We start from the raw sequence: 72,089 nt of genomic DNA, 5'->3' as shown, positions 1-72,089 counted from the left end.
ATGTAATAGAATGGGACTGTAGTAGAATGTAGTAGAATGGGACTGTAGTAGAATGTGGGGAAGAAGCCGGAGTGAATGACATCACTTTGGCACCCACAATGATATCAGAAGGGTTAAATCTCCTACAATCTCTTACAGTTTTTCATTGGCAGAACATTTCTGTAAACAAGGACAATAAAACCATTTTTTGATGGTTCTTCATATTGATGAGCTTCTTTGAGCATTAATGTGTAAGAGGGCATGAATCACTCTGTGTGACTGTGTTCGTCGACAGACTGTCTCCACCTCCTCAAAAGTCTCTCTAAATCCCTCTCTTTATTTCTCACTCTCTCTCGCGCTCTCTCTCTCTCTCACCCTCCTCCTCCTTTCCCTGTGGTTAGTAGAGGGGGAAACCAGCAGCTATCTGACACCATCGGGCATCAGCCACGGCATCACCTTCAACCCCCCTCCCTCCCTGCCCTTCTGCTCATATGCACCCCTGCTCCATCCCCTTGCCTTGCCCCCTTACCCAGCCCAGCGGAATTCCCTGGCTAGCTCACTCAGATAAGGCTTTGGGGGTCTCTGGCCTTGGCTCAGAGAGATGGAGGTCCTGTAGCGAGAGAACGGGGGCTTGTTCTGTGTCCTTTATTCTAACTGACTGCATTCTAGAATGTGACTGTAGTAGAATATAGTAGAACGTGACTGTAGTAGAATGTATTAGAATGGGACTGTAGCAGAATGTAGTAGAATGTGACTGTAGTATAATGTAGTATAATGTGACTGTAGTGTACAATAGTAGAATGTGACTGTAGTATAATGGTACTGTAGTAGAATGTGACTTTAGTATAGTAGAATGTGACTGTAGTATAATGAGGTAGAATGTGACTGTATTAGACTGTGACTGTAGTTGAATGTGACTGTAGTAGAATGTATTAGAATGGGACTGTAGTAGAATGGGACAGTAGTAGAATGTGTAGAAATGTGACTGTTGTAGAATGTGACTGTAGTAGAATGTGACTGTAGTAGAATGTATTAGAATGTGACTGTAGTAGAATGTGACTGTAGTAGAATGTAGTAGAATGGGACTTTAGTAGAACGTGACTGTAGTAGAATGTAGTAGAAATGTGACTGTAGTAGAATGGGATTGTAGTAAAATGTGACTGTAGTAGAATGTATTAGAATGGGACTGCAGTAGAATGTAGTAGAATGTGACTGTAGTAGAATGTAGTAGAATGTGACTGTAGCAGAATGTAGTAGAATGTGACTGTAGCAGAATGTAGTAGAATATGACTGTAGTAGAATGTAGTAGAATGTGACTGTTGTAGAATGTGACTGTAGCAGAATGAATTAGAATGTGACTGTAGTAGAATGTGACTGTAGTAGAATGTATTAGAATGGGACTGTAGCAGAATGTAGTAGAATGTGACTGTAGCAGAATGTAGTAGAATGTGACTGTAGTAGAATGTAATAGAATGGGCCTGTAGCAGAATGTAGTAGAATGGGACTGTAGCAAAATGTAGTAGAATGTGACTGTAGCAGAATGTAGTAGAATGTGACTGTAGCAGAATGTAGTAGAGTGTGACTGTAGTAGAATGTATTAGAATGGGACTGTAGTAGAATGTAGTAGAATATGACTGTAGCAGAATGTAGTAGAATGTGACTGTAGTTGAATGTAACTGTAGTAGAATGTATTAGAATGGGACTGTAGCAGAATGTAGTATAATGTGACTGTAGTAGAATGTAGTATAATGTGACTGTAGTAGAATGTTGTAGAATGTGACTGTAGTAGAATGTAGTAGAATGGGACTGTAGTAGAATGTAGTAGAATGTGACTTTAGTAGAATGTAGTAGAATATGACTGTAGCAGAATGTATTAGAATGGGACTGTAGCAGAATGTAGTAGAATGTGACTGTAGCAGAATGTAGGAGAATGTGACTGTAGTAGAATGTAATAGAATGGGACTGTAGTAGAATGTAGTAGAATGTGACTATAGTAGAATGTAGTAGAATGTGACTGTAATAGAATGTAATAGAATGGGACTGTAGTAGAATGTAGTAGAATTGGACTGTAGTAGAATGTAGTAGATGTGACTGTAGTAGAATGTATTAGAATGGGACTGTAGTAGAATGTATTAGAATGTGACTGTAGCAGAATGTAGTAGAATGTGACTGTAGTAGAATGTAATAGAATGTGACTGTAGTAGAATGTAGTAGAATGTGACTGTAGTAGAATGTATTAGAATGGGACTGTAGCAGAATGTATTAGAATGTGACTGTAGTATAATGTAGTATAATGTGACTGTAGTGTACAATAGTAGAATGTGACTGTAGTATAGTGGTACTGTAGTAGAATGTGACTTTAGTATAGTAGAATGTGACTGTAGTATAATGAGGTAGAATGTGACTGTATTAGACTGTGACTGTAGTTGAATGTGACTGTAGTAGAATGTATTAGAATGTGACTGTAGTAGAATGGGACAGTAGTAGAATGTGTCGAAATGTGACTGTTGTAGAATGTGACTGTAGTAGAATGTGACTGTAGTAGAATGTATTAGAATGTGACTGTAGTAGAATGCGACTGTAGTAGAATGTAGTAGAATGGGACTTTAGTAGAACGTGACTGTAGTAGAATGTATTAGAATGTGACTCTATTAGAATGGGACTGTAGTAGAATGTAGTAGAAATGTGAATGTAGTAGAATGGGATTGTAGTAAAATGTGACTGTAGTAGAATGTATTAGAATGGGACTGCAGTAGAATGTAGTAGAATGTGACTGTAGTAGAATGTAGTAGAATGTGACTGTAGCAGAATGTAGTAGAATGTGACTGTAGCAGAATGTAGTAGAATATGACTGTAGTAGAATGTAGTAGAATGTGACTGTTGTAGAATGTGACTGTAGCAGAATGTAGTAGAATGTGACTGTAGTTTAATGTGACTTTAGTAGAATGTATTAGAATGGGACTGTAGCAGAATGTAGTAGAATGTGACTGTAGCAGAATGTAGTAGAATGTGACTGTAGTAGAATGTAATAGAATGGGCCTGTAGCAGAATGTAGTAGAATGGGACTGTAGCAAAATGTAGTAGAATGTGACTGTAGCAGAATGTAGTAGAATGTGACTGTAGCAGAATGTAGTAGAGTGTGACTGTAGTAGAATGTATTAGAATGGGACTGTAGTAGAATGTAGTAGAATTTGACTGTAGCAGAATGTAGTAGAATGTGACTGTAGTAGAATGTAACTGTAGTAGAATGTATTAGAATGGGACTGTAGCAGAATGTAGTATAATGTGACTGTAGTAGAATGTAGTATAATGTGACTGTAGTAGAATGTTGTAGAATGTGACTGTAGCAGAATGTAGTAGAATGTGACTGTAGCAGAATGTAGTAGAATGTGACTGTAGCAGAATGTAGTAGAGTGTGACTGTAGTAGAATGTATTAGAATGGGACTGTAGCAGAATGTAGTATAATGTGACTGTAGTAGAATGTAGTATAATGTGACTGTAGTAGAATGTTGTAGAATGTGACTGCAGTAGAATGTAGTAGAATGGGACTGTAGTAGAATGTAGTAGAATGTGACTTTAGTAGAATGTAGTAGAATATGACTGTAGCAGAATGTATTAGAATGGGACTGTAGCAGAATGTAGTAGAATGTGACTGTAGTAGAATGTAATAGAATGGGCCTGTAGCAGAATGTAGTAGAATGGGACTGTAGCAAAATGTAGTAGAATGTGACTGTAGCAGAATGTAGTAGAATGTGACTGTAGCAGAATGTAGTAGAGTGTGACTGTAGTAGAATGTATTAGAATGGGACTGTAGCAGAATGTAGTATAATGTGACTGTAGTAGAATGTAGTATAATGTGACTGTAGTAGAATGTTGTAGAATGTGACTGTAGTAGAATGTAGTAGAATGGGACTGTAGTAGAATGTAGTAGAATGTGACTTTAGTAGAATGTAGTAGAATATGACTGTAGCAGAATGTATTAGAATGGGACTGTAGCAGAATGTAGTAGAATGTGACTGTAGCAGAATGTAGGAGAATGTGACTGTAGTAGAATGTAATAGAATGGGACTGTAGTAGAATGTAGTAGAATGTGACTATAGTAGAATGTAGTAGAATGTGACTGTAATAGAATGTAATAGAATGGGACTGTAGTAGAATGTAGTAGAATTGGACTGTAGTAGAATGTAGTAGATGTGACTGTAGTAGAATGTATTAGAATGGGACTGTAGTAGAATGTATTAGAATGTGACTGTAGCAGAATGTAGTAGAATGTGACTGTAGTAGAATGTAATAGAATGTGACTGTAGTAGAATGTAGTAGAATGTGACTGTAGTAGAATGTATTAGAATGGGACTGTAGCAGAATGTATTAGAATGTGACTGTAGTATAATGTAGTATAATGTGACTGTAGTGTACAATAGTAGAATGTGACTGTAGTATAGTGGTACTGTAGTAGAATGTGACTTTAGTATAGTAGAATGTGACTGTAGTATAATGAGGTAGAATGTGACTGTATTAGACTGTGACTGTAGTTGAATGTGACTGTAGTAGAATGTATTAGAATGTGACTGTAGTAGAATGGGACAGTAGTAGAATGTGTCGAAATGTGACTGTTGTAGAATGTGACTGTAGTAGAATGTGACTGTAGTAGAATGTATTAGAATGTGACTGTAGTAGAATGCGACTGTAGTAGAATGTAGTAGAATGGGACTTTAGTAGAACGTGACTGTAGTAGAATGTATTAGAATGTGACTCTATTAGAATGGGACTGTAGTAGAATGTAGTAGAAATGTGAATGTAGTAGAATGGGATTGTAGTAAAATGTGACTGTAGTAGAATGTATTAGAATGGGACTGCAGTAGAATGTAGTAGAATGTGACTGTAGTAGAATGTAGTAGAATGTGACTGTAGCAGAATGTAGTAGAATGTGACTGTAGCAGAATGTAGTAGAATATGACTGTAGTAGAATGTAGTAGAATGTGACTGTTGTAGAATGTGACTGTAGCAGAATGTAGTAGAATGTGACTGTAGTTTAATGTGACTTTAGTAGAATGTATTAGAATGGGACTGTAGCAGAATGTAGTAGAATGTGACTGTAGCAGAATGTAGTAGAATGTGACTGTAGTAGAATGTAATAGAATGGGCCTGTAGCAGAATGTAGTAGAATGGGACTGTAGCAAAATGTAGTAGAATGTGACTGTAGCAGAATGTAGTAGAATGTGACTGTAGCAGAATGTAGTAGAGTGTGACTGTAGTAGAATGTATTAGAATGGGACTGTAGTAGAATGTAGTAGAATTTGACTGTAGCAGAATGTAGTAGAATGTGACTGTAGTAGAATGTAACTGTAGTAGAATGTATTAGAATGGGACTGTAGCAGAATGTAGTATAATGTGACTGTAGTAGAATGTAGTATAATGTGACTGTAGTAGAATGTTGTAGAATGTGACTGTAGCAGAATGTAGTAGAATGTGACTGTAGCAGAATGTAGTAGAATGTGACTGTAGCAGAATGTAGTAGAGTGTGACTGTAGTAGAATGTATTAGAATGGGACTGTAGCAGAATGTAGTATAATGTGACTGTAGTAGAATGTAGTATAATGTGACTGTAGTAGAATGTTGTAGAATGTGACTGCAGTAGAATGTAGTAGAATGGGACTGTAGTAGAATGTAGTAGAATGTGACTTTAGTAGAATGTAGTAGAATATGACTGTAGCAGAATGTATTAGAATGGGACTGTAGCAGAATGTAGTAGAATGTGACTGTAGTAGAATGTAATAGAATGGGACTGTAGCAGAATGTAGTAGAATATGACTGTAGCAGAATGTATTAGAATGGGACTGTAGCAGAATGTAGTAGAATGTGACTGTAGTAGAATGTAATAGAATGGGACTGTAGCAGAATGTAGTAGAATATGACTGTAGCAGAATGTAGTAGAATGTGACTGTAGTAGAATGTAATAGAATGGGACTGTAGTAGAATGTAGTAGAATGTGTCTATAGCAGAATGTAGTAGAATGTGACTGTAATAGAATGTAATAGAATGGGACTGTAGTAGAATGTAGTAGAATTGGACTGTAGTAGAATGTAGTAGATGTGACTGTAGTAGAATGTATTAGAATGTGACTGTAGTAGAATGTAGTAGAATATGACTGTAGCAGAATGTAGTAGAATGTGACTGTAGTAGAATGTAACTGTAGTAGAATGTATTAGAATGGGACTGTAGCAGAATGTAGTATAATGTGACTGTAGTAGAATGTAGTATAATGTGACTGTAGTAGAATGTTGTAGAATGTGACTGCAGTAGAATGTAGTAGAATGGGACTGTAGTAGAATGTAGTAGAATGTGACTTTAGTAGAATGTAGTAGAATATGACTGTAGCAGAATGTATTAGAATGGGACTGTAGCAGAATGTAGTAGAATGTGACTGTAGTAGAATGTAATAGAATGGGACTGTAGCAGAATGTAGTAGAATATGACTGTAGCAGAATGTATTAGAATGGGACTGTAGCAGAATGTAATAGAATGGGACTGTAGTAGAATGTAGTAGAATGTGACTATAGCAGAATGTAGTAGAATGTGACTGTAGTAGAATGTAGTAGAATGTGACTGTAGTAGAATGTAGTAGAATTGGACTGTAGTAGAATGTATTAGAATGGGACTGTAGCAGAATGTAGTAGAATGTGACTGTAGTAGAATGTATTAGAATGGGACTGTAGTAGAATGTATTAGAATGGGACTGTAGCAGAATGTAATAGAATGTGACTGTAGCAGAATGTAGTAGAATGTGACTGTAGTAGAATGTATTAGAATGGGACTGTAGTAGAATGTATTAGAATGGGACTAGCAGAATGTAGTAGAATGGGACTGTAGTAGAATGTATTAGAATGGGACTGTAGTAGAATGTGGGGAAGAAGCCGGAGTGAATGACATCACTTTGGCACCCACAATGATATCAGAAGGGTTAAATCTCCTACAATCTCTTACAGTTTTTCATTGGCAGAACATTTCTGTAAGCAAGGACAATAAAACCATTTTTTGATGGTTCTTCAAATTGATGAGCTTCTTTGAGCATTAATGTGTAAGAGGGCATGAATCACTCTGTGTGACTGTGTTCGTCGACAGACTGTCTCCACCTCCTCAAAAGTCTCTCTAAATCCCTCTCTTTATTTCTCTCTCTCTTAATTTCTCTCTCTCTTTATTTCTCTCTCTCTCTCTCACCCTCCTCCTCCTTTCTCTGTGGTTAGTAGAGGGGGAAACCAGCAGCTGATTGCTGATTGGGTTAGAGATCTGAACACCCCAAACCATCTACCCCATCCTCCACTTCCTTCCTGTAACAAGGGACATTATCTGCCATCCCGTACCATGCATTAGCTTACTGGGAGGAGGAGAGGAAGAGAGGAGGAGAGGAAGGGAGGAGGAGAGGAGGAGAGGAGGAGAGGGTGGCGTCACTACTATAGCCTGTATCATACCTGCCCACCTTCACCCCCCCACCTTTATCGTACAGCCCCCTTGATCCCTCACCTCTCTTTCATACATCCATCCCTCTGCTCCACCCCCCCCCCCCCCTCTTTACTCCATCCTCTCCAGGGAGCAGCAGTCTGATGGCACCTATTACTGTCAGCCTCATCTGCTCTTCATTGGCCCTGATAGGAGCCCGTCGCGCCTGAGGTGGGGCCCACAGATACAATTAAGAGCCCTGACTGGGCGCTGTAAATATTTTATGCAGGGGACTCAGGACAGGGTGACACAGCAGGGAGGTCAACGCTTCCTGGAGAAGTTACAGTGAACAATGACAGATAGAACAAGAGGGTCAAATGAAGAACATTTCCCACATCAACTTACATATCTTCACACATTTATCAGTGACGCTAAATGGTTGACTTACTCCAATAAGTGTGTGCTTGCCTGCCTGCCTGCGTGCCTGCCTGCCTGCCTGTGTGTGTGTATGTGTATGTGTATGTGTATGTTGTCGTGTCTTTGGGGTACCATTAAACTGAAGACATGTTTATCAATTAAATCCCTGTAATTATTATCACGCGATTAAACTGATTAATCGTTTAATTGTAATTAACTAGGAGATCGGGGCACCAAGGAAAATATTCAGATTACAAAGTTATAATTTTCCTAATATAACTTTCCTATATTATAACATTATATATTATATTCTATTATAGTATAGGCCGATTATCTTCTGGTTTAAATGGTGTATTTTACCTCGCGTCCAGTCTCATTCCAAACGTCGTAAATTGTTGTATCTGCACGAACCCAGTCTTTACTAAGAGTCATCCATACATCAATTGTCTTAAAATAATTTATTTACTAAACTAAGTAATTCACAGAAAGTATACAAACAGTAATTATCATCACAAAGAATTGGTAGAGTAATGTGCCCTAGTGGCTAACAGGCATGGCTGGTGTCTTGTTGAACAATGGGTCATAAAGGGCCGCTGAGAAGACCCTACAGAGTTCATTAATATTAACAATTGATATGCTAATCCTTTGCACATGAACGCTCACTCATTCGAGAACAATTGCAATCAATATATATTTATGCTCAGTGTGTCGTCGGGATCCTTGTTGGAGCGTCGTTCTGTTGGAGAGTTCTCTCTCTCTCTCTCTCTCTCTCTCTCTCTCTCTCTCTCTCTCTCTCTCTCTCTCTCTCTCGGTTAGAATGGATCTTTCAAAGCGACATTCATTAATGTCGTCATAGAATGGATGTTTCGTTGGTCTTTGCGTTCAATGATATCATTTCTAGCTGCAGACTATTAATTAATATCAAAGACTTGTTCTTATTCTGTCGGTATCAATAGTCTAAAAGTTAACCACGTGGTATAGTTCACTTTCAGTAGAGTACTTGGATGGTCAAACCTATTGGCCAACTCGCAATGGAGTGGAGGCTGGGTCTGAAGAAAGTAGATCAGGGTATAGTTTTATAGTGAACATGTCACATGACGCCTGGTCCTGTCTGTGTCCCTGGGGGCGTGCCGATGACTGAGTTAAGCTTGGTACAGCAATACAATTCTATCACATTAACATCAGTACATAGCATCTCAATGTATTACAAATAGCTTTATCCTTATTAATACATTCTATACAACCATGTGGATGCAAGTCTCAAGGCTGAGGCTATTATATAAACCGTTTTATGGTAATATGGCTATATTGTCTCTTCTGAGTATCACAAAATTGTACCAAGCGGACCAGTTCATAGCTGGATTCTTCACCAATCTTCCATACCTTCTCCAGAACACAAATGTCGCTTGGCTCCCCAATTCTGTGAGTTGGAAGAATTTCCTGTGTCTCTCTATGGGCCATGTGGCAAGAGATTTTCCTGGAATGTTACCACTCCTTCCCACAGGGACTGGGTGGGGGAAGGTAGGTTGGGGGATGGTGCAAGGGGGGAGGGGGTCAACTGTCCTCGCTGTACTCAAAGAGGCCAACGTCATGACATACCCCCCCTGGTGGTTTGGATCTTGTTTATCCTGCAAGTTACAAATCAACATAAAATCATGACCACGTGATGTCCTGTTGGTAGATCATCGTTGCAGTCCCCTCTGGTGGTTGAACTGTTATAGGCTCTCTGGAAGCGGAGCAGTCCACCACAAGGATGGGCAGTTGATGTCCGGTTGGTGATCGCCGTTGCGGTCTCCTCTAGTGGTGTACCTTGGTAGGTTCCCTGGAAGCTGCAAAGTACCCCAGGAAGGGCCAGGGGACGTCCTGGTTGGTGATCGCCGTTGCGGTCCCCCCCTCTGGTGGTTAACCTTGGTAGGCTCTCTGACAGCGGGCATGCCGCCACAAGGATAGGCCGTGGGTGTCCGGATTTGGGGTCGCCGTTCCGGACCCGTCGTCCAGACTGGAAGATCTGGGCAGTAACTTAGGCAGATGTTAACAACGCACACACACTCATGAAATATATATAATTACATTCATTCCCCAATGAGCGGCGTTGTGGCACTAAGTGATGGTTGTATGGGGACTTTGTTTATGGCTCTATCACTTCCTAAGTGTCAAAGGAACTGAACCGAAAAGGAATGAAAGCATAAACAAAACAAAAAATATACAAAATATAGTTCTCACACAAAAAAGCATCTAATTAGACTGTATTCTATATACGTCCAATGTTCTGGCAAAATGATTATCATGGCATTGTCTCTAATGCCATATCTAGGGTTTTTCCTACTTGGTGTGTTGCTTAGGCGCTATCCTAAGTTGATAACTATATGATAAGTCTACAGCTGTAATGCACCAGTTTTGGGCAGTCTACAGGGATGACCTATGGACTTCTGGGAAGAAAACTGGTGAGTGCTGTAGAGTCAAAGGCCTAGAAGTAAATGTTCAACTTTACTAAGGCTGGTATATTGCTTGGGCCCTTTAAGTGGTCCTAGCATAAATCCTAATTGGATGTTCCGTTGTGCATGTGCGCTTATGCTTACACAAGCGCGCATGTCAAGGGAAGAAAACCAAGTATCCGGGCAGATTACCACTTGTTCAGAATGAGTCTGACGTAGTCAGGTAATTTTCAGGTCAATGCCTGGAGGTCAGTCAGAATTCGTGTCAAGGGAGTCTGTAGTAGTTTTTCTACAAGTCACTGTGTCTTCCACTATTGTAGTGGCGATAGGTATGAAGTCTATTTCATAGCTATGTTATCCACGGAGGAGCTAACCTCACGACGGAAGTACTCTTTAAGTATTGGACCAGTCATACGTGGTGTGATCATGGTTCATGACTTCTAATAATTTTCCTCCTGAATGGAGGGTCCTATTTATTAGTGACATGTGTGTTAACCATTGGAAGAGTGCACTGGAGATTCCCCTCCACGTGATGCACTCTGAGTGACTCCTATGTCGCTGTTGTCAATGGTAATTTGATTGGTTAGGTCTCTAACCTTCTTACTGATTGTAGCGGGACTGACTGTTGCTAGTATTGGTACTGGTACTCAAGGGGACCAGTTATCCTACCGATTTATTCTGAAATATTATCTACCGGAACACATGATTGGAGCATTTTACTAGTTGTATTGTAGTTGAACCTACACATGGCAAAGAATGATTATTGATGCCATTTGTTTTGGAGGTGGACAAGTCCACTGGACTTCCTTTACGAACAGTGTGGTACACCTCAGTACTATCTTAGATGTCTTCTAAGATAATCCCCGTCTAGGGGCCTGTCTGCTCCTCACTGTTCTCATAGGGGAGTTTACAACTAGATTTGATTTATGCTCTGGCGGCCTCGTACGGTGTTGTCCGTAGTCTTGACCCCCCCCCACCGGCCTCGATGAGGCTCATCATGGGTCTGGGCTACTATTCCCCCCCTTTGTGCCTCGGGACCCCCCCACCAGCGGGTGGTGTTGGTGTCCGATGCGCAAATGAAAAGGTCGGACCCTATGTACGAGTTGTCAGCGGCCGCGTTGTTATGAGAATGGCTGTAACCTTTCAACCAAATCTCCTGGTGTTTGTGCTTCAAAATGCTCAGTGGCTGTCGAGGCATGTCAGTCACCACCGCGTCCCCGTGTGGCAACCTCTTCATTACCTGCGAACTGAGACGGGGATATCGGTCTGTGATATCGCAAAGTGTTTCACCAGTGGGAGTCATCGGGTCAGTTGCTGGACTGACGCCATTAGTGTCATTGTAAGGGGTGACAGTCCCCAACAAAGCAGAAGGTGTATCATCGGAAACAGAGTATACTCTCCACATCAATGTTTTTCTTGCTGAGACAGCCGCAGTGCTTGCGGAAGTGTCCAAAGGGCAAGAGTTCATCTCCACTATCGTATTGCACGACTGCAAGGAGGAGGGAAGTTGCTTATTCACAGAGACAGCTGGTTCGAAATCATGAAAAGAATGGTCAATCAGATTGGCTGATGGAATGTGTCAAGATATCGTAATATCTCCGTGGATCGGATTCTGTACCAAGAGGTTTCTAAACGTCTTTTTCCCAAGGGGTGCTTTCGACAGATACCCCTCGTGAAGGACTGCGTTGCAGCTAGCGTTAGGGGGAGACAGTGTGGTCAGTGGAGAAGGCACTGTGGCCTGTGACCATACCTGGTTGGTTTTCCAATCCATCAATGCGAGTAACCGATCCATCAAGTCTGCTCCAAGTAGCAGGGGTACACTTTCGAGGCTGGTATCATACACAGGGTGAACGAGCAATACGTCCTGGAAGTGTAGTTTCAGCATGACTCTCAATGTGAGAGGCGAGGTAGTCTGAGTGACCCCTCGAAGTTAGTGTCACATCGTTCCACTTTTAACCAACGTTTAGTTGGCTTCAAAGCCCTTTTGAGATCATCAAACAATGTTTGAGAGATGAGTGATATTGTCGCACCCGAATCAATTAGCGCATGACAAGTTAAGCAGTCCTCCAGGACTGTTTCCAGGTATGGCCGTTTAGATTCGTGGTTAGTGGACATATTCCCCACAAAGTGGAGTGGTCGTTCGCAACGACATGATGTGCCATTTCTGTTCAAAGTGGAAGGAGATTGACTTTTCCGATTTTGAGTGGGCTTGGCTTTAACAAAGCGTTTTACCTTTTTCTTCGCAACTTTTGTATCAGAGTCTATAGACAAAGCCCGGGGGCTTGTTTCTTGATCAAGCGGGCCCTGGATAGGGTCTTGAATGAGAGCGGGAGAAATTTGAACTTTAACGTCCTTGCTATGGTTGTTAATTTCTGCGGACCTGGTGTCCGGTAATTCCCCGTCTAGTCCTTGTGACTTATCTTTTACCCTTTTCTCAAATTGTTCTCGCTTAAGTTCTTCCCGTAGTGGGACTTCTGGAGAACATTGGTCTACGTTTTGATCGTCCTTCAACCCTTTGTTACCCTTGTGCTCTGACACTTTTTGTGGGTTGGGTGCAGGAACGTAGCGAACTGGTCGATTGTAACGGTAGTCATGTTGATGGCTACGTACTTTACAGTTATTTCGACCGCGGAGGTTATTGGAACCATGGTTTCGTGGTAGAAACTGTTGTTGTGCGTCATCTCACGACGCTCCAATACCTGATAATGCACCCTCTAACTGGAGTGAGTGCTCCTGGTCAAACTTCAAAACCGAGTGGTCAGGGCTCTTAGCGTTGTGAACTTTTGATGCCTCAAAAGCTGTGCTTGCAAGCTCTCTGAGTTGTAAGATAGGCAAGCCAACGTGGGCGGCAGGGCCCAAGTAGGTAATGAAGGTGGGATACATGTTCGACAGAAACATTTGTTTGAATGGTAACAGCTCTTCCATTCCTGTTTCAGTGAGTAGGCCAAAGTAAGCTGAACGAAGCCTATGATAGTAAGCTTGTGGGTGTTTGTTTTCCGAGCTTGTTTGACAGTGTTAGCCAGTGAGCTATCGTGTTTGCAAGTCGCAGAACCACTGAATTGTAATATCAAAGCTGTGGCAAGTTTAGTGTAGTCATTTAGCACGTGTTGCTGTTGTAGGCGAATGAACCTCGTCACGTGTCTATTCGACGTTCGCTTCAACAGGTAAACCCTGTCAGAACCCGTAGCGTTCGGGTAGCCATCCAACGCATCCTCTATGTCAGCTAGGAACGTCTCAGTATCGTTTGGCTGACCTGGAACGGGGTCAAAGGTGGGGAAATTCTTGACGAGTTTGTCAAGGTATTCCGCGCCAAGCGGGCGGAGAGGGTTGGCTTCATCCTGTGGAGAGATTGGGGCCGAAAGGCCAAGAGAGGAAGCCAAGCCTTGTTGTTGTTGGCCAAGAGGCACCATATTACTCAGTGCCGAAGGGCCAAGAGGAGAAGACTGAGGGACACATGAGGGAGGCAAGGTCTGAAACCTATTGTCTTCACTCCTGTGAGTACAGGGCTCCGGTTGCTTGGATGGGTAGTCGCGCTGTAGAGCGTGACCATTCTGGATTTCCTCCAGATGGTACCTAAGGGTGGAATTCTGCTGCATTGCAGAGTCCACTTGAGCGCTTAGAGTACCGATTTTGGACACGCGAGTGTCACACCTGCTCCTTTCGGTCTCAAACTTATCTGTCATGGTTTGCAGATAGAGGTCTTGAGTACGGAGCGAGAGATTCAGTGATGAGATTTCCTCTGCTTGCTTAGAAATCAATATTTCCATCCTCATCACCTGAGTTCTCTCATCATTCATTTGGTCAGCGACTTCAATAAGTTCTGCTGATTTATCATCCAACTTTGTCATTGTGTTCATTAACTGATCGTCTTTGGTCTGCAGCGCTTTGAGGAGAACCGTGTTATTTTGAGTAACATTCAACAAAACAGCATGCAAGTTGTCAAGTTGAGCGCTCCTGTTTGTAGATAACTCTTCAGATTTATCTAGTTTGGCGTGGACATCATCGTATTTAGTTTTGGCTAAATCAAGTTGTTCCTGTAGCATATGATTTTGTTCCTGTAGAAAACGATTTTGTTGAAGAGCTTGTGCTTGTTCATCGTCGTACGTTTTTGCAATTACATTTAATTGTTCGGTTTTCAAGCGCAGTTCCATAGCTAGCAGAATTTTTCCCTTTTCTGCATTTGTCATTGGTTTCCCGGTTCTCTCCACCTGTCCCTTTATGTCTACCGTTACCTGCTCGTGCTTCAGCTGTGCACTGCGGTATTGGACAGATGCCAATCTCGGATGGCAAGACATCAGAGCTAGACTGGAGAGAACCTTTACGAGGCCTGCGCCCGATGGTTGGTTTTGGAAAGCATTGTTGTCTGCTTTTCCACTAATGGCATAATTAGGGTTGTTATCACTGCTGAGGTCAGAGATCAATCAATTTACGGGTGGAGGTTCACTAATTAGAGGGCGAGTGGGGACCACCCCCTCTGATAGCTTGCACATTATTAGAACATTTGAAAGGAAAAAATGTTTTTCCTAATTTTCCAAAATTTGGTTTTGGAATGTGGGGAGCTGCAAAGACGATTTTAATCTATTTATAGACGTTAATGAACCATCAGTACTGTACAGTACTGTGGAAGTTGGACGTGAATGAATTTGCAAAAGCAAATTGAATTAATCAATGCCAATGATTAGTCCTACCTGGGTAGGCTATCTGGGTATTAAACTTGAATTACCTGAGAGCATTGCTTCATCTAAGTTAAGTTTGGAAAAAGTTAATCATGTCTCATTGTAGACGCCCAATCAATTTTGGATATTATTTAAAAGATCCACTTGAAAAGGTAAATCTGGCAATTTCACTTGTTAGTTAAATTGAATGAGACGTCATATCCAGTCAATTGCGATTGTCTGGATATTTTACCGTGATCCACGTTTGGATTTCCCCTAGAGATTTACTGGCAATTCTTCACCACCAGGGTATAGAATGCTGGAATTAAACGTAAGTACAAAGGTCGGGACTTCCGTCGCACTAGCGGAGGAATTTTAAACGTGGTACGGAGAGGGTAAAATGTTCCCTCTGTTAGCTTGCAGTAATGCTAAGCTCTTCCTAACTTTGTTCAGGAGTATCACTTCCAAGCACCAAAATAGGGTCCTTTCACTATGGAAAGGGTGGGTTTTCTAGTGACGTCTCACCTTAACCCCCTTCAGCATATTCTGCTAGCGTTTATGCTGACCGGAGCGACACGGTACTTAAATACAGATACGCATACGGTCTGCCCACACTGTCTTAGTGCGGTAGGCAAATTATTCGGCTTGGTTACCGGACAGTTAACTTCTAATTTCTAACCTTACTCTAGAAGTTAATATTGACCGACAGAAATAGTACCGTTTGGCCTAACGGACTAAATCTGGAATTTATCCATCACTGCTCGGTTTGGAGCGAGCAGTCGCACTACGCTTCGCTCCACAGGTAATATTACACTTCATTACATTACAACGGTTTGATTTGTTTGATCTGTGCAATTTTTCTTACCCAGCTACATAGCCGTCATTGTATCAAAGATAATTGTGTAGTTTAGAGTAATTAGAGTAATTATCGAGGTTAGATATCTTCGTCCTCCTAACGTAGTCATCACTGCTAGCTAGCTAGTCAACACTGCTAGCTAGCCTACCAGCCAACTTCTACCGACTAGCAGCACTGTAGAAACTATTACATTACAACGGAACGACTTGATTAGTGTAGTGTTAGTGTTAGTTAGCCAGCTACATAGTTGTCTTTGCTGTCTTTGCATCTAAGATAATTGTGTAGTTTAGAGTAATTATCGAGGCTAGCTAGCCAGGCGCGACGCGACGCCAGACTTAGTCAACACACCTAGTCATCATTAACCCACTGCTAGCTAGCCAACCGTTACCGACTAGCAGCGCTGTAGATACTAATACTTTACAACGGAACGATTTGACTAGTGCAGTGTTAGCTAGCTAGCTACATAGTTGTCTTTGTCATAGCTTGATAATTGTGTAGTTTAGTAATTATCGAGGGTAGCTAGCCAGCTATTTCCGTCCCTCGCGACGCCATTTTTCCAAACCCAGCCAACTATTACCGACGAGCAGCATTGTAGAAACTAAATACATTACAAAGGAACGTCTTGATTAGTGTTATGTTCGCTAGCTACAAAGTTGCTTTTGTATCATGACAAGGTGTAGTACCGAAACTATCGAGGTTACCTAGCCAGCTACACGTTCAAAGTCAACAACGCAGCCACTGCTAGCTACCCTACTCCACCAGCCAGCAGTACTGTATCATTTTCGTCATTTTAGTCAATAAGATTTTTTGCAACGTAAGCTTAACTTTCTGAACATTCGAGACGTGTAGTCCACTTGTCATTCCAATCTCCTTTGCATTAGCGTAGCCTCTTCTGTAGCCTGGCAACTATGTGTCTGTCTATCCCTGTTCTCTCCCCTCTGCACAGGCCATACAAACGCTTCACACCGCGTGGCCGCGGCCACTCTAACCTGGTGGTCCCAGCGCGCACGACCCACGTGGAGTTCCAGATCTCCGGCAGCTTCTGGAACTGCCGGTCTGCGGCCAACAAGGCTGAGTTCATCTCAGCCTATGCTACCCTCCAGTCCCTAGACTTCCTGGCGCTGACGGAAACATGGATTACCACAGATAACACTGCTACTCCTACTGCTCTCTCCTCGTCTGCCCACGTGTTCTCGCATACCCCTAGAGCATCGAGCCAGCGGGGTGGTGGCACTGGAATCCTCATCTCTCCCAAGTGGACATTCTCTCTTTCTCTCCTGACCCATCTGTCTATCTCCTCATTTGAATTCCATGCTGTCACAGTTACCAGCCCTTTCAAGCTTAACATCCTTATCATTTATCGCCCTCCAGGTTCCCTTGGAGAGTTCATCAATGAGCTTGACGCCTTGATAAGTTCCTTTCCTGAGGATGGCTCACCTCTCACAGTTCTGGGTGACTTTAACCTCCCCACGTCTACCTTTGACTCATTCCTCTCTGCCTCCTTCTTTCCACTCCTCTCCTCTTTTGACCTCACCCTCTCACCTTCCCCCCCCTACTCACAAGGCAGGCAATACGCTTGACCTCATCTTTACTAGATGCTGTTCTTCCACTAATCTCATTGCAACTCCCCTCCAAGTCTCTGACCACTACCTTGTATCCTTTTCCCTCTCGCTCTCATCCAACACTTCTCACTCTGCCCCTACTCGGATGGTATTGCGCCGTCCCAACCTTCGCTCTCTCTCTCCCGCTACTCTCTCCTCTTCCATCCTATCATCTCTTCCCTCTGCTCAAACCTTCTCCAACCTATCTCCTGATTCTGCCTCCTCAACCCTCCTCTCCTCCCTCTCTGCATCCTTTGATTTTCTTTGTCCCCTATCCTCCAGGCCGGATCGGTCCTCCCCTCCTGCTCCGTGGCTCGACGACTCACTGCGAGCTCACAGAACAGGGCTCCGGGCAGCCGAGCGGAAATGGAGGAAAACTCGCCTCCCTGCGGACCTGGCATCCTTTCCCTCCTCTCTACATTTTCCTCTTCTGTCTCTGCTGCTAAAGCCACTTTCTACCACTCTAAATTCCAAGCATCTGCCTCTAACCCTAGGAAGCTCTTTGCTACCTTCTCCTCCCTCCTGAATCCTCCTCCCCCTCCCCCCCCTCCTCCCTCTCTGCGGATGACTTCGTCAACCATTTTGAAAAGAAGGTTGACGACATCCGATCCTCGTTTGCTAAGTCAAACGACACCGCTGGTCCTGCTCACACTGCCCTACCCTGTGCTTTGACCTCTTTCTCCCCTCTCTCTCCAGATGAAATCTCGCGTCTTGTGACGGCCGGCCGCCCAACAACCTGCCCACTTGACCCTATCCCCTCCTCTCTTCTCCAGACCATTTCCGGAGACCTTCTCCCCTACCTCACCTCGGTCATCAACTCATCCTTGACCGCTGGCTACGTCCCTTCCGTCTTCAAGAGAGCGAGAGTTGCACCCCTTCTGAAAAAACCTACACTCGATCCCTCCGATGTCAACAACTACAGACCAGTATCCCTTCTTTCTTTTCTCTCCAAAACTCTTGAACGTGCCGTCCTTGGCCAGCTCTCCTGCTATCTCTCTCAGAATGACCTTCTTGATCCTAATCAGTCAGGTTTCAAGACTGGGCATTCAACTGAGACTGCTCTTCTCTGTGTCACGGAGGCTCTCCGCACTGCTAAAGCTAACTCTCTCTCCTCTGCTCTCATCCTTCTAGACCTATCTGCTGCCTTTGATACTCTGAACCATCAGATCCTCCTCTCCACCCTCTCCGAGCTGGGCATCTCCGGCGCGGCCCACGCTTGGATTGCGTCCTACCTGACAGGTCGCTCCTACCAGGTGGCGTGGCGAGAATCTGTCTCCGCACCACGTGCTCTCACCACTGGTGTCCCCCAGGGCTCTGTTCTAGGCCCTCTCCTATTCTCCCTATAAATCAAGTCTCTTGGCTCTGTCATATCCTTACATGGTCTCCCCTATCATTGCTATGCAGACGACACACAATTAATCTTCTCCTTTCCCCCTTCTGACAACCAGGTGGCGAATCGCATCTCTGCATGTCTGGCAGACATATCAGTGTGGATGACGGATCACCACCTCAAGTTGAACCTCGGCAAGACGGAGCTGCTCTTCCTCCCGGGGAAGGACTGCCCGTTCCATGATCTCGCCATCACGGTTGACAACTCCCTTGTGTCCTCCTCCCAGAGTGCTAAGAGCCTCGGCGTGACCCTGGACAACACCCTGTCGTTCTCCACTAACATCAAGACGGTGACCCGATCCTGTAGGTTCATGCTCTACAACATTCGCAGAGTACGACCCTGCCTCACACAGGAAGCGCCGCAGGTCCTAATCCAGGCACTTGTCATCTCCCGCCTGGATTACTGCAACTCGCTGTTGGCTGGGCTCCCTGCCCGTGCCACTAAACCCCTACAACTCATGCAGAACGCCGCAGCCCGTCTGGTGTTCAACCTTCCCAAGTTCTCTCACGTCACCCCGCTCCTCCGCTCTCTCCACTGGCTTCCAATTGAAGCTCGCATCCGCTACAAGACCATGGTGCTTGCCTATGGAGCTGTGAGGGGAACGGCACCTCCGTACCTTCAGGCTCTGATCAGGCCCTACACCCAAACAAGGGCACTGCATTCATCCACCTCTGGCCTGCTCGCCTCCCTACCTCTGAGGAAGCACAGTTCCCGCTCAGCCCAGTCAAAACTGTTCGCTGCTCTGGCACCCCAATGGTGGAACAAGCTCCCTCACGACGCCAGGACAGCGGAGTCAATCACCACCTTCCGGAGACACCTGAAACCCCACCTCTTTAAGGAATACCTGGGATAGGATAAAGTAATCCTTCTACCCCCCCCTTAAAAGATTTAGATGCACTATTGTAAAGTGGTTGTTCCACTGGATATTATAAGGTGAATGCACCAATTTGTAAGTCGCTCTGGATAAGAGCGTCTGCTAAATGTCTTAAATATAAATGTAACTGCTATCGACATAAGACCGGAGCCACTCTAAATAGCTTCTCCCAATGGAAAAAACACACAATCACTTTGTTTAGATAGCCTGTTTGTACAATTCTGTTTGCACAATTGATATATAGAATTTCACAGCAAAGTCTAATTCTATCTTAGATTCCTCGCACGGGGGCTCCATAAATGTATTATCAAAATGGCCCAACGTGCGTTTTAGTTTTAGAGTCCTCACACGGGGGCACCATATATGTCGTGTTTTTGGGGTACCATTAAACTGAAGACATGTTTATCAATTAACTCCCTGTAATTATTATCACGCGATTAAACTGATTAATCGTTTAATTGTAATTAACTAGGAGATCGGGGCACCAAGGAAAATATTCAGATTACAAAGTTATAATTTTCCTAATATAACTTTCCTATATTATAACATTATATATTATATTCTATTATAGTATAGGCCGATTATCTTCTGGTTTAAATGGTGTATTTTACCTCGCGTCCAGTCTCATTCCAAACGTCGTAAATTGTTGTATCTGCACGAACCCAGTCTTTACTAAGAGTCATCCATACATCAATTGTCTTAAAATAATTTATTTACTAAACTAAGTAATTCACAGAAAGTATACAAACAGTAATTATCATCACAAAGAATTGGTAGAGTAATGTGCCCTAGTGGCTAACAGGCATGGCTGGTGTCTTGTTGAACAATGGGTCATAAAGGGCCGCTGAGAAGACCCTACAGAGTTCATTAATATTAACAATTGATATGCTAATCCTTTGCACATGAACGCTCACTCATTCGAGAACAATTGCAATCAATATATATTTATGCTCAGTGTGTCGTCGGGATCCTTGTTGGAGCGTCGTTCTGTTGGAGAGTTCTCTCTCTCTCTCTCTCTCTCTCTCTCTCGGTTAGAATGGATCTTTCAAAGCGACATTCATTAATGTCGTCATAGTATGGATGTTTTCGTTGGTCTTCGTGTTCAATGATATCATTTCTAGCTGCAGACTATTAATTAATATCAAAGACTTGTTCTTATTCTGTCGGTATCAATAGTCTAAAAGTTAACCACGTGGTATAGTTCACTTTCAGTAGAGTACTTGGATGGTCAAACCTATTGGCCAACTCGCAATGGAGTGGAGGCCGGGTCTGAAGAAAGTAGATCAGGGTATAGTTTTATAGTGAACATGTCACATGACGCCTGGTCCTGTCTGTGTCCCTGGGGGCGTGCCGATGACTGAGTTAAGCTTGGTACAGAAATACAATTCTATCACATTAACATCCGTACATAGCATCTCAATGTATTACAAATAGCTTTATCCTTATTAATACATTCTATACAACCATGTGGATGCAAGTCTCAAGGCTGAGGCTATTATATAAACCGTTTTATGGTAATATGGCTATATTGTCTCTTCTGAGTATCACAAAATTGTACCAAGCGGACCAGTTCGTAGCTGGATTCTTCACCAATCTTCCATACCTTCTCCAGAACACAAATGTCGCTTGGCTCCCCAATTCTGTGAGTTGGAAGAATTTCCTGTGTCTCTCTATGGGCCATGTGGCAAGAGATTTTCCTGGAATGTTACCACTCCTTCCCACAGGGACTGGGTGGGGGAAGGTAGGTTGGGGGATGGTGCAAGGGGGGAGGGGGTCAACTGTCCTCCCTGTACTCAAAGAGGCCAACGTCATGACAATGTGTATGTGTGTGTGTGTGTGTGTGTGTGTATGTGTATGTGTATGTGTGTGCGTGCGTGCGTGCGTGCGCGTGCGCGCTGCATGCGTATGCGTGTGTGTATGCGTATGTGTGTGTGTGTGTGTGTGTGTGTGTGTGTGTGTGTGTGTGTGTGTGTGTGTGTGTGTGTGTGTGTGTGTGTGTGTGTGTGTGTGTGTGTGTGTGCGTGTGTGCGTGTCCCAGTTAATCCCAGCAGCTCAGGGAAAGTGACTGGAGCCATCAGAGGCTTTCCTCTTCATCCGTGCGTCTCTCTGTCTCCACTCAGATTAACTAACACTGGGCCTGCAGTCTGTTCAGTGAGCAAACATTCATTTGAATAACCAACATCTGTAGTCTTTGTGATATCCCTCTGTCTACAAAATAGTCATTGCCTGAATCATGTGTGTGTCTACGTGTGTGTGTGTTCTTTCAATAGTGTCTGTTTATGGAATCAGTATGCGTCAGTGTGTGTGTGTGTGTGTGTGTGTGTGTGTGTGTGTGTGTGTGTGTGCACAGTACGTGTTGCGTAGTGTGTGTGTGTGTTCTTTCAAGTGTCTGTTTATGGTTTCAGTATACATTGGTGTGTGTGAGAGAGTTTCTGTATACAGTATGTGTTGCGTAGTGCATGTGTGTGTTTGTGTGTGTATATGTGTTACGTAGTGTGTGTGTGTGTGTGTGTTTATATGCGGTGGGGACATGTCCTAATGCGCTGATACTCAGTCTATTAGCTTGTTGACACTTTGGGGTCAGTGTGATGTTGCTGGAATGGCGCGTGTGACAGAGTGGAACCCTTCTGTAATGGTCTCATCGCTGAAGGATTTCCTTTCCTCCATCTCTCCTTCCCTTCCCCCTACTCTGTCTACTATTCTCCTCTCTATCATTCTTATCCGTTTTCCATCTCTCCCCGCTTTCTATCTATCTCTCTCCCCCCTTTTTCATTTTCCACTGCCATGTCCTCCTCACCCCATCTCTCTTTCATCCAACCCCTGATAATCATTACCTTCACCAATCCTTTATCTTCATCTTCCCACTCTTTCTCTTCCCTCTTCCCAATCATTCTCTCCATTTCTACCTTTTCCATTTTCCCCCATGCCTCATTCCCCACCTATCAACCCTCTCTCTCTTCTTCTCTCTCCCCTCTCCCCTCTCCCATCTCTCCTCTCTCCTCTCTCCTCTCCCCCCTCTCCTATCTCCCTTCTCCTCTTTCCTCTCTCCTCTCCTCTCCCTCTCCTCTCTCTCCTCTCTCTCCTCTCTCTTCTCTCCTCTCTCCTCTCTCCTCTCTCCTCTCCCCTCTCTCCTCTCCCCTCTCTCCTCTCCCCTTTCCTCTCTCTCTGCTTTTCCCCTCATCTCTCAAACCAATATACTGTATGCCTCCCTCTCTGTCTCCACATCTCTCCTTTCTCTTCATCTCTTTTCCACAATACAGTACTCCTTTTCTATTTCATCACCATCCCCCCTTTCTGAGTGTTTGATTCTCCTCCATTTCCTCTCTCCTCCGTTACCTTTTTCCTATCCTCCATTTTGGATCATGCACTCTTAAAAACAAAGGTGCTATCTAGTACCTAAAAGGGTTCTTCGGCTTTCTCCATAGGATAACTTCTTGAAGAACCCTTATTGGTTCCAGGTAAAACCCTTTTGGGTTCTACTTTCGAACCCTTTCCACAGAGGGTTCTACATGACAGCCGTAGAACCCTTTTGGAACCCTTTTCTTTCTAAGAGTGCGTACCCATCTCAATCTCTTTTTTTCCTCTCCTCCTCCGTATTGCTTTCTCTTTGAACTGCCACTCCTCTTCTCTCCACTCAATACTTTCAATTTGCTCTCCTCCTCTCTAATCTTCCAATCCATTCATCCCCCTCCTCCTCCCCCCATCTCTCTGCTAGTTTGAGAGACAGGATTCAAGGCTCCAATGGGACTGTATGTGTTTGTGTCTGCGTGCATGTATGCGTGCGTGCGGGCATGGGTACCTGCACCGTAAGTGTTTATGTGTTGAATCATTTCATGTCTTGCTATTTTGAATGATTGGATTTTGTGTAATGGTTGTAAAACAACATTGGTGCATATTTTATGTCAGCAACAGAGTGATAGCAATTGGAGAGCTCTGCCATCCTTCCATCCTACTGTAATCACACATGCACGCACGTACGCATGCGCACACACACACACACACGCACACACACACACACACACACACACACACACACACACACACACACACACACACACACACACACACACACACACACACACACACACACACACACACACACAGACGCACACGCACATGCACACAAACACACACACACACACACACATACACACACACACACACACACACACACACTAACTGGGCCTGCTCTCTATCATGCTGTCATAGCATCTCCTCCATGAACTCTATTTGCTGATGCTGTCGGACATAAATTACGTCTGCTCATTCCCCAGCACTATGGCAAAGTGCATTAAAGAACTTATTCACTGCAAACTTAATGTGATCTGGAGAATACATACACAAGGTAAACAGAGAAGGGCTGTGAGTGTGTGTGTGTGTGAGAGAGAGAGAGAGAGAGAGAGAGAGAGAGAGAGAGAGTGTGAGAGTGAGAGAGTGTGCATGATAGTAACTGTAGTAGTTGTCTCCCTCGCTCTCTCCTTCTCCCGGTTTCTCTCTCTCACCTGTTCATTTGTTGGAGTTTGACAGTTCTCATTATTGCCTTGGCAGTAGCTCAGCTTGTCCTGCCAGTGGGACACTGAAATAGAATTTTAAAAGAAAGAGTGAGACAGAGATGGAGAATGCAGAGTGAGAGATAGAGAGAGAGATGCAGATAAGAGAGAGTGAGAGACTAAAGAGAGAGAGATGGAAAGTGAGAGAGAATGTGTGTGTGAGAGAGAGAGAGATACAGACAGAGGAGGGAGAGGGAGAGAAAGTGAGAGAGATGCAGACAGAGGGAGAGGGAGAGAGTTAGAGAGATGCAGACAGAGGAGGGAGAGTGTTAGAGAGAAGCAGATTGAGGTGGGAGAGAGAGAGAGATACAGACGGAGGAGGGAGAGAGAGAGATACAGACGGAGGAGGGAGAGAGTGAGAGAGAAGCAGATGGAGAAGGGAGAGAGAGAGAGATACAGACGGAGGAGGGAGAGAGAAGCAGATGGAGGAGGGAGAGAGAGAGAGATACAGACGGAGGAGGGAGAGAGTGAGAGAGAAGCAGATGGAGAAGGGAGAGAGAGAGAGATACAGACGGAGGAGGGAGAGAGTTAGAGAGAAGCAGATGGAGGAGGGAGAGAGAGAGAGATACAGACGGAGGAGGGAGAGAGAGAGAGAGATACAGACGGAGGAGGGAGAGAGTGAGAGATGCAGACGGAGAAGGGAGAGAGAGAGAGATACAGACGGAGGAGGGAGAGAGAGAGATACAGACGGAGGAGGGAGAGAGAGAGAGATAGCTGCATTAGTGAGTGTGTTAGTGTTGTGAACAAAGATGTGGTTGTCTGAAAGTGTGGTTAATGGTTATAGTGTGGTTATCTGTGTCAGTGTAATGTTTGGCTATGTATGTTAGTGTAAGTGATTGTGTAGTAGGGTATTGTTTGATTGAGTTGAGTGTAAGGGAAGCTGAGACCAACTGTGAGGGGAATGAGATTTCTGCGACTCTTGCCTACTGACACACACACACACACACACACACACACACACACACACACACACACACACACACACACACACACACACACACACACACACACACACACACACACACACACACACACACACACACACAGCTTTATTGATTATGATGAGTCCTTCATCCTTTAAGCTTATTAAATTATTGATCAGAGACAAAGAATTTTAATGGAATCCAAATGCCATTGTGTGTGCGTTTGTGTTTCCCTCCACAGTTAAGCTCCCTCTTACATCCCCATGCTTACTGCCCTTTTCCCTTCATCATCCCTCTATCCTTTATTTGTCTCTCACGCACACAAACACACACACACAACTGCACGCACGCACACACATACGCACGTTCACACACACACACGTTCAAACACACTCATGCACACGCTCACAGAGAGTGACGCATAATAGGGTTGTGTGGTGGAAGCTGGGAAGTTGGTCATTAAAACCACATCCTCAGTGTCCTCAGTATCCTCAGTGTTCTCAGTGTCATCAGTATCCTCAGTGTCCTCAGTATCCTCAGTGTCCTCAGTGTCCTCAGTATCCTCAGTGTCCTCAGTGTCCTCAGTATCCTCAGTGTCCTCAGTGTCCTCAGTATCCTCAGTGTCCTCAGTATCCTCAGTATCCTCAGTATCCTGTGTCCTCAGTATCCTCAGTATCCTCAGTATCCTCAGTGTCCTCAGTATCCTCAGTGTCCTCAGTATCCTCAGTATCCTCAGTATCCTCAGTGTCCTCAGTATCCTCAGTGTCCTCAGTATCCTCAGTATCCTCAGTATCCTCATGCACCAACGACATCTACACTGTTAAAAATGCTGCTGTCGTACTCTCTCTCTCTCTCTCTCCCTCTTTTCTCTTCCTCTCTTTATCTACCCCCCCCCCTCCCCCCCCCCCCTTTCTGACCACATCAAAACAATCGAGTCGCTCCACTGGCTGACAGTCCTTGCTAAAAGTAGAACTATATCAGCTGCATTGTGGGAATTCAAAAGGGTAGAAGCGGAAAACTTTATCTCCCAGGAGACAGAAGACCAACCCACAGGAGGTAACACACAGACACACACACACACACACACACACACACACACACACACACACACACACACACACACACACACACACACACACACACACACACACACACACACACACACACACACACACACACACACACACACACACGCAGCAGCGGGGTGACAAAGACAGGCAAGGAATGAAATACTAATAGTACAGAGGAATAATAACCACATCATCATTTCAAGATGGTTGTCCTTGTTGGCTGTACAGCGTTAATATTCACAACGCATTCTGCATGTATTTATTCACTGTGATGTCCTCCTCACAACTGGTTCAGGTGTGGAGGAACTGAAGGGGCCTCTGGTTACGTTTAGTTCAGGCATGTGGAAAGACGACTACACTGTAATTTGATATCAGATATCATACCTGGGTGGTTTGACCCAACTGTAGATCACTCCATGGGTTTGCTATTATGCGTTTGCTGAATGCTAAATCAACCCCTAGCCCCCTAGGCACCCTTGTAGACCCGAAGCAATTGCATACGTTTACAAGCAATGTGGTAATTGCTTAACCTTGCCTTCGGACAGGCTGGGAGGGAGTCTCGCCATGTTGCTTACACCTATCAAGTTTTTTCAGATCTACGGTAGTGATTGCCTGTCTAGGGGGTAGGGACTAGGGGGCGATTTAGAATTCAACATTAGCGTATTTAATTGTGTTGCTCGCTAAGTATCTAATGCATGAGCTCTGATCTGAGAGTCGTTTGCAAAACATATTGGTATGTTTTTTTGGTGTGAAGTGGACCATGCTAATGGACTGCTGTTGGCGTCAACACAAACAACATCTACAACATCACCATCTGTAGCATTCTGTGAGGCTACAGGGATCATTTGGTCCCCTCTGCTGACACTGTCGTCTGGCTATTTCCACTCCTCCCCTTATCTACCGTCTTCTCTTTTTTCTCACTCCCTATATCTTTCTGTCGCTTTTCTTCTCTTTTATTTTACATGTTTGCACCTCTCTTAGAGACACACACACAGACACACACACACACGACACACTAAGTGTGTCATCAGCCTTCTGCCCCTGCTTCCCCTAGAGCACTATAAAACGAGGGATAGAGAGAGAAAGGGATAAAGAGAGAGATCGAAAGAGAGGGAGAGCGAGGGATGCTCTTAGGAGAATTGTTGTTTCAGATTAATGCTCAGAATAAATAAAGTGAACTCATAGGTGTCTGAGCAGCGATGAGCTGCTATCACTCGATGTGTGCTGCTAATGAAATAACCTGTCTTATCATATTTCACTGGACCCTGCAATCTGATTAAGACGTGCCCAAATACAGCATCTCTCACTATCCAGTATGTAGATATGGCTTGGAGAGAGGGGGGAATGGAGGGGAGGGATGGGGGCTGGTGGAGTGATGGGGGAGGGATGAGGGAGAGAGTGGCTGCTGGAGGGATGGGGGCTGGTGGAGGGAGGGAGAGAGTGGCTGGTGGAGTGAGTTTCTGGTGGAGGGATGGGGGCTGGTGGAGGGAGGGAGAGAGTGGCTGGTGGAGTGAGTTTCTGGTGGAGGGATGGGGGCTGGTGGAGGGAGGGAGAGAGTGGCTGGTGGAGTGAGTTTCTGGTGGAGGGATGGGGGCTGGTGGAGGGAGGGAGGGAGAGAGTGGCTGGTGGAGTGAGTTTCTGGTGGAGGGATGGGGGCTGGTGGAGGGAGGGGAGAGTGGCTGGTGGAGGGATGGGGGCTGGTGGAGGGAGGGAGAGAGTGGCTGGTGGAGGGATGGGAGCTGGTGGAGGGAGGGAGAGAGTGGCTGGTGGAGTGATGGGAGCTGGTGGAGGGAGGGAGAGAGTGGCTGGTGGAGGGATGGGGGATGGGGGAAGGGATGAGGGAGAGAGTGGCTGGTGGAGGGATGGGAGCTGGTGGAGGGAGGGAGAGAGTGGCTGGTGGAGGGAGTTTCTGGTGGAGGGATGGGGGACGTGGGGAGGGATGAGGGAGAGAGTGGCTGGTAGAGTGAGTTTCTGGTGGAGGGATGGGGGCTGGTGGAGGGAGGGAGAGAGTGGCTGGTGGAGTGAGTTTCTGGTGGAGGGATGGGGGCTGGTGGAGGGAGGGAGAGAGTGGCTGGTGGAGTGAGTTTCTGGTGGAGGGATGGGGCTGGTGGAGGGAGGGAGGGAGAGAGTGGCTGGTGGAGTGAGTTTCTGGTGGAGGGATGGGAGCTGGTGGAGGGAGGGAGAGAGTGGCTGGTGGAGGGAGTTTCTGGTGGAGGGATGGGGGATGTGGGGAGGGATGAGGGAGAGAGTGGCTGGTGGAGTGAGTTTCTGGTGGAGGGATGGGGGCTGGTGGAGGGAGGGAGAGAGTGGCTGGTGGAGTGAGTTTCTGGTAGAGGGATGGGGGCTGGTGGAGGGAGGGAGAGAGAGAGTGGCTGGTGGAGTGAGTTTCTGGTGGAGGGATGGGGGCTGGTGGAGGGAGGGAGGGAGAGAGTGGCTGGTGGAGTGAGTTTCTGGTGGAGGGATGGGGGCTGGTGGAGGGAGGGAGGGAGAGAGTGGCTGGTGGAGTGAGTTTCTGGTGGAGGGATGGGGGCTGGTGGAGGGAGGGGAGAGTGGCTGGTGGAGGGATGGGGGCTGGTGGAGGGAGGGAGAGAGTGGCTGGTGGAGGGATGGGAGCTGGTGGAGGGAGGGAGAGAGTGGCTGGTGGAGGGATGGGAGCTGGTGGAGGGAGGGAGAGAGTGGCTGGTGGAGGGATGGGGGATGGGGGAAGGGATGAGGGAGAGAGTGGCTGGTGGAGGGATGGGAGCTGGTGGAGGGAGGGAGAGAGTGGCTGGTGGAGGGAGTTTCTGGTGGAGGGATGGGGACGTGGGGAGGGATGAGGGAGAGAGTGGCTGGTAGAGGGATGGGGGCTGGTGGAGGGAGGGAGAGAGTGGCTGGTGGAGGGATGGGAGCTGGTGGAGGGAGGGAGAGAGTGGCTGGTGGAGGGATGGGAGCTGGTGGAGGGAGGGAGAGAGTGGCTGCTGGAGGGAGGGATGGGGCTGCTGGAGGGAGGGAGAGAGAGGCGGTAGAGGAAGGGAAGGTGGGGGGTATGATGTTCAGTAGATGATAACTCCCAGAGGAGTTAGAAACACACATATTATTCATAAACAGACATAACATACACACACTCTCTCAGAAGAATAAACACAGAACACACACCACTGCTGCAGAGCACAAGGTGGGTAAAGATGTTTTGTTAAAACTTGAGTCCCACCCTGCAGTATTTGTGGTGGTCATATTAACAATGGAGCTTGCATCAGAAGATCTGTATCATCTTGGACCTGTAGGCTTGACATTATCTACAGTGATTGGCACTCTGATGTCTACGGTACAGCTGCCCAACAGGCTCCATTGTCTTACTAAATCAATAGTAACGTTGGACTACTTCATTCAGTCACAGTCACAGACCCAGCCAAACAGCATCACAGTGATCACTTACAGTGCTGTGTAAATGTGCTTTCTCTGTCTCTCTCACTCTTGCTCTCAGACACACACACACACACACACACACAAACACACACACACACACACACACACACACACACACACACACACACACACACACACACACACACACACACACACACACACACACACACACACACACACACACACACACACACATCTCTTACAGTGTATTTTTTAAATCATTATTGTGCCTGGGAGTTGATTTGTCGAGCCGCTAGGAGTCTTTTGTGGTGTTTTGTTGGTGCGAAACACCATTTCATATTTATTTGATTGTCTCGCGGGGGAAGAATGAAAACAGAGACATAACCAGCTGGTGGTAGCGATATAATGAGGCTGAATGAAATGAGGATGTGTGTGTTTGATCTCGCTCACTGTTGTTTACATTTAAGTCGTTTAGCAGACACGCTTATCCAGAGCGACTTACTGTAGTGAGTGCATACGTTTTCGTATTGGTCCCCCGTGGAAATGGAACCCACAACCCTGGAGTGGCAAGCGCCATCAACTGAGCCACACAGGATGATTAGACTCAGATTCAATTACAGTAGTCTGTTCTTATCCACATCCCTTGGCAATACACACACACACACACACACACACACACACACACACACACACACACACACACACACACACACACACACACACACACACACACACACACACACACACACACACACACACACACATACACACACACACACACACACACACACACACAAGTGATACGAGGGTCAGCTGTTTGTTCACCCGCCCGCAATTGCTAATAACCACATAACCACATAACCACATAACCATCCCAACCTTGAAGCAAGGGGGTGGCAGCATCATGTTGTGAGGGTGCTTTGCTGCAGGAGGGACTGGTGCACTTCACAAAATGGATGGCATCATGAGGAAAGAAAATTATGTGGATATATTGAAGCAATATCTCAAGACATCAGTCAGGAAGTTAAAGCTTGGTCGCAAATGGGTCTTCCAAATGGACAATGACCCCAAGCATACTTCCAAAGTTGTGGCAAAATGGCTTAAGGACAACAAAGTTAAGGCATTGGAGTGTCCTTCACAAAGCCCTTACCTCAATCCTATAGAAAATTTGTGGGCAGAACTGAAAAAGTGTGTGCAAGCAAGGAGACCTACAAACCTGACTCAGTTACACCAGCTCTGTCAGGAGGAATGGGCCAAAATTCACCCAACTTATTGTGGGAAGCTTGTGGAAGGCTTCCCGAAACGTTTGACCCAAGTTAAACAATTTAAAGGCAATGCTACCAAATACTAATTGAGTGTATGTACACTTCTGACCCACTGGGAATGTGATGAAAGAAATAAAAGCTGAAATAAATCATTTTCTCTACTATTATTCTGACATTTCACATTCTTCAAATAAAGTGGTGATCCTAACTGACCTAAGACAGGGAATTTTTACTAGGATTAAATGTCAGGAATTGTGAAAAACTGAGTTTAAATGTATTTGGCTGAGGTGTATGTAAACTTCCGACTTCAACTGTATTCATTTGTGGATGTCCATCATCCATTTCATATGATATGTTACGAACTACAATCGTATGATGTTTATGAATTAGCAAAACAAACAACCAGGCTTCCACCCGGTTACTCAACCCTGCACTTTAGAGGCTGCTGCCCTAAATACATAGACATGGAATCACTGGTCACTTTAATACTGAAAGGGGGATACCTAGTCAGTTGAACAGCTGAATGCATTCAACTGAAATGTGTCTTACGCAGCCCCCTACCTCTCTGAATCAGAGGGCTGCCATATTCGACATCCACGTCTTCCACGCCCGGGGAACAGTGGGTTAACTGCCTTGCTCAGGGGCAGAACGACAGATTTTTACCTTGTCAGTTCGGGGATTCGATCCAGCAACCTTTCGGTTACTGGCCCAACTCTCTAACCACTAGAACACTAGTCACTTTAATAGTGTTTACATACTGCTTTACTCATTTCATATGTATATACTGTATTCTATTCTACTGTATTTTAGTCAATGCCACTCCGACATTGCTCGTCCTAATATTTATATATTTCTTAACTGCATTCTTTTACTTTAGATTTGTGTATATTGTTGTGAATTGTTAGATATTACTAGGAACACAAGCATTTCGCTACACCCACAATAACATCTTCTAAATATGTGTATGTGACCAATAAAATTGGATTAGATTTGAATATGTTATGAATTTGCTAAACATAAAACATGTTACAAATTCGCAAAACGTATGATATGCAACAAATTCGAATTTGTTGTGGCTAATGTTAGCTAGGTGGCTTACACTAACGTTTGGCTTAGGGGTTAGGGTTAAGGTCAGGGTTAAGGTTAGGAGTTGGGTTAAATGGTTAAGGTTAGGGTTAGGGTTAGGGTCAGCTAAAAGGGTAGTGGCGTGGATCAGAAAACCAGTCAGTAGCTTGTGTGACCACCATTTGCCTCATGCAGCGCGACATATCTCCTTCGCATAAAGTTGATCAGGCTGTTGATTGTGGCCTGTGGAATGTTGTCCCGCTCCTCTTCACTGGCTGTGTGAAGTTGCTAGATATTGGTGTGAACTGGAACATTCTGTCGTACACGTTGATCCAGAGCATCCCAAACATGTTCAATGGGTGACATGTCTGGTGAGTATACAAGCTAAGGAAGAACTGGGACATTTCCAGGAATTGTGTAAAGATCCTTGCGACATGGGGCCGTGCACAGGGCTTGTCTAGGGATGAAAGAAGTGCAGGAGATGTCTTTTTCCAAGTTGTTCCATTAGACTATGTGCTATAGACACCTCTGATTATTCACATTTAAGGGTTCATACACATTTTCATGACTATTATAGCCAGTGATGGAAAAAGTAACCAATTGCCATACTTGAGTAAAAGTAAAGATACCTTAGTAGAAAATGACTCAAGTAAATGTCACCCAGTAAAATACTATTTGAGAATAAGTAAAAAAGTATTTGCTTTTAAATATACTTAAGTATAAAGAGTAAAAGTAAATGTATAAATAATTTCAAATTCCTTATATTAAGCAAACCAGACAGCACGATTTTATTTTTTTATTTTATTTAATGACAGCCAGGGGCACACTCCAACACTCAGAAATAATTTACAAACAAGTCATTTGTGTTTAGTGAGTCTGCCAGATGAGATGCAGTAGGGATGACCAGGGATTTTCCCTTTAAGTGTGTGAATTAGAACATATTCCTGTACTGCTAAGCATTCAAAATGTAGCGAGTACTTTTGGGTGTCAGGGAAAATGTATGGAGTAGAAAGTACATTATTTATAAGATCACAAGGCGAGACCCAGATGCAGACACAGGAGGCAGATGGTTAGAGTCCAAGATGTTTATTAACAATCCAAAAGGGGTAGGCAAGAGAATGGTCGTGGACAGGCAAAAGGTCAAAACCAGTTCAGAGATACAGAGGTACAGAATGGAAGGCAGGCTCGAGGTCAGGGCAGGCAGAATGGAAGGCAGGCTCAAGGTCAGGGCAGGCAGGAATGGAGTCCAAAAAACAGGCAAAGGTCAAAACCAGGAGGACTAGTAGAAGAGAATAGAAAATTAGAAGCACGGGAAAAACACGCTGGTTGACTTGAACATACAAGACAAACTGGCACAGAGAGACAGGAAACACAGGGATAAATACACTGGGGAAAATAAGCGACACCTGGAGGGGGTGGAGACAATCACAAGGACAGGTGAAACAGATCAGGGTGTGACATTATTTTCTTTAGGAATGTAGTGGAGTAAAAGTAAAAGTTGTCAAAAATATAAATAGTAAAGTACAGATACCCCAAAAAACTACTTAATAGTACTTTAAAGTATTTTTACTTAAGTACTTTACACCACTGATTATAGACTATGTGAAAAACGTAAAAGTAAACATTATTGATACTGGAAGGCTGCTGTGACTGATCCCATGTAGGCCTACCATCTCCTGCCATTGTGCACTTGATCAAGCCACTTAAATGTGGTCAACCCAGCATCTGGAGAGCTCCTGTGTGTGCAGGGTAGTCTACATCAAAGCAAGCTATCTAACTAAACATGTTTATATGTAAGGCTCAAGTATTAATGTTTCAGGGGAGATCTATGCACAGCAAGTTATTTGTTAATTAAGCTTTTATTAGAATATGTTTAAAGGAAAACTCCACCCAACAACTATATTTTGGTATTTCTTTCATTAGTCCATTGTTGACATAGTCTCAAAATGTTTTGCTTGTCAGCAATCAAGTTTTCAATTTATGTAACGTTCAAAATACAGAAATCATCCCTCTATGATGCATTTTATGATGCAAAACACAGCAACAATGGACTAATCAACAATGGACCAATGTAGCAAATACCAAAATATCGTTTTGGATGGAGTTTTCCATGGCAACTGTTTAATAGGGGGGAATCCCAGCTTTCCAACAGTCCAGATTTATTTAGGCTATCTACAGTGCCGGTGAAAAGGCGACAACTACATGAATGCCTAGTTAGCTAGTTAACTAGCAAGATAACTCTTACAAGTTATGTTTTGAATTGGCTATCTTGTTAGTCTGTTGTACTTACATTATTTTATACCTGCTGCTGAAATGTCACGCCCTCTCTTCTCGGGGCAACGGTACACTCGCACTGGCACACACGCAGCACACATAGACATGCACTGAAGCGTCATACCGATAATGGCAGATATGTCGATTTTAAAGGGATTGATAATATTTCATATTTAAGTGTGCCTTCATGAATTACATTAAATGATTAAACAAATGTCCATGACTTTTCATGACCTTACAAATCTTCATTTGACAACTTGGAACAGAGCATCATGCGAATTCAGGTTGGCACATTTTCAATCTGCACAATCTCGAACAGCCTACGATTATACACAGATTCACAGACTAAAGGCAAATAAACTTGAACAAAGCGGACTCAGGAAATGAATGATTACTCTCCATTGCTATTTAATGCAGATCCCACCTTCATTCCACTTTGATCAACCTTTTTTGCCTTGGTGTGTGAATCTGGGATGGCGATAGGATACTTTGTTTTATAGAGGAGCTGGTACACAATTCCCCCAAAATTTGAAGTGCCGGTATGGCGCTCCGGACAGCTCCGGCCCAAGTCAAGCACTGGCTGTGCATTATCAGGCTGAAACATGAGGTGATGGCGGCGGATGAATGGCACGACAATGGGCCTCAGGATCTCGTCCACGTGTCTCTGTGCATTCAAATTGCCATTGATAAAATGCAATTGTATTCGTTGTCCGTAGCTTATGCCTGCCCATACCATAACCCCACCACCACATGGGGCATTCTGTTCACAACGTTGACATCAGCAAACCGCTCTACCACATGACACCATACACGTGGTCTGCGGTTCTGAGGCCAATTGGAAGTACTGCCAAATTCTCTAAAATGTCATTGGAGGCGGCTTATGGTAGAGAAATTAACCTTAAATTCTCTGGCTACTGCTCTTGTGGACATTCCTACAGTCAGCAGGCCATTTACACGTTCCCTCAAAACTTGAGACATCTGTGGCATTGTGTGGTGTGACAAAACTGCACATTTTAAAGTGTCGTTTTATTGTCCCGAGCACAAGGTGCACCTGTGTAATGATCATGCTGTTTAATCAGCTTCTTGATATACCACACCTGTCAGGTGGCTGGATTATCTTGGCAAAGGAGAAATGCTCACTAACAGGGATGTAAACAAATTTGTGCAGAAAACTTTTTTTGTGCGTATGGAACATTTCTGGGATCTTTGATTTCAGCTCATGAAACATGGGAACAACACTTTACATGTTGTGTTCATATTTTTATTCAGTGTAGTTGACATTTGTAAAGTTCTCTCTTTCATCTCTGCTTCTCTCGAGCAGCAAGGACGTTTAGGGACCGGGGAGAAAATGCAAAGCTTTGTGTTCCCCTGGAGGTCAGGGCTCCACAGACAGCAAATAATCACGTCATAAGCCAAACATTTCTCTCAGCCTTATGGCAAAATGTGTAGAATAGCAGGAAATTAGCTCAGGGATTCTTGAAAGTTGGGACAATCCTTGTCAGAAAGGAAAACTTTATTTTCTAAATAGAAAAATATGGATTTTGTTGCATTATTTGATCTTAAAATGTACATGTAGGTGGAATTTATAAGGGAAAATATTTGTTTCAGGAAATTTCAAAATACTTTAATTATTATTAATTTCCATGTTGGCTGTATGCCTGGAAATGCCCTTGTCTGGAGCAAAGGATCACAATTTCAAACTTTCAAAATAGTGTTTAAATTGAAAAAAGAATGGCAATAATGGATAACCCTTTTACAGGGGCTGAGTCACTGGCCTACTGGTGTTCTTCCATGCCGTCCATGGGAGGGGTGCGTCACTTGAGTGGGTTGAGTCACTGACGTGGTCTTCCTGTCTGGGTTGGCGCCCCCCCCTTGGGTTGTGCCATGGCGGAGATCGTTGTGGGCTATACTCGGCCTTGTCTTAGGACGGTAAGTTGGTGGTTGGAGACATCCCTCTAGTGGTGTGGGGGCTGTGCTTTGGCAAAGTGGGTGGGGTTATATCCTGCCTGTTTGGCCCTGTCCGGGGGTATCATCGGATGGGGCCACAGTGTCTTCTGATCCCTCCTGTCTCAGCCTCCAGTATTTATGCTGCAGTAGTTTATGTGTCGGGGGCTAGGGTCAGTCTGTTACATCTGGAGTATTTCTCTTGTCTTATCCGGTGTCCTGTGTGTATTTAAATATGCTCTCTCTAATTCTCTCTTTCTCTCTTTCTGTCTTTCTCTCGGAGGACCTGAGCCCTAGGACCATGCCTCAGGACTACCTGGTATGATGACTCCTTGCTGTCCCCAGTCCACCTGGCCGTGCTGCTGCTCCAGTTTCAACTGTTCTGCCTGCGGCTATGGAACCCTGACCTGTTCACCGGACGTGCTTGTTGCACCCTCGACAACTACTATGATTATTATTATTTGACCATGCTGGTCATTTATGAACATTTTAACATTTTAACATTTTGACCATGTTCTGTTATAATATCCACCCTGCACAGCCAGAAGAGGACTGGCCACCCCTCATAGCCTGGTTCCTCTCTAGGTTTCTTCCTAGGTTTTTGGCCTTTCTAGGGAGTTTTTCCTAGGGAGTTTTTCCTAGCCACCGTGCTTCTTTCACATGCTTTGCTTGCTGTTTGGGGTTTTAGGCTGGGTTTCTGTACAGCACTTTGAGAATATCAGCTGATGTACGAAGGGCTATATAAAAATACATTTGATTGATTTGATTTGATTTGATATGAACTGTAAAATTATCATATGTACTGTAGTTTCTTGCAATAGCCCTCTCTGACTTTAAAGAATATTTATCTCAAAACTTTCATAAAAGATGTGTCCGACGATTTGATCAACTCCTTCAGATCCTTAATTAATCAGGAATGAGCATAAGGACCCTTTATTCATGTCCTCATTCCATGTACTGTAATGCAACAAGACCCCTCATGGCCTGTAAAGTTCTCTACTTTTGATAGATTTAAACAAACAATATTGGAATCACCATGGTCACAACCATAACCTGTCAACTCCATCTCCCTTATAGATTAAAATACAATATGAATTTTGGTTCAAATATATTACATTTATTTAGGTTTAAGAGTCATAAAGCAAATGAGGAAAAACTGAATTGCTACTGTGTATACAAATTGAATGAAGAATAAAAAATGAATTTTTGTCAAATTCGTAAAACATGAACTCCGTAAGATTTTTGTCTAAAAAGATCTGATATAATGGTTGTTTTTATTGGGGATTTTCAAATTAATTATTTTTCCATATTTTACAAATGTTTGTATTGAACTTTTATTTTTAGAGGCAAAAACATATTTGTTTTGAGTATCGGTTGTAAACTCTGTCAGTGGCTTGTCAACTCCGTCACCCCTCTTAAGATACATTTTTATTATCAACAATCCGAAAAAATATTGGAATCACTGTTCTGCAACATATGCTTAAACAATTCAAGTATTTACTGTGTTAGACCTAAGGCATAATGTTTGGTTTATAAATGTTGTTCTATATTCTAAATCTAGAAAAATATGCCAAAATGCTAATGAAATTAGCCCTGGAGAATTTAATAGTGTTATAAAACAAAACAAAAACACATTTGGAGATTTGTATTACATATTTGAATCATCTAAATGTTAGAATTTAACAAGGCCTTTAAACACTTGTTGAGAGTTCATGACAGAGTTGACATGAATTCATTTAGTTGCGTTTTATGAAGATTAAAATATTTAAGAGGTTTCTTTACATGGTGTGATAGCTAATACTTTGGTCTATAAAAATATATATTTTAAGTCTTGCTAATATTAAGACACATATTTGTGGAGTTTCACATCTTTCAAGACTCCCTGAGCTGTAAAACACCAACATTTATCTCAGTTTCATGGCAAAATGTCTAACATAGAGGCGAAAGAAATGCACACTTATTTAGGCGAGGTGCTGGCTAGCGGAATAGAACACTTGAAAAATTAAAAGGAGAGACGCACACTCTAGGAGCTCAGATTTTTTAAATGTGTAACATAGCATGAGATTAACTATAAAACTGCACATTTTTCTCTCTGACCCATGGCAAAAATTATATACAATCAATTTGGCCCCACCGGAACTGCACTACGCCTCTGGTCCAGATTTCAGTTAATATTCCAGTCAACCCATCTGAACAGTACAATTCCCTTGATGCGACATATTTGTCCCCCCCATATTTGACAGTCTTGTGACTGTCGAATTTGTAGGCCTATAGTGCCTCAGTCTTCCCACATCTTTCCCAAACATTAGGCTGTTGTTCTGGCCCACAGTTCTCTTTATTTTCAACTCTCCATTTCACAGCTTTTCTCTTATTGAATTAAACTCCTACATTGTCCTTTTTGCCTCAGTGGATCAACGTTAACTTTTTCTGCCCAAGTTTCCAAAAGCATTTGGCAATTGGTGTCTATTTCGTGCGCGGGCAGTTAGGCCCTAAAGCTTAGGCTTACTCACTAACGCCAGATAAAAAAGAATGAAAGAAAAGCCTCAATGTAGCCTATAGATATGAATTGCATTATTTTCTCTTTATTCAACCCGGCCGCCCCGCGGTTATTATGAGTCAACCTGTGCCCCCCCCCCCCCCCCTCCCACCCACATGAACACATGCATTTACACACAGTTGAATTACCACCTCACATGTCATTCAGTTCAGTAGCTTGACAGAAACTTAAATATATTGTTCAGTGTGTGTGTGTGTGTGTGTGTGTGTGTGTGTGTGTGTGTGTGTGTGTGTGTGTGTGTGTGTGTGTGTGTGTGTGTGTGTGTGTGTGTGTGTGTTTCATTTGAATACCCCCAAGGAGCAATAAGTGAATCTGCCAAAGAGAAAATAATGATAATTCTATCAAAATCAATCTTGAGGCGTTTTGTGATTCTGATTATTTATTTGAGCCCATAGTAGTCGGCTCCAGAATAAACGCCACTACCGATCGCTTATAAGATATGAAAACACCTACTGGCCTCACATCACTCCTACCTGTCTCTCACCTGCTTTCTCTCTCCATCTTTCTCGTTCCCTCTTCCCCTGTTCCTCTCTCTAATGCTGCATTCATAACCAAGTGGGAAGGTGGTAATTACCAGTTACGAAGTCATAAATACCAGTTGGATGCATTCAGGTGCTTTGAACTCATTGAGAAACGTTGATTGGCTATTGGCCAACAAGCTGCATAAACCATAAACTAAAAGTAAACCATATTAATAGATTGAGTTTTATAAATGATGTTTGGTTGTTACATTTAACTGCCGAACGTGTTGTTATCGAGGTCATGTCTTCACTAGGTGACGTCAGAGGTCTGCATGTCAGACTAGTTTTCCACTGGTAATTATGAGTTTGAGGGGCGTTGTAATTGATTTTTACCAGTTGTACGCAACATCAGTCTCCCTATGTGACCCAGCCCAACCCAACCCAACCCAGCCCAGACCAACCCAGCCCAACCCAACCCAACCCAGCCCAGACCAACCCAGCCCAACCCAACCCAGCCCAACCCAGCCCAACCCAGCCCAGCCCAACCCAACCCAACCCGGCCCAGACCAACCCAGCCCAACCCAACCCAACCCAACCCAGCCCAGCCCAACCCAGCCCAACCCAGCCCAACCCAACCCAGCCCAGCCCAACCCAGTCCAACCCAGCCCAACCCAACCCAGTCCAACCCAGCCCAACCCAACCCAGCCCAACCCAGTCCTGCATAGCTACATGCATCACCATTTATTTATCAATCACCACAACGTAAGTGTCAACAAGCCTGTCCTCCTTTCTTCCCTATCACGAAGCAACCCTGATCTATCATTAGGAGAGCGAGGGAGGGAGAGAGCGTGAGAGAGGGAGAGAAATAATGAGCAAGAGAGTAGAGTGTAAAATTAGAGAGCAGGCTTTAGATTAATCAGAAAGAGGAGTGCAATGAAGAGAGGAAAGAGAAAGGCAAAGGAAGAGTTGGAGTGTTGGCTATTGAATGTTGGAGAGGAGAACAGAGGTACAGTAGGGAACAGAGCGATAGTGATAAAAAAGAGTGATGACCAGCGAGGAAAGAGATGTAATTATGAATTATTTACATGCATGAGGGATTTACAGTATGTCAGCTGCTCAGTTATCGACCCTGCACCTCACCCCCTCTCCCTTGGTCCTCATCCCTCTCCCTCATCCCTCTCTCTGTTCTCTGTACCCTTTCCTCTCACCCCTCCTCCTCCGCCCTCTTCCCTTCCTTCTTCTCAACTCTCTCCCCTTCCTCTCAACTCACCTCATCTGATCTCTCTCCTTCTTCCCGCTCCACCTCCAATCTACTCTCACCTCCTATCTACCCTCCTCTAACACTCACCTATCTACCCTCCTCTAACCCTCACCTCCTATCTACCCTCCTCTAACACTCACCTATCTACCCTCCTCTAACCCTCACCTCCTATCTACCCTCCCCTAACACTCACCTATCTACCCTCCTCTAACCCTCACCTCCTCTAACCCTCACCTCCTATCTACCCTCCTCTAACACTCACCTCCTATCTACCCTCCTCCAACCCTCACCTCCTATCTACCCTCCGCCAACCCTCACCTCCTATCTACCCTCCTCTAACCCTCACCTCCTATCTACCCTCCTCTAACCCTCACCTCCTATCTACCCTCCTCTAACCCTCACCTCCTATCTACCCTCCTCCAACCATCACCTCCTATCTACCCTCTAACCCTCACCTCCTATCTACCCTCCTCTAACACTCACCTCCTATCTACCCTCCTCCAACCCTCACCTCCTATCTACCCTCTAACCCTCACCTCCTATCTACCCTCCTCTAACCCTCACCTCCTATCTACCCTCCTCTAACCCTCACCTATCTACCCTCCTCCAACCCTCACCTCCTATCTACCCTCCGCCAACCCTCACCTCCTATCTACCCTCCTCTAACCCTCACCTCCTATCTACCCTCCTCTAACACTCACCTCCTATCTACCCTCCTCCAACCCTCACCTCCTATCTACCCTCCTCTAACCCTCACCTCCTATCTACCCTCCTCTAACCCTCACCTCCTATCTACCCTCCTCTAACCCTCACCTATCTACCCTCCTCCAACCCTCACCTCCTATCTTGCTAGCTCTCACTTCTCTCTGCACTTACCTAATCTCTGATGAGAACTAGACAAAGAGAAGAGAGAGTGAACTATGAAGAGAGAGATGGAAAGAGATACAAGGAAGGGGGAGAAAAAAGTGTAGTGCCTAACCTTTTCATTTACTCGTTTGTGAGTGAGTAACTATATTTCATTCACAGTCATGTTGCTGGGGGAATTTAGAATTCTATTGGGAATGCTTTGACTGGGAGATGTAGAGTATGGTCATAGAGAAAGGAAGAGAGATAGAAAAAGAAAGAGAGAGACAGAGAGAGAGGGGGAGGGAGAGAGAGAGAGAGTTGGACTGATAGAGAGAGACTTGATAAACAGGTCCTCTCTCAGGAGAGATTTCAGGTCTATCTGAAGTTAACGGATAGGACAACGAAGGAGAGAGAGAGAGAGAGAGAGAGAGGTAGAGAGAGAGAGAGAGACAGAGACGGTGGACGAATCGATGGAGGTAGAGCGAGAGAGAGAGATACAGTTAAAAGGACAGATAGGCAGTAAGGCTTGGCAGATTGAGAGAGGGAAAGAGAAGACACTTATGTACAGAAGGGTACTAGTCTAAATGGTGTGCTGGCACACCTGGGAACGCGAAAGCCACTGACGCCGCTAAAACAAACGACAGACCATAAATAAGATGTTGGGTTATTAACAGAGTGAGCAGAGTAGCAGCTGGCGAGGCGTAGCCAGGCCAGACGGGCTGGACAAAAGACACTGCTGCTCTGTTCCGTACCAGCACATGCTCCCAACACACACACACACTGCAGCTGGAGGGAGAGAGGAATGGAGAGAGGAAGAGAAGGAGCACACAGTACATTCGGAAAGTATTCAGACCTCTTGCCTCTTCTAAAATGGATGACATTTATTTTTTCCTCATCAATCTACACACAATACCCCACAATGACCAAGGGAAAACAGGTTTTTAGACATTTTTGCACATTCACTAAAAATAAAAACAGAAATACCTTATTTACATAAGTATTCAGACCCTTTGCTAGGAGACTCGAAATTGAGCTCAGGTGCATCCTGTTTCCATTGATCATCCTTGAGATGTTTCTACAACTTGATTGGACCTGTGGTCAATTCAATTGATTGGACATGATTTGGAAAGGTACACACCTGTCTATATGAGGTCAAGGTCACACAGTTAACAGTGCATGTCAGAGCAAAAACCAAGCCATGTGCTCGAAGGAATTGTCAATAGCGCTCCGAGAAAGAATTGTGTCGAGGCACAGATCTGGTGAAGGGTACCAAAATATTTTGGCAGCATTGAAGGTCCCCAAGAACGCAGCGGCCTCCAACATTCTTAAATGGAACAAGTTTGGAACCACCAAGTCTCTTCCTAGAGCTGGACGCCTGGCCAAACTGAGCAATCGGGGGAGAAGGTCCTTGGTCAGGGAGATGACCTTCCAACAGGACAATGACCCTAAGCACACAGCCAAGACATCGCAGGAGTGGCTTCGGGACAAGTCTCTGAATGTCCTTGAGTGGCCTAGCCAGAGCCCGGACTTGAACCCGATCAAACATCTCTGGTGAGACCAGAAAATACCAGAAAATAACCTGACAGAGCTGGGGAAGATCTGCAGAGAAGAATGGGAGAAACTCCCCAAATACAGATGTGCCAAGCTTGAAGTGCCATACCCTTGAAAACTCGAGGCTGTAATCGCTGCCAAAGGTGCTTCAACAAAGTACTGAGTAAAGTGTCTGAATACTTATGTAAAAAGTTAACATTTTGTATAAATCTAAAGACCTGTTTTGCTTTGTCATTATGTGGTATTGTGTGTAGATTAATGAGAATAATTATTATTTTTATCCATTTTAGAATAAGGCTGTAACGTAACAAAATGTGGAAAAAGACAAAGGGGTCTGAATAATTTCAGAATGCACTGTATGTGAGCGAGGAGCCACTGAGAGAGAGGGAAAGAGACAGACAGAGAGAGAGAGATACCAAAAAGGAAGCTATTCCCAAACCTTCCATGACAAAGCCATCCCCTACAGAGAGATGAACCTGGAAAAGAGTCCCCTAAGCAAGCTGGTCCTCTGTTCACAAACACAAACAGAACCCACAGAGCCCCAGGACAGCAACACAATTAGACCCAACCAAATCATGTGAAAACTAAAAGATAATTACGTCACATTGGAAATAATTTACAAAAAAACGGAGGAAACTAGAATGATATTTGGTCCTAAACAGAGAGTACACAGTGGCAGAATACCTGACCACTGTGACTGACCCGGGAATTAAGGAAAGCTTTGACTATGTACAGACTCAGTGAGCATAGCCTTGCTATTGAGAAAGGTTGTTGTAGGCAGACCTGGCTCTCAAGAGAAGACAGGCTATGTGCACACTGCCCACAAAATGAGGTGGAAACTGAGCTGCACTTCCTAACCTCCTGCCAAATGTATGACCATATTAGAGACACATATTTCCCTCAGATTACACAGACCCACAAATAATTTATCAATTATCAATTTTGATAAACTCCCATATCTATTGGGTGAAATTCCAGTGTGCAATCACAGCAGCAAGATTTGTGACCTGTTGCCACAAGAAGAGGGCAACCAGTGAAGAACAAACACCATTGAAAATACAACCCATATTTATGTTTATTTATTTTCCGTTTTGTACTTAAACTATTTTGCACATTGTTACAACACTGTATATAGACATAATATGACATTTGAAATGTCTCTATTATTTTGGAACTTGTGAGAGTGTAATATTTACTGTTGACTTTTTGTTTATTTCACTTCTGTTAATCCATTTCACTTGCTTTGGCAATGTAAACATATGTTTCCCCTTGAATTGAATTCAGAGAGAGAGAGAGAGAGAGAGAGAGAGAGAGAGAGAGAGAGAGAGAGAGAGAGAGAGAGAGAGAGAGAGAGAGAGAGAGAGAGAGAGAGAGAGAGAGAGAGAGAGAATGTGTGAGAGATGGAGGTAGAGGAAGAGAATGAGGGTTAAGGGGGGATGAGGCAGAGGAGAGGATGGCAGGATGGGAGTTGTAATTAAATTGAAGCAGAGAGGATGTGGTGATGGTAGAAGAAGGCAGTAGAGGAATAGAAGAGAGGAAGAGAGGGGTGAGAGATAGAGAGGTAATGAGGGGGGCAAGAGATAGAGGAACAAGAGCAACACTCATTAAGAATAAAGGCTCCATTAGTCAGCAAACTGGGGCGGGGGGGGGGGGTATAATGAAGGGACATAAAGTTATGCCACAGCAATAGGCATTGGACACACACGCATGTACGCACACACACACACACACACAGTCACTAATTACATACTGATACAGCGAACAGTAAAGACCGAATGTCTGAACGCTGATGAAAAGCCAATGTCGTGATGATTTTGTTGTGTGTGTGTGTGTGTGTGTGTGTGTGTGTGTGTGTGTGTGTGTGTGTGTGTGTGTGTGTGTGTGTGTGTGTGTGTGTGTGTGTGAGCCCAGAGAAGCAATGGGTGTGTTCACTTCACAGCCACTGCAGCCAGCCAGAACACAAGAGCGCAACGAGGATGCGCAACATGACCGATCTGTAACGATAAAAATACTTTTACACCTGCAGACAGACCCCGCGTGCTTCCTGAGAGAAATCGATAAGGAAGACCATATTATTGTAGTTGTATAATTTACTGCGTACAAAATGCACCGCCACAGCCAATCAAATTAGCTTTATTTCGCACCACCAACAAACTCCTGCAAATACCCTGCAGCTCAGCACTCCATTCAATAGTGCACCTTGGTCGGTTCAGCCAGTCGGTTTGTGCAGGTGGATGGAAATAAACAGCTCAGGTGTGAATAAACAGATCCTGATAGCTGGAGAGTCCCACGGTGTGTGTGTCTGTGTTGTAATGCAGTGTGTAATGCAGTGTGTATTTTCCTTATTAGGCCGTTTAACCCTTGTGACCCTGTAATGCTGCAGGACGCAGTCTATGGGGAGTGGAGACTGAATCTCATCACTCCCAATAGAAGCCATTTAGACGGAGTAGAATGAGTCGTTCTGTACCACCCAGAGACAGACGCGGTTTCTCCATCCATTCCTGAATGAAATCCATCTTTATCTGGCCGGCTATTCACAGCCACCCCAATCTCTGACTGCAGTCTCAGCTATTCAGAGAGTACATATCTCTCCATTTCAAACCGATGGAGAGAAACAGAGAGAGCTAGAGAGAGAGCTAGAGAGAGAGAGAGAGAGAGAGAGAGAGAGAGAGAGAGAGAGAGAGAGAGAGAGAGAGAGAGAGAGAGAGAGAGAGAGAGAGAGAGAGAGTGGACTACACTGCAAAGTAAGTGAGCAAGGAAGCAAGTGTGTGTTGGATTCCTACAGACAGTCAGTACCACAATGCAGTTTATTTACTGCCTATATAAGGAGGACAGATGCTTGCTTTAAAAGATGATATGGAGCAAGATATGAGTTGTGTTTTCTTCTCCCCGCCAATGGCTGATGCCTGTGCAGTTCAGAGTAGGGTTTTTAACCAGCATTGATCTGATTAGGCTGCAGTCTTCCTTTGTTATCATCAGGGTCATAAATGTTTAAGGACCATTAGGAAGCACGAACGAGGCGGACGGAGGAGGGCTTAATGCTTAAATGACCATTACTGGATACCTCTCTCTCCATTTACAGATTAAAAGCTTTACTGGGTCTCCTGCTCTTCCATCTCTCTCCGTCTGAACACTCATATGTCTGAGCAGACTCAGGAGGAAAAGTTTGTTGGGTTCCACAGGGAGGATGGAGGATAAGGTAGAGAGAGAGAGAGAGAGAGAGGAAGCGAGTGAGAGAAAGACCCTAGAAAAATAGGGAACAAGATTTTTCAGGTAGGAAGTTATTTTCCAGTTGAGGTCTTTTTTTTGTCTGGGTCGTTGGGTGAGATGAACTGTGTAATGCCAATGTGCATGCACGCACGCACGCACGCACGCACGCACACACACACACACACACACACACACACCATGTAATGCCATGTGCACCACTCTAATTACAGGTCCTGTTTCTCACAGGTTAGAACCCTTTCTCTCGCTGACTGACTAATAGCAACATTCTGGAGGGGTAGATTCACAACACCCCCCCCCCACACACACACACACACACACAAGCAGCCCAGGGGAAGAGTGATCACGAAGGAGCAGAGAGCAGGAGACCCATTTGCTCTGATTGGACACAATGGGAGAGAAAGCTGTCTGATTATTTAATGGGTCTGTGATTGGTGCTCCTCTGATTCACAGACATCGTGCGTTTGTGTGCGTGTCGCGTGTTGGTGTGTGTGTGTGTGGGTGGGTCAGTGTGCGTGCGTGTGTGACCACAGTGTTCGGTAGTCGCTTGTCACTCTTTAATGATTTAATAAAGCACTGGAGCGTGTAGAATTAAGGAGAATTCAGATGAAGCAGAAATACATCCCGATGATTTCATTAACCACACACTGACAACGGCCATTAAACCAGACGTAGTGTTTCAGTTATCATCATCATAGTCACTGCTTTGACACAATATCACCATGTCACACCTGGGACAGAGAACTGGTGCATGTGAAGGTAATCTATAGGCCGTCTTAATGTGTTCATTAAATGTAGTCGATTTTTATTGATAAAAGTATATTGGCTAAGTGCATCCTTTGTGCAATTCAAATATATATCCCAGTTCATCTAAGGTCAACTGTACACAAAAACAACAAGCAAAAGTAAGGAAATGTAAGATCATGTATTTATTACGTTCACCGATGTACACAGTGGTGGTGGCTGTCTCTCTGAACAGCAGATGGAGGAAAGCACAGAACACTACCGGATCAAGAGAACGCTGGGCGGGGTGTGTCCTGGAGGGGTCGGAACAGAACCAGTTCTGGGGGGTAGTGGGCCAAAGCTGGCCCTCTCCTGTGGTACACAGGCATGCTTAAAGGGAAGCGGGATGAACAGAATGTTCATGGCATCAGTGTTTTGTCATCGTGAACACCAGCAGAGCAGTTCTGTGATCCTGAACGGTCCTTCCTGTGACTGCCCGCTGTCCGGAGCAACACACGGAAGATAGTGGGGGGGGGGGGGGGTTCAAGCCTGACGACAGAGAGGAGATCGGTCCACTCAGCGTTGCAGCGTTCGGGAGCGTGAGCAAGAAAGAGGAAAGGGTTTCATCATGATATTGTTGCGGTGCAGAGTAGTCAGGCAGTACAGTTCTGCGTCTCATTTGCAGTCCCAGCATGCGTCCTCTCCCCTCCTGAATACCCATCAGCCTATTCAGCCGACTACCTGCAGGAGGCACGGCCTACTGCTTCACCTCCGAAGGTGCTGGGATAGAAAAGGCTGAACATCTGAGCATTATTCAACACCATTTAGCATGATTTGGTGCTACAGCGAACAGCGGCAGATATGGCATCGCCATGGTTACGCAGAGTGACAAACAGACAGAGCTAAGTACAGGTGCAGCCGGAAAACGTTGTAACCCTTGAGCCTCCTCTGAGTCTTCCATATGCTCCACAGCCATGTCCAACACACGAACACACACACACACACACTAAGTCATCCCGATGGCCGATATGCAGTCAATACAACATGACATTGTTTGCGGTAATTACTGCGCATATGCATAAATAACGACGCACACATCTGGCATAGACATATTAATGAGTACGTAGTGCAGCAGTTCTATAAATGAAAGATCGGTGGTTATGAATGTGATAGCAGGGCAGGCAGGTAGACAGCACAGCACAGCTGGTTGTTCACACACATAAACACAGCACACAGAAACATCCATTGAGCGTATGAATTAATACAACCAATGTTCCCGGTGTGGGGGCTATAGGAGCTGTTTAGGAAGGTTTGGGCTCAAATTGTGCCTTTTCCTGCTTTCGTTTCCTTGTGTATTTGTTTAAATGAATCCAATGGAACGCGTCCTCCACTGTGCGTCCGGCTGTAGCGGCAGAGCTGTGGCTGAGGCTGTGCTACAGTAGAGTGCTGATGCTTTAGGACCTACAGAGTGTGAAATAGATCAGTAAGGCCAAGCTACAGCACTTATTCTGCTATAAGCCTGCAGGTCATATCAGTTCTCGCTCTCTCTCTCTCTCCCTCTCTTTTTTTCTCCCGCTTTGCTTTCCTCCCGTCTTCTCTCCCTGGACATGTTTCCTACAGAGTCGTGTGTAGTGTGTGTCATTCTAGTTCCTTGTGTGCCTTTCTGTTTGTGCTGTTTTGTATCTCTCGCTGGCTGAGTCTCTCCACAGTGGGCGGTATAGCTAAGCCAACAGTGGCGCCAACATCCTTGTGTCAGGCCAACGAAGGATTAAAATGCTCAAGTCCAGGGGAATCAGACACCATTGAACTAATGTTTGACAGTGTGTGTGTGTGTTTATGATAGAGCTGTAATATGAGCGAACAAGAACAGTAAAATAATCCCTCCCCATTCCACTACCCTTCTCTATGCCAGTTGATTTAACGCATGGCTTCTCGGCTTGTTTATTTCGGAGATATTGATGTAAATGATTGGTATCCTCTCCTCCTCCCCTTTCTCTCTCTCTCTCTCTCTCTCTCTCTCTCAGTCTGTCTGTTGGCAGTGGAGAGGTGTCAGCGGACGACAAACGGCCGCGACAACAATTAAAAAATAACAACAGGCCTTGTAAAGGCCCCACACAGGCCTGACAGGCGCATCAATCTCCCGCCTACTTTCCTCACTGCTATCAATTAACCCCAGCACGAGATCTGTGATCGACTAGCTGACCTTGGCATTAATGATGCTCGTGTTCTATAGAATGGAGGGATAAATCTTCAGGTGAGCGTGTTCCTCTTTTCTTTCGGAAAGAATGACTGATTGACAGACACTTTGTGTAACTGTCTGTTGCTCACGTGCCGTTGGACAGCTGGTGTGTGTAAGCTAATTCAATTTTAGTGCCCGGGAGAGAGTGATGCAAGACACATACTGCAGACCTACCACCAATCCAGCCCCTCCCATCCCCCCCCCCCGCCCTTCTCTCCGTCCACCACCATCTCCAACCCCTCCGGATGGAAGTTAATTTTACGTCCCCCAGAAATAGGAAAGAACAAGAGACAAAAAACATTAGTGTCAGCAAAAGATTTATAAGACAGAGGAAATGGAGGGCCAAGCCATTCTCTATGGTATGTTTCCGCTCAAGGGTCTCTCTCTCTCTCTCTCTCTTTCTCTGGTTTACTCTTTCTTTCTCTCCCTCTACTGCTCGCTCAACAACATTTTTCCCCCAAGAGCCACTATAAGATAAAGAGTTCATGCCGTGCCATATTATCTCCCCTCAAACTAAAACAAGTAAAAAGTGGAAATAGACCACACATGATAAACTCTCTCTCTATCCCTCGTCTTCTTTGCTAGTGTCAACCCCAGATTGGCGTCTGCACCTGTTGAAAAGTTAGTCGATTTTTTTTGTACTTTATTACTCACATTTATGGAAAGTCTTTTTTATTTTCTTTTATGACTGTTTTATTTGTGTTAATGCCGCTGGTTATTCTCCCAGGACTGTGCTGAGTCATAGGGACACAGATCACAGATAGACTAATAAATCATAAGCATCTACTGGATCTAATGTTCTGCTGCCAGGGTGTGTGTGTGTGTGTGTGTGTGTGTGTGTGTGTGTGTGTGTGTGTGTGTGTGTGTGTGTGTGTGTGTGTGTGTGTGTGTGTGTGTGTGTGTGTGTGTGTGTGTGACTGCTGACGGGTGTTGAGTATGAGGCGGGAGACGAGATGATTCTGAAAAACCCTCTACTCTTTGCGTAACGCTCACACACTGGCACAGACAGAACACACACACACACTCTGTCAAGCTACATGTTTAGAGATGCCACATAAGCACATTCATTCCTTCATACCACTGACTACTTTTTCATGACTTACTGAAAGCACTTCTCTATCACTGGAGATAGAGGTATGAATGGACAGAGTTAAGCTTGGATATACTGAAGCGCCATCGGACTCATAGTAACCTGTCACATGTTTTCACCAAAAGAGGAAATTACATATAATATATCAAGTCACTCAGTTTAACCCCTCTCTGTCACTTTGGAGTTGGTTCATCCCGGTCTGTCATACACAACAAGTCTCCATTGGACAAAACTATCACCTGACAGTGGGAGGTGAAGCAAGACAAAGAAAACTGTACAAGACTGTCTCAAAAGGAAGAGAGAAGAAATAAGCATAAGGTCCTTTCTTTCTCTCTCTCTCTCTCTCTCTCGCTCTCTCTCTTTCTCTCTCTCTCTCTCTGTGCCTTTCTTTGAGTCTCTGTGTCTGTGTGGGGGCTCTTGTCTGTGTGAAGGGGGTCCCCCCCCTCTTACCCCCAGCTCAGAGAGGCAGACAGTAGCAGAAGGAGCAGCAGCAGGGAAGGAGGGGGGCCCATGGAAAGACGGGGGGACACCCCCCCACCCCCAGAACCCAGGTTGGACACCGTGGCCTTCTCAGCATAGAGAGGGATCACGTCAAACTGACCCTCCTCCTCCACATCCTCCTCTTCCTCACTCTGCTCCACCTGAGACAGAGAGAGATATATTGTTAGAAGAGAGGAAGAGAGAAAGAAACGAGGAATGAGAAGAGAGGATGACATGAGGGATGAGTGAGGAGAAGAGAGGATGACATGAGGGATGAGTGAGGAGAAGAGAGGATGGAAGGAGAGAGTGGGACAAAGGGAAGCGGAACAATGTATTGGTGGTTGAAAAAGAGAGAGAGCGACAGAGAGCGAGAGAGACAGAGAGAGGGAGACAGAGACAGAGAGAGAGAGAGACAGAGAGAGAGAGAGAGACAGAGAGAGAGAGACAGAGAGAGACAGATAGAGAGAGAGAGAGAGAGAGAGAGACAGAGAGAGAAAGAGAGAATGGAGCGAGGGATTACAATGTGGAACACGGAGGAGGGAAAGAGAGAGAAGAGGAGAGAGAGAGAGTGAAGGAGGGAGGGAGGGAGTAGGAGGAAGGATTGGGGGAGAGGAAAGGAGGGAGGGATGGACAGACAGATGGGCATGCATAAATTAATACTGATGAAGTTTGATTGATGCACTTTCTCTTGCAAACACCTTCATCTAATCCTCTCAGAGAGAGAGAGAGAGTGAGAAATATGAAGAGAGAGTGAGGAAGAGAAAAGGGGAGAAAGAGGAAAAGAGAGATGTAGAGAGGGAGGGAGAGAGAGCGAGCAAGTGGAACAGAGTTGTAGTGGGAGAGACAGAATTAAAGACGGAGATAGTGAGAAAGGGAGATAGCCAATGAGAGAGAGAGCGAGAGAGAGAGAGGGTACTGGAATCCCCCTGGTCTAGCTGGCGGCAGAGATAATCTCTGGCTGTGTTGAGCATGCGGGAAGCAGTGGAGACACAAAGCGCTTCACTGTCATTCTGATCAATTGACCGAACAGGATTTAGTGGTCAGCCAACAGCAGTCACTCCTGTTGTCAATGGTCATTCCAGAAGCCTCTGGTCAGGGCTCTAAATAAATACAAATCATTTGTAGCACTGGTGCTCCTAATTTTTAAAAGTTAGGAGCACCACATGAAATTCAGGAGCAACAGAAAAATAGATACCTCCATTGGGCCTATATGAATACTACTTACTTTTGAAACACATCTCCTGAAGAATCTTTGCATATACTAGTAAAGTTACCAGGTTGTTAGTATGGCTGCATGATAAGGGCAAAAAACTCAAATTATGATTTTTCAATTGGACTTGGCATATACACTGAGTATTCAAAACATTAAGAACACCTGCTCTTTCCATGACATAGACTGACCAAGTGAATCCAGGTGAAAAAGCTATTATCCCTTATTGATGTGACCTGTTAAATCCACTTCAATCAGGGTAGATGAAGGGGAGGAGACAGGTTAAAGAGGGATTTTTAAGCCTTGAGACAACTGAGACATGGATTGTGTATATGTGCCATTCAGAGAGTGAATGGGCAAGACAAAATATTAAAGTGCCTTTGAAAGGGGTATGGTAGAAGGTGCCAGGGGCACCGGTTTCAGTGTGTCAAGAACTGCAACGCTGCTGGGTTTTTCACATTCAACAGTTTCCCATGTGTGTCACGAATGGTCCACCACCCAAAGGACATCCAGCCAATTTGACACAACTGGCACTGTTTAGTTGCACTGTTGCTCCCAAAATAAAAACCCAGGTCAAACAGGAAAATATTGAATCAGAGAGGTGCGGGGGCCTGCCTTAATCAACATCCACGTCTTCGGCGCCCAGGGAACATCAGGGGCAAAACAACAGATTTTTACCTTGTCAGCTCGGGGATTCGATCCAGCAACCTTCCAGTTACTGGCCCAATGCTCTAACCACTAGGCTACCTGCCACCCAAGTCAGGTGGTCAGTGTCCAATTCAACGGTCAGTCAGGGGTCAGTCCAACTGTTTGTGGTCAAGCTGGCAGTGGTCAGTGCTGGGTGGAGTGATCAATTGCTTTGCTTCATTTCATTGACCAGTTGTGTGATCATTGTTTAGTGAATCAGTGCATGTTTCTGAGGGATGGTAATTGATCTAAAACTAACAACGTTGCATAGTGCTGAGTAATGTTGAATAGTGTTCAGTAATGTTAGGTAGTACTTGGTCATGTTGAGTAATATTAGGCAGTATTGAGTAATGTTGAATAGTGTTCAGTAATGTTAGGTAGTACTTGGTCATGTTGAGTAATGTTAGGTAGTACTTGGTCATGTTGAGTAATGTTAGGTAGTACTTGGTCATGTTGAGTAATGTTAGGTAGTACTTGGTCATGTTGAGTAATGTTAGGTAGTACTTGGTCATGTTCAGTAATGTTAGGTAGTACTTGGTCATGTTGAGTAATGTTAGGTAGTACTTGGTCATGTTGAGTAATGTTAGGTAATACTTGGTCATGTTGAGTAATATTAGGCAGTATTGAGTAATGTTAGATAGTACTGGGTAATGTTAGGTAGTATTGAGTAATGTCAGGTAGTATTGGATAATGTTGAGTAATGATAAGTAGTATTGAGAAATGTTAGGTAGTATTGGATAATATTGGGTAATGTTAAGTAATATTTGGGAATGCTGAGTAATGTTAGGTAGTATTGGGTAATGTTGAGTAACGTTAGGTAGTATTGGGTAATGTTGAGTAATGTCAGTTAGTATTGGGTAATGTTGAGTAATGTCAGTTAGTATTGGGTAATGTTGAGTAATGTTAGGTACTATTGGGTAATGTTGAGTAATGTCAGTTAGTATTGGGTAATGTTGAGTAATGTTAGGTACTATTGGGTAATGTTGAGTAGTGTCAGTTAGTATTGGGTAATGTTGAGTAACGTTAGGTAGTATTGGGTAATGTTGAGTAATGTCAGTTAGTATTGGGTAATGTTGAGTAATGTCAGTTAGTATTGGGTAATGTTGAGTAATGTTAGGTACTATTGGGTAATGTTGAGTAATGTCAGTTAGTACTGGGTAATGTTGAGTAATGATAGGTAGTATTGGGTAATGTTGAGTAATGTCAGCTAGACTGGGTAATGTTGAGTAATGTCAGTTAGTACTGGGTAATGTTGAGTAATGATAGGTAGTATTGGGTAATGTTGAGTAATGATAGGTAGTATTGGGTAATGTTGAGTAATGTCAGTTAGTATTGGGTAATGTTGAGTAATGTCAGCTAGACTGGGTAATGTTGAGTAATGTTAGGTACTATTGGGTAATGTTGAGTAATGTCAGCTAGACTGGGTAATGTTGAGTAATGTTAGGTACTATTGGGTAATGTTGAGTAATGTCAGTTAGTATTGGGTAATGTTGAGTAATGATAGGTAGTATTGGGGAATGTTGAGTAATGACAGGTAGTATTGGGTAATGTTGAGTAGTACTCACAGCGTTGTTGCTGAGCTCATCCTCGGCGTGGTTGCTGAACTCATTCTGCTGGTCCAAGGGGGAGGGGCGAGAGGGCGGGGGGAAAGTGCTCTCTACTGGCCGAGGGGGGGAGCTACCCATGGTACTGATGGAGTTCTCTGTGAGACGAACAGATAGACACATTACATTACATAATGTGTGTGTGTGTGTGTGTGTGTGTGTGTGTGTGTGTGTGTGTGTGTGTGTGTGTGTGTGTGTGTGTGTGCGTGCGTGCGTGCGTGCGTGCGTGCGTGCGTGCGTGCGTGCGTGCGTGCGTGCGTGCGTGTGTGTGTGTGTATTCACATCCGTGCATGAGAGCGAGTGTGTGTCTGAGTGTTTAACTATTTGACAGATTGATGGATTGCAGTGTCAAGCAGTAAATTGATTGTTTGCCTCATGTAAAGTGCATTGATTGATTGGTCTGACAGTTGCTTGATTGAGATACAGTTGAAGTCGGAAGTTTACATACACCTTAACCAAATACATTTAAACTCAGTTTTTCACAATTCCTGACATTTAAACCGAGAAAGAATTCCCTGTCTTAGGTCAGTTAGGATCACCACTTTATTTTAAGAATGTGAAATGTCAGAATAATAGTAGAGAGAATGATTTATTCCAGCTTTTATTTCATTCATCACATTCCCAGTGGGTCAGAAGTTTACATACACTCAATTAGTATTTGGTAGCATTGCCCTTAAATTGTTTAACTTGGGTCAAACGTTTCAGGTAGCCTTCCACAAGCTTCCCACAATAAGTTGGGTGAATTTTGGCCCATTCCTCCTGACAGAGCTGGTGTAACTAAGTCAGGTTTGTAGGCCTCCTTGCTTGCACACGCTTTTTCAGTTCTGCCCACAACTTTTCGATGGGATTGAGGTCAGGGCTTTGTGATGGCCACTCCAATACCTTGACTTTGTTGTCCTTAAGCCATTTTGCCACAACTTTAGAAGTATGCTTGGGGTCATTGTCCATTTGGAAGACCCATTTGCGACCAAGCTTTAACTTCCTGACTGATGTCTTGAGATGTAGCTTCAATATATCCACATAATTTTCTTTCCATATGATGCCATCTATTTTGTGAAGTGCACCAGTCCCTCCTGCAGCAAAGCACCCCCACAACATGATGCTGCCACCCCCGTGCTTCACGGTTGGGATGGTGTTCTTCAACTTGCATGTCTCCCCCTTTTTCCTCCAATCATAATGATGGTCATTATGGCCAAACAGTTCTATTTTTGTTTCATCAGACCAGAGGACATTTCTCCAAAAAGTACGATCTTTGTCCCCACATGCAGTTGCAAACCGTAGTCTGGCTTTTTAATGGTGGTTTTGGAGCAGTGGCTTCTTCCTTGCTGAGTGGCCTTTCAGGTTATGTCGATATAGGACTCGTTTTACTGTGGATATAGATCGTTTTGTACCTGTTTCCTCCAGCATATTCACAAGGTCCTTTGCTGTTGTTATGGGATTGATTTTCACTTTTCGCACCAAAGTACGTTCATCTCCAGGAGACAGAATGCATCTCCTTCCTGAGCGGTATGACGGCTGTGTGGTCCCATGGTGTTTATACTTGCGTACTATTGTTTGTACAGATGAACGTGGTACCTTCAGGCGTTTGGAAATTGCTCCCAAGGATGAACCAGACTTGTGGAGGTCTTGGCTGATTTCTTTTGATTTTCCCATGATGTCAAGCAAAGAGGCACTGAGTTTGAAGCTAGGCCTTGAAATACATCCACAGGTACACCTCCAATTGACTCAAATAATGTCAATTTGCCTATCAGAAGCTTCTAAAGCCATGAAATCATTTTCTGGAATTTTCCAAGCTGTTTAAAGGCACAGTCAACTTAGTGTATGTAAACTTCTGACCCACTGGAATTGTGATACAGTGAATTATAAGTGAAATAATCTGTCTGTAAACAATTGTTGGAAAAATTACTTGTGTCACGCACAAAGAATATGTCCTAACCGACTAGCCAAAACTATAGTGGTTGAGTGGTTGAAAAAAGTGTTTTAATGACTCCAACCTAAGTGTATGTAAACTTCCGACTTCAACAGTACATACTCATATGGGTGATGAACAGACTAACCCAGACAGGCGTTGTTGGTGAACATGTGCTGAATCCTCAGGCAGTCCTGCCATTGGTTGCCACTGCCCTCGCAGTTGCACCACAAGTTCACATCCACAGTGCTGTTGCTGACGTAGTTGGGGGTCATGATGGTGCCTGGAGGAGGGGGTCAAAGGTTACCAAAGTCAACTCCTACTGCAAAAGTTCCTAAGGCTGGCCCGCTGACACATTCCTGACACGATCCGCTAACACACTCTCTGCCATCTTTATCACTCTCTCTTTTCTTTGAGTCTCTCTGTTTCTCTCCTCCCTCATCTTACCCCTCTCCATCCTTCATACTTCGCTGCATCCCCCTTTCTCCTCAAGCCTCGTGGAACCAGACTGACTTCTGCACTTAAGGCTATTTCACCCCTCCTCTCCCCTCCCTCTCTCACGCTCTCTCTTACCGATCAGCCCGGCGTAGGATTTGAGGCACACAGCTCCACTCTCTCTGAGACAGCCAGAAGGGGAATGGCCAGAGGGCTGGCAGTTATGCTGGAAATCAGCCAGTCTGGACCTGAATCACACACACACACACACGAATGAGAGTGCTTCTAGGAGCAAAAAGGTTTGTGTTTTGTGTGTGTACATATAGTGTTTGTCTGACCTGCAGAGTTGGTCCCTCCTGCAGAAGCTCTGCAGAAGCAGACAGTTGGGCTGTATCCAGTCTCTCTCCTGGTAGGAACAGGAAGGGACAATGGTCTTCCTGCGTCTCTCCCCACACAGTTTGTCAGTACAGGGGCAGAACAGCAACCCCAGGCTGTACTCCTCCGGAACGCGCTCCAGGAAGCGCCGCAGCGCCCGGTGGCACTTCTGCCTGTTGCAGTGGTCCGAGCCTGGGGCATGCTTGGTGCAGGCCAGGACGTACTCAGACCTCAGGGAGCCACATTTCTCATACAGACCACAGTCCTGGGCTGCCTTCAGACATACGTTCTGTCCATCTAGAAGAAGAGAGGAGGCTGAGAGAGAGGGGGATGGGGATGGGGAAAGATAGAGGTGGACAGATATAGAGACAGGTATGGGGAAGGAGAGAGAGAGAGAAGGGGAGAGAGAGAGATAGAGGGGAGCAACAGAGAGAGAAAGAAAGGGGAGAGAAAGTGAAAATCTGATCACTTGAGCGCTGTAGAGATGAGTGGATTGATTGGTGATAGGGTTTAATAGTGTATTGATCAGGAGTGCCTGAGGGTAATAAATGATTGTGCTGCAGGCTACCTGCTGCCACTAAGGAGGACATTCGAGAAGACTCCAGCGGCGAGTCCTCATAGGGAGACCCCTCAAAGTCATCATAACCTTCAGGATCACAGAGGAGAACATCACATTACAACCTAATAATAATAACATGGGAGGCAGAGTCATAATACAACCTAACATCATGATGTCACATCGCAACCTAAACATGACAAATGCAGGAGAGATCACCACATAACCTGAAAAGAACACGACAGTAGACCGAATCGCATCATAATCTCCCAACACCACAGGAGACAGAATCACAACATAATCAAACACACACGGAAGCGTCACATCATAACAGGGACTCAGAGCACTCAGCCAACATCTCGTTAAAACACCACACACCTGCTACCAACATCATAATAACACCTAGTCTAAATTCCATCATGGGTACATTTACCATTCATGAGGGTCAGATGACCCTATAAAGATGGCTGTGTTCCCCATACTGTACTGTCTTTAGTCATCCTATTTGGGCTGTATCCAGTCTAGCCTGCCTAAGTATGCTGCAGAGCTGTCTAACGATCATTTTACTAGTTCTTCAAAGTAGGTAAGGTATACTTTCACAAACGGTCTCTGTCCCTCTCATTGTTGTGTATATCCCTCTCTCATGTGGTCTGTGTATTTAACCTAACGTGGCAGGCGCAAAAGTGTATCCTTCCAGAGATCTGTATATAATGACGAGATGCTCATGCCTCCGCCCTAACAATGGGAGTCATTGTCCCAAAGGCAGGAAAGCAGGCGTTAAGTTTAGGTCCATAAATCAGCCCATAGAAACGCATTGGGCTTATTTTTTGGACTGATTTTGGCAAGTGAAACCTCCCACTTCAACTTTTCCTCTCTGAACCGGAAAAAACTGCCACAGGAAGACCGAAGGATTTTGGTAATTGTTGTTAACCATTACAGTCTAAGTCCTGTCTAAGCGATATGGAATTGTTTTAAGAAGGCAATACCAAGGATCATTTAGTTCTTTGATTTTGAATTTTAAGACCCTTTGAAGTATTCTATTTATTTATTTTTTTACAATTATATAGGACCTAGGCAGCACAGACAGGACACAACTAGTCACTAGTGCAGGCAGGCGAACCTCTGTGCCCAGTCCAGAAACCCCCGCTCAGTCTTATAGCACTTATAATGCTACCCAGGGAGAAAGGGAAGAACTGCCAAAGGCTTTCCAAGAGAAAGTACCTTACAAACTCAGAAGCCAAGGTGACCCCTTCGATTCAGACAACCAGTCTCAAGCCTCAGTGCAATGTCTGAAACCACCAAGAGACTCTGAGCTCAGCACGGAAGCTGAGCCCCTCAACCCAAGGGACGAAGACGAGCTTCAATCTCAACAATTGAGAACCTCTGCCCCAGGTTCCCTTAAGGCAGCAGCAGACCAACTAAAGTCTAGGGCAGCTCTCTCTGCAAGTCAAGTACAAGCCTATTCAAGCAGCTCCAACCAGTCACCCCCAGAAGGAGATATAACTGCGGACCAGCTTTGAATGCTACCACAACCCTTGAGTTCAGTATACAGGCCAGCAGCTCAGCTAGTTTGCCCTCAGCTCTTTCCAGGTCTAGATCAACTGGCCTAATCCCAGTTCCTAGGAGCTCCCAGTACCTTTCAGACCTTAACTGCTCTGGACTCGGCTCAGGCAATCTACCCTCTGCTAATACCTGACCTGTATCCAGCTCTACCTACCCAACCATGGCCCCCAGAAAAGGAGCCAACAGGCATTTACTCCAGCCATCAAAGATCTTCTCATGGGGCGGCCGGAGCCGTTCATGCCCCAAGGAGCACGAGTTCGGGAGTCGACGGGGCAGCCAAGATGGTCACTTTCTCTGCCAACCAGTAACCGTGGTCAACTCCTCCCTACCCGAGCTGCAACAGTCAGCCACAACAGCTCAGCCAGAACATGGCCTTGCAGCAAGTAATCTGTCCATACAGCCCCAGGAAGTGCTACAGATGACTTGAGTCCGATGGGAATAATGAATTAGCTGCACTACTGCGGGGGCGGCTGTTCATGAATTCATCAACGTGAATACACTAGATGGCCAAGATTGCCTCCTGGTCAGTTGACCCATCAGGTGACCTGTTACTCGACCCTATAAAGATGGCTGCCAAGCACACCATACAGTCTTTGGTTTGGCAGCCATCAGAGGACTCTCATCCAGGATACGTTCATGACCAAGTGAGTGTATTACCTGTGCCTTTTGACATGTTACGCTATTGTTTACTCTGGAAGTTCACAGCATGTCATCTTTTATGCTTTCGCCTTTATGCTAATTATGTTCCATTGATGTTTGTGAACACTAATACTTGTCTCGGTCTATTGCAGAAACCATCATTTTACCAGTCCTTATTCATGCATTTGCCATCTGTGCTGGAACGGTTTTTGGTGCTACAATAAATGGTCAAATGTTCATTGGAGTCTTGTCTGAATTGGCGGTTAGCATCCACCCACAACTAGTCTTTAGTCTCAGTACACTTCAACTCTACTCTAGTGTGGTCTTAAAAGCTACTTCAGCAGTGTATTTCTTTAATATGTTCCAGATCTGAACTAATTACATGGTGTGAGTACAACCTAACTACACTGAACAGAAATATAAACGCAACATGTAAAGTGTTGGTCCCATGTTTCATGAGCTGAAATAAAAGATCCCAGAAATGTTCCATACGCACAAAAGGTTTATTTCTCTCAAATTCTGTGCACAAATTTGTTTACATCCATGTTAGTGAGCATTTCTCCTTTGCCAAGATAATCCATCCACCTGACAGGTGTGACATATCAAGAAACGGATTAAACAGCATGATCATTACACAGGTGCACCTTGTGCTGGGGACAATAAAGGCCACTCTAAAATGTGCAGTTTTGTCACACAACCCAATGCCACAGATATCTCAAGCTTTGAGTGAGTGTGCAATTGGCAAGCTGACTGCAGGAATGTCCACCAGAGCTGTTGCCAGAGAATTTAGTGTAGATTTTTCTACCATAAGCCGCCTACAACATCGTTTTAGAGTATTTGGCAGAACTTCTAACCGGCCTCATAACCTCAGACCACGTGTAACCACGCCAGCCCAGGACCTCCACATCTGGCTTCTTCAACTGCGGGATCGTCTGAGATCAGCCGCCTGGACAGCTGATAAAACTGAGGAGTAATTCTGTCTGTAATAAAGCCCTTAAGTGGGGAAAAACAAATTCTGATTGGCTGGGCCTGGCTCCCCAGTGGGTTGGCCTATGCCCTCCCAGGCCCACCCATGGCTGCGCCCCTGCCCAGTCATGTGAAAACTGTAGATTAGGGCCTAATTTATTTATTTCAATTGACTGATTTCTTTACATGAACTGTAACTCAGTAAAATCATTGAAATTGTTGCATGTTGCGTTTATATTTTTTGTTCAGTATATAAATCTACTAATCTGTTCATGTAAATCCCTGTGTACTGTTTTCCTTAATGACACGGTAGGGGAGAGAACTCTGTTCTGTGTTAGAGAAGAGTGCTGTGTAATTACCGTATGCATGGTGACTAACGGAGCATGGGGGATAGCTCCATTAGCTGTCATTAACTCTCACTGACAGCGAGTCCCAAATGGTACCCAATTCCATATATATATATTTATATATATTAGTGCACTACTTTTGACCAGGACCTATGGGGAATAGTGTGCCCATTATGTAGGGAATAGGGTGCCATTTGGGACAGAGGCCTGATAGTGAGATGCGTGGCCATGCTGTGACTGTAGCATCAGTGGCAAAACACGGTGGCTATAGGGATGTGTCACAGAGGATGGCCAGGGGTCTAACGTAGTATTGGCCAAATGGTGGGTCAAGAACCAATGTAAACTGCCCCCTTCCCTCTACAAGCTAGTAACATACACACTTGGTGACACACACGCACGTCTACACCTACCACGTTTTTTATAAACTCATACACACACACGCGCGGACACACACTCACCCTGCAGGATCCTGATGCTCCAGTAGACTTTGAGGCAGTGCTCCTCTCTGCGTGCGCCGCGCTGACACTTGCAGGCCAACAGAGGGAGGTAGTGCAGGCTGCTCAGGGCCTCCAGGCACTCTATGCTGGCCTTGTTCCCCAGCGGCGCCACCGCCTCCTCGGATGCACAGTACTCCAGGGTCATGTACAGCTCCTTACACCGGGGGTCTTCCTTACACCCCCGCTCTGCCTCCACACAGTCTACAAAGCCAAGGGGGAGGGGCGACAAGGAGGGGACCACACCTACAGAAAAGGGGGCGGAGGAGACAGGGGTGGGGGAGAATGGTCAGCCATCGTATTGGGATGAGTAGTTGTTCCAATCATTTCCAAAGGGTTCACTCAATATGGTGGACAGGGGGAACCCACCACGGAATGTTGCTTTAAAAGGGCATGTCCATTCTAGTATCTCTTATGACTTCCATACAAGTACATTCACTCTGTGAACCCATTGATTTGTATTTGGGCTGAATGCACTGATGTTAAATATGAAAAGCCAATACTGGATGTGTGAGTCTTTCTCTACAGTATCTCATTTCCATGGACGTGAAGGCATTGTCATTGAGTGAATCAAAATCCAGAGTTTACAGTGTGAGGTTTCATATTTGGGAAATACCTCCTATTTTACCCCAGAAATGTTCTACGTGATATTTTCGGCTGCTTTCGACTGTTATTTGTAAACCAATACAAAATTCTCCCTTGGTAAAATTCAATGGTTTACCCACAAACCTACAGACACACTAACGTTTTCCGATTACAGTCTTTTAAAAACTCACCGGAGAGAGAGAGAAAGCGAGACAGAGACAAACACCATTTGGCGACACACACCAATCAGAACCTTGCTGGCTAGGACACACTCACAGTATGAGCCGCAATCAGCATGTGCTGAAAAACACGCGCACACAACCTGAGAGGAACCCTTTTATGTCTGACTCCTGCTGTGAGGGGGACTGTGGGCACGGAGTCTATCATTATTACAAAAACACAATACCACACATCCACAGGAGGGGGTACAGCAATCTGTCTGTGACACACACACACACACACACACACACACACACACACACACACACACACACACACACACACACACCCCCCGCCACACACTATATCAGGGTTTCCCAAACTCGGTCCTGGGGCCCCACCTGGGTACACATTCTGTTTTTTAGCCCTAGCACTACACAGCGGATTGAAAATAATCAAAGCTTGATAATGAGTTGGTTGTTCGAATCAGCTGGGTTTGGGAAACCCTGCACCAGATGGCTGAAGTGGTAGAGCAAAAAGAGCTTCATATTCAACAGAGCAGCATATTTAAATCGAATATGTTGAGTTTCAGGAAATAGACTACCCGAAACTCTAGGTACAACGTAGATCAATGGGAGAACGCAAATTGAATAAATGAAGTACAGTGGGGCATAAGTACGCTTAAAGGGGCAATCAGCAGTTGCTACATCTATTTCTCGACTTTATAAATGAAAGATATGTACCCATTGATTCTTGAAGAATATAACTTATAAAGGCTTCATAAGCTTAGCTCAGCTGTCGTACCCCGATCAGAACCCAAAATAGAAGCTTGTTTTACTCCAATGTCTGTAAACAAAGAAAATGTAAACAAATACGATATAGCCTCAAAACATGGTTAAAACTATAATTTTCATATCATGGATGGTCAATCCTTGCATCCATAGCTCTGTCTATGAATTTGAGAGTGATTACATTTATCCAGCCCCATCCCTCAGCATTTCACCAAACCAGGGGTTGGGAAGCCGCTTTGTTATTGTTTCTACTGCAGATTGTCGCTTTAAACACTAGAGCACCAACTACAGGTAGAGGAAGAAGACAAATTACCCATGTCACATAAAAACCAGGAAACTCAGACTTTCCTCCTGAACTAGTCACACGTTGCCATACACATACCAGGTGAATCACTCACAATCACATGACGTCACATTGACCTTATCACCTTTTGAAAGAAGTTGAGGGGACCAGTATGAATGTGGTTTGTAAGACATTATAAATGGTAAAACCCCATTTTAACAGCAAGCTATAAAGCATTACACCTATAGGGTTTAAGTGTTACCGTTTTATATGTAACTGATCCTGGGCCAGTTCTGATGTGTTGTTCATTAATGGTTAGGGATAGGTCATGGATTGGGAGAGCTGGCTCGAGATCAGTGGTTATGGATGCAGTGCAGTGGAGCGCGATCCCACAGTTCATATGAGGGAGCAGTGAGGTATGATGTCATGCAGTCCCCGTGTGTACAGCAGAATGAGCAAATTAAAGAGTTTCAGTGAAGACACACACACACACACACACACACACACACATAAACAGGGTGAATCTCCCAGCCAAGGAGGCAAAAGCCCAACACACCATCTGTTACTCCTGTGTTAGAGTTCCAAATCATAGTTATCAACAAAAACACACATACGACCCCAAGCTACCCCATGGACGCACACAACCCCTAGACGGTCACACACACACACACACACACACACACACACACACACACACACACACACACACACACACACACACACACACACACACACACACACACACACACACACACACACACACACACACACACACACACCTTCTTGGCTTTCCCTGTCCCCATATGCACACACAATCCGTATTCCAAACAAATCCTATGTGCTATCAATCCTATCAACAAATCAAAGTTAATTGGTCACGTACACAGTTTAGCAGATGTTAAAGCGGGTGCAGCGAAATGCTTGTGTTGCCAGCTCCTAAAACAAGTACACCAAAAAAAAAATTGAAACAAGAAATCAGGAATGTCAGAATGAATCCAGTTAACAACACAAATAACACTATCAGTAATCCAAATGCAATCTACAGTACCAGTCAAAAGTTTGGACACAACTACTCTTACAAGGGTTTTTCTTGATTTATTTTTTTACTATTTTCTACATTGTAGAATAATAGTGAAGACATCAACACTATGAAATTACACATGTGGAATCATGTATTAACCAAAAATGTGTTAAACAAGGTGACCCCTTCGATTCAGACAACCAGCCTCAAGCCTCAGTGCAATGTCTGAAACCACCAAGAGACTCTGAGCTCAGCACGGAAGCTGACCCCCTCAACCCAAGGGAAGAAGACGAGCTTCAATCTCAACAATTGAGAACCTCTGCCCCAGGTTCCCTTAAGGCAGCAGCAGACTAACTAAAGTCTAGGGCAGCTCTCTCTGCAAGTCAAGTACAAGCCTATTCAAGCAGCTCCAACTAGTCATCCCCAGGAGATATAACTGCAGACCAGCTTTGAATGCTACCACAACCCTTGAGTTCAGTATACAGGTCAGCAGCTCAGCTAGTTTGCCCTCAGCTCTTTCCAGGTCTAGATCAACTGGCCAGTACCTTTCAGACCTTAACTGCTCTGGACTCGGCTCAGGCAATCTACCCTCTGCTAATACCTGACCTGTATCCAGCTCTACCTACCCAACCATGGCCCCCAGAAAAGGAGCCAACAGGCATTTACTCCAGCCATCAAAGATCTTCTCATGGGGCGGCCGGAGCCGTTCATGCCCCAAGGAGCACGAGTTCGGGAGTCGACGGGGCAACCAAGATGGTCACTTTCTCTGCCAACCAGTAACCGTGGTCAACTCCTGCCTACCCGAGCTGCAACAGTCAGCCACAACAGCTCAGCCAGAACATGGCCTTGCAGCAAGTAATCTGTCCATACAGCCCCAGGAAGTGCTACAGATGACTTGAGTCCGATGGGAATAATGAATTAGCTGCACTACTGCGGGGGCGGCTGTTCATGAATTCATCAACGTGAATACACTAGATGGCCATGATTGCCTCCTGGTCAGTTGACCCATCAGGTGACCTGTCACCCGACCCTATAAAGATGGCTGCCAAGCACACCATACAGTCTTTGGTTTGGCAGCCATCAGAGGACTCTCATCCAGGATACATTTTCTACATTGTAGAATAATAGTGAAGACATCAACACTATGAAATTGCACATGTGGAATCATGTAGTAACCAAAAATGTGTTAAACAAATATTTGAGATTCTTCAAAGTAGCCACCCTTTACCTTGATGACAGCTTTGCACACTCTTGGCATTCTCTCAACCAGCTTCAACTGGAATGCTTTTCCAACAGTCTTGAAGGAGTTCCCACATATGCTGAGCACTTGTTGGCTGCTTTTCCTTCACTCTGCAGTCCAGATCAGGTAATTGTGGAGGCCACGCCATCTGATGCAGCACTACATCACTCTCCTTCTTGGTCAAATAGCCCTTACACTCGTGTGTCTTGGCCCAAACAAGTCTCTTCTTACTATTGGTGTTCTTCAGTAGTGGTTTCTTTGCAGCAATTCGACAATGAAAGCCTGATTCACACAGTCTCCTCTGAACAGTTGATGTTGCGATGTGACTGTTACTTGAACTCTGTGAAGCATTTATTTGGGCTGAAATTTCTGAGGCTGGTAACTCTAAATTATCCTCTGCAGCAGAGGTAACTCTGGGTTTCCTTTCCTGTGGCGGTCATCATGAGAGCCAGTTTCATCATAGCGCTTGATGGTTTTTAGACTGCACACAAAGTTCTTGACATTTTCTGGATTTACTGACCTTCATGTCTTAAAGTAATAATGGACTGTCATTTCTCCTTGCTGTTCTTGACATAATATGGCCTTGGTCTTTTACAAAATAGGACTATCTTCTGTATACCACCCCTACCTTGTCACAACACAACGTATTGGCTCAAACGCATTAAGAAGGAAAGAAATTCCACAAATTAACTTTTAACAAGGCACACCTGTTAATTGAAATGCATTCCAGGTGACTACCTCATGAAGCTGGTTAAGAGAATGCCAAGAGTGTGCAAAGCTGTCATCAAGGTAAAGGGTGGCTACTTTGAAGAATCTGAAATATTTGTTTAACACTTTTTTGTTTACTACATGATTCCACATGTGTATTTTCATAGTTTTGATGTCTTCACTATTATTCTACAATATATAAAATTGTAAAAAATCTAGAAAAACCACAGAGTAATTGTGTCCAAACTTTTGACTGGTACTGTATGTGTATATACACCAAAAATATATAGTAAGAATGATACACTACATGGCCAAAAGTATGTGGACACCTGCTTGTCGAACATCTCATTCCAAAATCATGGGCATTAATGTTGGGCGTTTAGGCCTGGCTCGCAATCGACGTTCCAATTCATCCCAAAGGTGTTGAATGGGGTTGAGGTCAAACCACTGTGCAGGCCAGTCAAGTTCTTCCACACCAATCTCGACAAATAATTTATGTATGCACCTCGCTTTGTGCATGGCGGCATTGTCATGCTGAAACAGAAAACGGCCTTCCCCAAACTGTTACCACAAAGTTGGATGCACAAAATCGTCTAGAATGTCATTGTATACTGTAGCGTTATGATTTCCCTTCACTGGAACTAAGGGGCCTAGCCCAAATCATGAAAAACATCCCCGGACCATTATTTCTCCTCCACCAAACTTTACAGTTGGCACTATGCACTGGGGCAGGTAGCGTTCTCCTGGCATCCACAAAACCCAGATTCGTCCGTCGGACTGCCAGATGGTGAAGCGGGATTCATCACTCCACAGAATGCGTTTCCAGTGTGCTCCAGAGTCCAATCGCGGCACGCTTGGCATTGTGCATAGTGATCTTAGGCTTGTGTGCGGCTGCTCGGCCATGGAAACCCATTTCATGAAGCTCCCAACTAACAGTTCTTGTGCTGATGTTGCTTCCTGAGGCAGTTTCGAATTTGGCAATAAGTGTTGCAACCGAGGACAGACAAATTTTACTTACAGTTGACCAGGGAAGCTCTAGTACGGTTGAATTTGACTTGTTAGAAAGTTGGCATCCTATGACGGTGCCACGTTGAAAGTCACTGAGCTTTTCGGTAAGGCCATTCTACTGCCAATGTTTGTCTATGGAGATTGCATGGCTGTGTGCTCGATTTTATACACATGTCAGCAACGGTGTGGCTGAAATACCCAAATCCATTCATTTGAAGGGGTGTCCAAATACTTTTGTGTATATAGTGTATGTTCATGTTGGTGTCACTGAACAATAATTTGAAAATAGCCTACTGTAGTTGCTAGTAGAATAACATTACAATTCAAATGTTATGTGAAAAATAGTTTGTCATTTTGGAACTAAACCGCCCTTGCACTGCCCTGCCTTTCATAGTTGTTTCGGTGCACTCTAAAAATGAGGGGTTCAATAAGGGTTCTTCTAAGATCCTCAAAGTTCTTTGAAGAACCTTAGGGTCTTGGCACTGAAAAATGCCCTCAAAAGATTCTTCCAAGATCCCCATATGAGGTGGGGTTCATCAAGGAACCTCCTTAGTTGGTTGGGGTTCTTGTAGAAACCTAACTGCTCAACTGAAACATTTGGATTTGAATTTGAAAGGACAGCAGGTGCAGGCACTTAACCCAAAAATGTAAAGACATCCTACATTTAAGGTAAGGGTTTGTCCCTTGTATGATATACATTGATATTGTTTTATGATGATACCATCTATCTTTTCATATTTGTTCAAGTCTTTCTAAAATGGAAAATGGACACAATTCAATGGATATCAATCAAAAAGAGGTAAGAATATATAGCTGTATTGGGTGCAGATGACTGAACTGCTCACTTTTGTGTCTGCAGGTACACAGAGGAGGAGGCATACAAAGGTATGTCAACTGGTATTGGTATGTTATGCAGATCCTCCTCCCTTATCTCATTAATGAATATCCCATAGGCCTCTACATTATGGACAAGGTATGTGTATGAAAACCATTAACGGTCTTTTTTTATTCACATTTACCACAAATATTGTGTTATTGTTATGGTGTTATTATTAATAATAATAATAGGGGGGGGGGGGGGGTAGTTTAAAAATAAACGGCAAAAGTTTCTTCGAAAGGTTCTTTGAGGATTCATTAAAATGGGTTATTTGAATAACCCTTTTAAAAGGGTTCTACGAAGAACTTACAGGGGTTCCCCCAGTTTCAATTTGCAGAACCCCTAAAGGACACTCCAGGAAACGTATTTTTAGAGTGTATGCTTTGTAAGGAATCTATTCCCATCATCTGCTCTGTAGGCAAAGTATTCCCATAGTTCGCTTCTGGAGCCAGTTTTGTCAATAAACTGCGGGCGTGGAAGTATGTTTTCGTTAGAAGAAGCCATGCTGTCGGCATTTTCTCTCTCTTGCTTGCTTCTCAAAAGTGTTTTGCGCTGTGTCAGCCTGGCTAATTTACTACTGCCCCCTTGAGAAGAGTCTGACAAATTACTAGACAGACTCGTCATCTCAATCCGTAGGCTATGACATGAGACACATTTGACAGAAGTAGGTTAACCTAAAGTAACAGAAATTCTAGTACCGAACCGTTTTTCATGTTATAGTATCGAAAGAGTTGCCTAGCCAACGGCTGTTTCTGTATAGGCCTACCGTGCAACTTGAAGCGGGCAGAGAATATGTTACATTTTTCAAAGTATCCGCAATGTAGGCTGGTTTTTCCTCCATAATCCGTGATTGTCTGAAGTCCCTGCCGCATGCGTCTCGTGTCTGAGCATTTGAATTGCGACTCCTCTTTGTCCCTGTCTTTTAGCCTATTTGATTTACTTACTTGTCGTACCTGGTCAAATCTTTACATTGATGTATACCTTTTCATTTCTCATGCATGTTATTTTCTTTCCCTTAACGTCATCTTTTTCTATGAGGAAATTATAAAGGAGTTACAGCTAGCTGTTTATCGGTTTATCTGCCGTTGACCTTTTCCAAAGCCCTCTTGTTCAACCCCAGCCTCCCGCTGTGCAGTAAAATCACCTCTGATGGAGACATCTGTCACCTGTGTGTGTGTGACCCGCTGGGCTGTCAAAACATAATGCGCACCCCGCCGTGCGGCGCCCGGTCCCAGTGTCTGCCTCTGCGGCTACTCAAACACACCTGGACTCACATCTGGCGGCCATACGCACCTGTGCGCCGATAAGACGTCAACCACGATTCCGCTGTTTGCACACAGGCGTCGGTTGAGTGAGCTTCCTCATTGAACAACAACTTTACAATTTATTCTGATGTGCGGTTGGAGGTGAGCTGAATTTTATATTAAGATTTTTTTTTTTTTTTAAGAAAGAGACCTGCAAGCCAGAAATGTATTTGCGTAAATCAAACCACGCTCACTCGGGTGAGGGAGAAACAGACAACTCACAGATGATATACAATGCGACCCCTGGGCCTGTCGCTTACACCAGCACACCAAACACACAATCATTAACACCGCTAATAAATAAAACTGTCAATCGCGGGGGAATTATTTGTGTAGCCTATGCATCGGGCGTCACCAACTCACAGAATATCAATTTCAGAATATCAAAAATGAGTGGTTTTAGCGATCATCAGCCTTTGTCCCAACACTGGAAATAATTTCTTAAATACTTTCATTAATCCAAAGTTTAAATTCAAGTGGTTTCGAAGTGGTTCCTACAGTCTCTCCTTTCACTAAATATTGATGTTGCCATAAAATGTTTATTAAGAGCAGTGTATGTAGCCTAGAAGATCAAGGAATAGGTTTAATACATTTATTCATTGCAGAGCATATTAGAAGCCATGCCTGCATCCAAAGCTCACTGAAAACGCGCATTTTAACCATAATGTAAAATGTTGTTATGGTGTTATGAGGGAAATTAGCCTTATTACGAATTTAAATCATCAAATACTTAAATTAGATGAGTAAATGTGTCATGATTGCCTATAAAACCCAGGTGCTAAAAAACTAATTTTAAGGTCAGAGTAGACTAGCATGAAGCCTGAATGACTGACGACAAAAATGTATGTAACAGCATGGATACCTTCTTTCATTTTACCTCGTATGAAGATGTTGAGCAGTATTCCGAGGAGCAACATCTCCGTTATGAGTCGGGCCGAGCACAGGGACACGGGAAGGGAGATTGAATTGGACGTTGTGCGTTTGGTCCGCCACCGCTCTATTTGTCCGCACACAGACCCGCGTCACTCCGCTCAACGTTACATCCAACGGGAGTCAGGCTCCACCGTTCTGGGAACAAGTTGCAGGTATATAGTCCTGTATAACGATTAATTCCTTAGATTGCACTGGCCGAGAACCCAGCTCAGATAGATTAACTGTCACCACCGCCAAAGTGTAGCGCGTGCCCTGTAGACTGAATACAATGAACCAAGACTCCAAAACTATTTACAGCTGTGAAACATCAGGTTACTCTGCATCCAAAGATAGATGTTCTCGAATTTTGACACTGGCTCTCGCCATTTCTCTCTCTACAGTGGCACGATAGGAGCCGGTCAACATGCTGCCTGAGACCGTGAAGATGACAGATCCCTCCTCCTCGCGCTCGTCAGTTCACTGTGCGACAGTGTGTTAAATTACTTTCACAGACACAGATGCGTCCTGAAGAAGAAGTGCTCAGACAGGTCGACGGGGGCATATAGTTAGTGGTGTAGTGCATCTGTAGTAACCTGGACATATTCGAGTTTGCCCATAATTTCAAACTAAATAGGATTTCATGGTCGTTTGTATTTCATGTGTCAAGCCAATCAATCTCAGCCAATCTATTTACATCCACGTAAATATTGTCCTTTCGACTAATGGATTTATTGTCAAGCCAAACCATCCCCTTTTATTGCCTGACAAACTATTTTATTCTACGTATTCTATTGATGTCATGCAGTGTCATTCTATTATACAGTCTATTCTATTTTTCATGTTCTATTTGTATTTTGTTCTATTCAGGGGGTGAGCTGTGTAATGTGTAAGTAGAGAAGAGGCTCAGGGAGGTTTATGGCTGGGCAGCCATAAATAATCATGACAGAAGCGATGAGTGGAGGATCATGAGTCTTTAAATTATTCACACAATTTCATAATTGGCAAACTCACTGCCTGGACACCTGTGTGAGTTTACGATCTAAAATCAGCATATTCTAATGAGGCCAACCTGTCAGGGTCTCACTGATTAGTAAAGACAATGGAACAAGAGAACCATGGGGATGCTTAGGAAAAACATTATCACTGGTTTCTTGTACAACAACGATCAGAATATTCAACTTCAATCTTTAAAACCAAGAGAGAGAGAGAGAGAAACAAAACTTGGATGACTTCTACAGTTGCTGGTATTTGCAACCAGTATTCCCAGTATGTTATTTTAACCTCAATCGCAAATTACAAAAAGCAATCATCAGTGGGCCATTTTAATGATGACACACACAGACTCCCACACATAATGGCCTTGTCCCAACACACAAATGATATGCCTCTGTGTTGCCACTCCAGAGGTCATATAGCCCAACAGCCTGCTGGGGGACCAATCCATTCAGCTAATTGGGGAGGAGCTCCTGGACAACATGTGACAACACAGTCACCCTTAACAGCGTTGGCAGAAAGCAGATGTTTCTGGTTTTCAGGGATACAATATTTTCAAGCTAACTTCCGTTTCCCCGGAAAACAGGAGTGGGGACTTACGCTCAGGCATCTTTCTACTCTATGTTATGTTTACATTTACATTTAAGTCATTTAGCAGACGCTCTTATCCAGAGCGACTAACAAATTGGTGCATTCACCTTATGATATCCAGTGGAACAACCACTTTACAATAGTGCATCTAAATCTTTTAAGGGGGGGGGTTAGAAGGATTACTTTATCCTATCCTAGGTATTCCTTAAAGAGGTGGGGTTTCAGGTGTCTCCGGAAGGTGGTGATTGACTCCGCAGTCCTGGCGTCGTGAGGGAGCTTGTTCCACCATTGGGG

At 44.4% G+C, this 72,089-nt stretch overlaps 1 protein-coding gene across 4 annotated transcripts; it reads right to left on the bottom strand.

Annotated features, from left to right (window-relative positions):
* Positions 1-33,074: 33,074 nt before the first annotated feature.
* Positions 33,075-70,905, bottom strand: LOC106604699 (GDNF family receptor alpha-4). Of its 4 annotated transcripts, none has more exons than XM_045718107.1 (9): positions 70,162-70,905; positions 61,288-61,569; positions 57,327-57,404; positions 56,722-57,073; positions 56,522-56,631; positions 56,097-56,231; positions 54,001-54,137; positions 50,509-50,699; positions 33,075-33,163 (listed from the first exon to the last, which is right to left on the bottom strand). In XM_045718107.1, the coding sequence occupies exons 1-9, from the start codon at positions 70,214-70,216 to the stop codon at positions 33,109-33,111; spliced, it is 1,395 nt and encodes a 464-aa protein (XP_045574063.1). In that variant the 5' UTR covers positions 70,217-70,905; the 3' UTR covers positions 33,075-33,108. The 4 variants fall into 4 exon arrangements, with proteins under 4 accessions (XP_045574063.1, XP_045574065.1, XP_045574066.1 ...); XM_045718109.1 differs by having other exon boundaries at positions 70,177-70,893; XM_045718110.1 differs by lacking the exon at positions 70,162-70,905 and adding an exon at positions 64,025-64,311.
* Between the last annotated feature and the right edge of the window lie 1,184 nt (positions 70,906-72,089).

Source organism: Salmo salar, chromosome ssa05 (assembly GCF_905237065.1).
Source record: "Salmo salar chromosome ssa05, Ssal_v3.1, whole genome shotgun sequence".
NCBI classification, from domain to species: domain Eukaryota; kingdom Metazoa; phylum Chordata; class Actinopteri; order Salmoniformes; family Salmonidae; genus Salmo; species Salmo salar.
Note: the sequence above shows the minus strand (reverse complement) of the source record. Positions and strands in the feature narration are given on the sequence as shown.

Excerpts from the sequence above, each read along its gene's own strand:
- LOC106604699 (XM_045718107.1), bottom strand. The coding sequence starts at position 70,216 with ATGTTGCTCCTCGGAATACTGCTCAACATCTTCATACGAGGTAAAATG. Across the intron at positions 57,074-57,326 it reads GTCCTCCTTAGTGGCAGCAG|CCTCCTCTCTTCTTCTAGAT; the intron begins GTAGCCTGCAGC and ends CCTCTCTCTCAG. Across the intron at positions 54,138-56,096 it reads CACCAACAACGCCTGTCTGG|AGAACTCCATCAGTACCATG; the intron begins GTTAGTCTGTTC and ends TTCGTCTCACAG.